The 68,072-nt window shown below is 53.1% G+C and overlaps 4 protein-coding genes across 7 annotated transcripts; 2 read left to right on the forward strand and 2 right to left on the reverse strand.

The window, feature by feature from the left end:
• Positions 1 to 8,259: 8,259 nt before the first annotated feature.
• SERPINE1 (serpin family E member 1) lies at positions 8,260 to 19,262 on the forward strand. Its single transcript, XM_003934156.4, has 9 exons — positions 8,260 to 8,405; positions 9,859 to 10,130; positions 10,761 to 10,994; positions 11,845 to 12,039; positions 13,904 to 14,102; positions 15,590 to 15,690; positions 15,811 to 15,897; positions 16,999 to 17,082; positions 17,405 to 19,262. The coding sequence occupies exons 2-9, from the start codon at positions 9,860 to 9,862 to the stop codon at positions 17,440 to 17,442; spliced, it is 1,209 nt and encodes a 402-aa protein (XP_003934205.1). The 5' UTR covers positions 8,260 to 8,405; position 9,859; the 3' UTR covers positions 17,443 to 19,262.
• A 9,469-nt stretch (positions 19,263 to 28,731) lies between these two features.
• On the forward strand, positions 28,732 to 35,835 carry AP1S1 (adaptor related protein complex 1 subunit sigma 1). The gene is made up of 5 exons (XM_003934157.4): positions 28,732 to 28,842; positions 30,914 to 31,092; positions 31,693 to 31,801; positions 33,677 to 33,814; positions 35,085 to 35,835. Exons 1-5 carry the CDS (start codon positions 28,840 to 28,842, stop codon positions 35,130 to 35,132), a joined length of 477 nt encoding a protein of 158 aa, XP_003934206.1. The 5' UTR covers positions 28,732 to 28,839; the 3' UTR covers positions 35,133 to 35,835.
• Positions 35,836 to 37,074: 1,239 nt separating this feature from the next.
• VGF (VGF nerve growth factor inducible) lies at positions 37,075 to 42,117 on the reverse strand. 2 transcript variants are annotated; one of them, XM_039460407.2, is made up of 3 exons: positions 41,700 to 42,117; positions 39,927 to 40,145; positions 37,075 to 39,421 (listed from the first exon to the last, which is right to left on the reverse strand). In XM_039460407.2, exon 3 carries the CDS (start codon positions 39,399 to 39,401, stop codon positions 37,554 to 37,556), a length of 1,848 nt encoding a protein of 615 aa, XP_039316341.1. In that variant the 5' UTR covers positions 39,402 to 39,421; positions 39,927 to 40,145; positions 41,700 to 42,117; the 3' UTR covers positions 37,075 to 37,553. The 2 variants fall into 2 exon arrangements, with proteins under 2 accessions (XP_039316341.1, XP_039316342.1); XM_039460408.2 differs by lacking the exons at positions 39,927 to 40,145; positions 41,700 to 42,117 and adding an exon at positions 39,555 to 39,909 and having other exon boundaries at positions 37,494 to 39,421.
• A 2,927-nt stretch (positions 42,118 to 45,044) lies between these two features.
• On the reverse strand, positions 45,045 to 55,260 carry NAT16 (N-acetyltransferase 16 (putative)). Of its 3 annotated transcripts, none has more exons than XM_010344683.3 (5): positions 54,873 to 55,260; positions 53,936 to 54,198; positions 49,030 to 49,432; positions 47,766 to 47,990; positions 45,045 to 47,136 (listed from the first exon to the last, which is right to left on the reverse strand). In XM_010344683.3, the coding sequence occupies exons 3-5, from the start codon at positions 49,426 to 49,428 to the stop codon at positions 46,564 to 46,566; spliced, it is 1,197 nt and encodes a 398-aa protein (XP_010342985.1). In that variant the 5' UTR covers positions 49,429 to 49,432; positions 53,936 to 54,198; positions 54,873 to 55,260; the 3' UTR covers positions 45,045 to 46,563. The 3 variants fall into 3 exon arrangements, with proteins under 3 accessions (XP_010342985.1, XP_010342986.1, XP_010342987.1); XM_010344684.3 differs by lacking the exon at positions 54,873 to 55,260 and adding an exon at positions 53,619 to 53,716 and having other exon boundaries at positions 53,936 to 54,006; XM_010344685.3 differs by having other exon boundaries at positions 45,065 to 46,974.
• Between the last annotated feature and the right edge of the window lie 12,812 nt (positions 55,261 to 68,072).

Raw genomic sequence — 68,072 nt, forward strand, 5'->3', positions numbered from 1 at the left:
CGTCTTAAATTAGCCAGGCCTGGTGGTGCACGCCTGCAGTCTCAGCTACTCAGGAGGCTGAGGCAGGACGGCTTGAGCCCAGGAGGTGGAGGCTGCAGGGAGCCATGACTGAGCCACTGCACTCCAGCCTGGGCAACAGAGCAGGACCCTTTCTCAAGACAAACAGGAATGACAACAAAAAAACCGAATGTGTCCAGAGAAAGGCCTAAAGAGAGACATAGGAATGTAGAGAATGAGGAAAAAGTTCTGGTAGAGACAATGGAAAGTGAATCAGAGTCAGATAAGCCACTTGTGTGGGTAAAGAGAAGTGGATGGAGAGATGGAATCTGGCCAGTGGCTCAGAGGCACCCTGCAGGCTTGCACTGCCTCATCAGCCCGACGTCAGCGGCTCCATGTCTCATCTACCCCCAGGAGCCCGGTGCTCCCCATTCCCTGCCATTAAAATGTGTTCATTTTGATACCATGCAAGCTCCTTGAGGGATGGATGACCCTTGGTGACCACATTCCTTGTTTATTTATTTATTTATTTTAGAGACAGGGTCTCGCTATGTTGCCCAGGCTGGAGTGCAGTGGCTATTCACAGGCGCGACCCCCCTACTGATCAGCATGGAAGTTTTGACCTGCTCTGTTTCCAACCTGGGCTGGTTCACCCCTCCTTAGGCAACCTGGTGGTCCCCGCTCCCGGGAGGTCACCATATTGATGCCGAACTTAGTTTGGACACCCGATCGGCATAGCACACTACAGCCCAGAACTCCTGGGCTCAAGCAATCCTCCAGCCTCAGCCTCCCGAGTAGCTGGGACTACAGGCACACGCCACCGCGCCCGGCTATTTATTTATTTATTTATTTATTTTTGAGATGGGGTCTCGCTCTGTCACCCAGGCTGGGGTGCAGTGGCGTGATCTCGGCTCACTGCAACCTCTGTCTGCCAGGTTCAAGCGATTCTCCTGCCTCAACCTCCCGAGTAGCTGGGACTACAGGCGTGCACCACCACACCTGGCTAATTTTTGTATTTTTTGTAGAGATGGGGTTTCACCATGTTGGTCAGGCTGGTCTCGAACTCTTGACTTGGTGATCCGCCTGCCTCCATCTCCCAAAATGCTGGGATTACAGACATGAGCCACTGCGACCGGCAAGCATAAATTTTTTAAAGTGATGAAAGCATTATAGGTGTCATGGGAGAGTCAGTAAGAGATGGGAGATGGGAGCTGCAAGGGTCTGCTGGAGCAGTGGGTCGAGCTCAGCTCTATTTTGGTAAATCCATTCCCTCTCCTCCCTGGTATGCTCGGAGGATAAGGACACACTTGGAACATCAGCAGGGTGCATCCATGATGTGCAGCCCAGAGAGGAGTATCTTCCCGGGATCTGAAAAGTTAGCCAGTGGGGGCATGTTAGGACCAGGGAGACAGCAGAAGGATCTGGCGTGACACAGAGGAGAGGGGCTTGCAGGCATCCCCTCAGGTAAGCAGCCAGTCCACTTCCGAGGCGTTTAACGCCCATGCTCCGCTGAATGCTGAGAGGCGTAAAAACGAACACCTAAAACATCCATCCCTCAAGGAGCTTGCATGGTATCAAAATGAACAGCTCAGGCTCTCTGGGTTCCTGTCCTGGCTCTGCTGCCCACCAAGAGTGGCCGCCACAAGGGAGAGCCTAGAATGTGTGGGACATTTGGCAGACGACATTTTATGTGATCCTCATCGCAACCTTGAAAGATGGGAATCACTGCCCACCTTTTACAGGTAATACTGAGGCTCTGATCCCTCAGTCATAGGGAAGGAAGGGAGGGAGCGAGGGAGGGGGGAGGGAAAGAGGGAGGGAAGAAAAAAGGGAAAGAGGGAGGGAAAGAAGGAAAGAAGGAAGGGAGGAGGGATGGAGGGAGGGAAAGAAGGAAGGGAGGGGGTTAAAGGGAGGGAGGGAAAGAAGGAAGGGAGGGGGTTAAAGGGAGGGAGGGAAGGAATGAAGGAAGGTAGGAGGGATGGAGGGAGGGAGGGAAGGAGGAAGGAAGGAAGGAAGTAGGGGAGGAAGGAAGGGTGTTTGAGTTTTACCTGTCACATAGCCAATGTCAGATTCCTAACTAGCAGCCGGTCCACCTAATCAATGACCACTCTCCTCTCATTTACGGTGTAGTCACTGTGTGGCTTCAAGCGCAGCGCACCTCGCTGGACCTAAGTGCCCTCACTTGTAAATTAAAAGAACTGGGTTAGGGCCAGGAATGGTGGCTCATGCCTGTAATCCCAGCACTTTGGGAGGCTGAGGCAGGCAGATCACTTGAGCTCAGGAGTTCAAGAATAGCCAGGGCAACGTGGTGAAACCCTGTCTCTACCAAAAACACAAAAAGTTAGCCAGGTGTAGTGGTGTATGCCTGTGGTCCCAGCTACTGGGGAGGCTGAGGTGGGAGGATCGCTTGAGCCTGGGAGGCGGAGGCTACAGTGAACTGAAATGGTACCACTGCACTCCAAGCTTCAGCCCTGGAGTTTGAGACTAGCCTGGGCAACATGGAGAGATCCCCATCTCTGAAAAAAAAAAATTAGGTGGGGCGCAGTGGCTCGTGTCTGTAATCCCAGCACTTTGGGAGGCCAAGGCGGGCAGATCACCTGAGGTCAGGAGTTCAAGACCAGCCTGGCCAACATGGTGAAATCCCGTCTCTACTAAAAATACAAAAATTAGCCAGGCGTGGTATAATCCCAGTTATAATCCCAGCTACTTGGGAGGCTGATACAGAAGAATTGCTTCAACCCAGGAGGCAGAGGTTGCAGTGAGGCGATATTGTGCCCCTGCACTCCAGCCTGGGCCACAAGAGCAAAACTCCGACTCAAAAAAAAAAAAAAAAAAAAAAAAAAATTAGTGGGGCGTGGTGGTGCACACCTGTAGTCCCAACTAGCAACTCATCAGGAGTCTGAGGTGGGAGGATCACTTGAGCCTGCGAGGTCAAGGCTGCAGTGAGCAGTGATTGTGCCGACGCTGGGAGTCGTGATTGTGCCTCTGCATCCCACCTGGGCAGCAGAGCATGGCCCCCACTCTAAAAAAAAAAAAAAATGCAATTGTGGACAAGCAAGGGCTACATTGGGTGAGGCAGGACCAGTGAGAGTGTTGTATAGTTTAAAGAGAGATGGCCAGGCCGGGTGAGGTGGCTCAAGCCTGTGATCCCAGCACTTTTGGAGGCCTAGGCAGGCAGATCTCCTGAGACCAGGAGTTCGAGACCAGCCTGGCCAACACAGCGAAACCCTATCTCTACTAAAAATACAAAATTAGCCAGGCGTGGTGACGAAGGCCTGTAATCCCAGCTACTCAGGAGTCTGAAGCAGGAGAATCGCTTGAACATCGGAGGCAGAGGTTGCAGTGAGCCGAGATCGCACCATTGCACTCCAGCCTGGGCAATAAGAGCAAAACTCCGCCTCAAATTTAAAAAAAAAGAGAGAGAGAGAAAGAGATAGCCGGCCTGTTGGCCGGCCGGCCGCTCAAGGGGCTGGCAGGGGAGAGGGGACACAGCAGGAGAGGAGGGGGACCTCAGGCACAGAGCCAGTGTGAGGCAGGGCCCCCGGACAGGCTGTCCCAGGGCCACGATCTTAAAGTCAGCAGAGACACCCAGGACGGATTCCCTCCTAGAGAAGGGCAGAGAGCCGAACCCAAACACAGGTTATTTTTGGAGCTGTGTTGTCTGGAGAGCAACCAAGCCAGAAATAGTGCCGTGAGCAAGACCCCGCGTTCTCCCACCCCCGGCTCTCCCAGTGAAATCACCAGGAATCGGGGAGGCTGGGCGTCACATTCCAGGGAGCCTGTGTAACAGGCAGCAGCGCTCTCTTCCCCACCGGAAGGGCTCGGGAGCTAAGCATTTGACTGTAAAAGGGATTCTGGGATCCTAGAGGGAAAGAGGGACTGAGTCAGAGACAGCAGAAGAGAGGGAGAGTGGAAATGGCGGACAGCCTCCTGCAGCCGAGGAGAGGGGACGCTGGGGAAGAAACGGTAGGCGAAAGGTCAGAGAGAAGGGAATAGAAATGGGAGGCTCAGAGGGAGAAAGGGAAAGTGAAAAAGAGAGAGAGTGGAGAAAACAGAAGCCAAGAGGAAGAGCAGAGATGGCGCCAGAGGGCAGGAGGTCAGGGGGTGATGGGTGGTGGGAAGGCTGGAGTCCACCCAGGGCCCACCAGTGGGTGGGGGGTGGAGGGACAGTCATGGAAAATCTGAGTGTGGTCTACAGTCATGAACCACCTGCTCAGGGGCAGATGGACACATCTTTCCCAGTAGGCTGGGGCCAGAACTTTCCCCTGAAATTCATGTCCCGGTAACTCACTCTCTTATCTCTGACCCTCCGGAAGCTGGAGATCTGGCTATTTCAACAGCATGGACTTTTCTCTCTGCGCCCGTGTGACCCCTTACAAAAGAGCCTAAGCTGGAAAGAGAGGACTGGATGAAGAAAGAGAGGACTTGGGGTCCAGGGAAAAAGGGAAAAGTGATAACCCCTTGAGTCAGATTCTGAGAAAAGGGTTTCTCTGGGAGGTCAGGTGAGGAGCAGCCCTCAGGCAGCTGGACCCTGGTATGGAAGGGCTCGGCTCCTAAGGCAGGCAAGAGAAGGCAGAGCCACGTGTGTGAAGTAGAGGCAGGGGCCACAGCCAAAGCTGGTTTTTTTTTTTTTTTTTTTTTTTTTTTTTGAGACAATCTCACTCTGTCGCCCAGGCTGGAATGCAGTGGCATGATCTCGGCTCACTGCAACCTCCACCTCCCGGGTTCAAGCGAGTGTCCTGCCTCAGCCTCCCAAGTAGCAGGGATTATAGGTACACAACACCATGCCTGGCTAATTTTTGTATTTTCAGTAGAGATGTGGTTTCACTGTATTGGCTGGGCTGGTCTTGAACTCTTGACCTCAAGTGATCTACCTGCCTTGGCCTCCCAAAGTGCTAGGATTACAGGTGAGAGCCACCATGACCCAGCCTTGGGAATACTTTTGAGGACAAGAGATAAGTCTGGGACTGGGCATGGTGGCTTATACACTTTGGGAGGCAAAGGTGGGAGGATTGTTTGAACCCAGGAGTTTGAGACCAGCTTGGTCAACACAGCAAGACTCCGTCTCTATAAGAGCAAATAATAATTCGCTGGGTGTGGTGGCACTAGCCTGCAGTCCCCGCTACTCGCTTGAGCCCAGGTGTAAAAGTCTGCAGTGAGCTATGATCATGCCACTGCACTCCAGCCTTGGTGACAGAATGAGACCCTATCTCTTTTTTTTTGAGACTGAGTTTCGCTCTTGTTACCCAGGCTGGAGTGCAATGGCGCGATCTCGGCTCACCGCAACCTCTGCCTCCTGGGTTCAGGCAATTCTCCTGCCTCAGCCTCCTGAGTAGCTGGGATTACAGGCATGGGCCACCATGCCCAGCTAATGTTTTGTATTTTTAGTAGAGACGGGGTTTCACCATGCTGACCAGGATGGTCTCGATCTCTTGACCTTGTGATCCACCTGCCTCGGCCTATCAAAGTGCTGGGATTACAGGCTTGAGCCACCGTGCCCGGCCTGAGGCCCTATCTCAAAAAAAAAAAAAAAAAAGAAAGAAAGAAAAAGAAAAAGAAAGAGATGGGTTTGGGGCTTGACTTGTCTTCATCTAAGAGGTCAGGGCAGTCGCTTCTAACCACACTCTCAGGGACTCCAAACCACAACTAAGGAAAGGAAAAAGACATAAACAAGAGGCGGATTCACAGGAAGAGTTCTGATGTGTCTGTGAGCCCAAGTTTCCGAGGAGGTTCTGCGCTCTCTCTGCCACTTGTGAGAAAACAAAGCCTAAGGCAGAATGAAAAACAGAGGGCTACTCAGCTGTGGTTGCCCTTGGTATCTGTTTACTGACAAAATCCAAAACAAACATCCCCACGCTTCCACCCACTGAAACTTCCTATGACTCTGTTATCTGCTGTCTCCATGGATTCTCCTAATTAATCCCCACCACCTACACAAAACCCAACAGTGCGTGGACCCCAAGTATGCCATGTCTCCGATACAAGACCCCCCCCTTGGCAGCACGCTGGCCACCCTTCCGTCCTCACGGCCAATGGCACCTGACCCTATCAAAATCCCAAATTTGGCCGGGCGTGGTAGCTCACACCTGTAATCCCAGCACTTTGGGAGGCCTAGGCAGGCAGATCACAAAGCCAGGAGATCATGACCATCCTAGCTAACATGGTGAAACCCCACCTCTACTAAAATTACAAAAACAAATTAGCCAGGCATGGTGGTAGGCACCTGTAGTCCCAGCTACTCAGGAGGCTGAGGCAGGAGAATCGCTTGAACCTGAGAGGCAGAGGTTGCAGTGAGCAGAGATCATGCCACTGCACTCCAGCCTGGGTAACAGAGTGAAACTCCGTCTCAAAAACAAACAAACAAACAAACAAAACTCACATCCACTAGTCTGGTCCTACATGCTCAGTTTCCACCCTCTATAGCAGGGGTCCCCGACCTCTGGGCCGGGGTTCAGTCCGTGGCCTGTTAGGAACCAGGCTGCATAGCAGAAGGTGGGCGGCAGGTAAGTGAAATTTCATCTGTATTGACAGCCGCTCCCCATTACTATTGTTATTATTATTTTGAGACGGGGTTTTGCTCTTGTTGCCCAGGCTGGAGTGCAATGGCGTGATCTTGGCTCACTGCAACCCCCGCCTCCCAGGTACCAGTGATTCACCTGTCTCAGTCTCCCGAGTAGCTGGGACTACAGGTATGCACCACCACACTTGGCTAATGTTTTGTATTTTTAGTAGAGACGGAGTTTCTCCATGTTGGTCAGGCTAGTCTCGAACTCCCAACCTCAGGTGATCCACCTGCCTCAGCCTCCCAAAGTTCTGGGATTACATGCCAGAGCCATCGTGCTGTGCTGCAGCTCCCCATTGCTTACATGACCACCTGGGCTCCGCCTCTGGTCAGATCAGCAGCGGCACTAGATTCTCATAGAGGCACAAATCCTATCGTGAACTGTGAATTCACGGGATCCAGGCTGCCGGCTCCTATGAGAATCTAATGCCTGATGATCTGTCATTGTCTCCCATCATGGTCCCCCAGAGGGGACCGTCCAGTTTAGGAATATAAGCTCAGGGCTCCTGCTGATTCTACATGATGGTGAGTTGTGGAATTATTTATATTATCTACTACAATGTCATAATAATAGAAATAAAGTGCACAATAAATGTAACGTGCTTGAATCATCCTGAAACCATCCCACCCTGGTCTGTGAAACAATTGCCTTCTATGAAACCAGTCCTACTGCCAAAAACGTTGAGGACCACTGCTCTGCAGAATCTATCAGTCACTCTTCCCCCGCTCACCCCCAGCCCTAAAAGCACACCCTGCAAACCCGCCATGAATTGACACTCTGCTTCTATCCCTCTTCCCCATGGTGTCTGTGTCTGGAGGAAGAAGATAAAGGACAAGCTGCCTCCAAGTCCCAGCGGGTGGCTCCAAGAAACGAAACTCACACGTTGGTCTCGTGTTTCTTTACCAAGCCTTTACCATAGTAACCCCTGGTCCCTTTCAGCCACCACCACCCCACCCAGCACACCTCAAACCCCAGCCAGACAAGGTTGTTGACACAAGAGAGCCCTCGCGGGCACGGGGAGAGTCTGGACACGTGTGGGAGTCAGCCATGTATCATCGGAGGCGGCCGGGCACATGGCGGGGATGAGGGAAAGACCAAGAGTCCTCTGTTGGGCCCAACTGCTAGACAGACAAAACCTAGACAATCACGTGGCTGGTTGCATGCCCGTGGCTGCTGGGCTGGGTCCAGGAGGAGGGAGGGGTGCTCTTTCCTGGAGTTGTCCCAGGGCACAGGGTAGACGGTCCTGGTGGAAAAACATCCAGCTTTCAATGAAGGTTATCTTTGATAACTCCGCAGTGACCTGGTTCTCCAAAGGAAAGCCAGACAACATGAGCTGGTTTTTCTCCAAACTGAAGGCTAGAGTCCTGGGCTTTTTGGGTTATCTGGCATGGCAGACGGTCAACCTGGCAGGACATCCGGGAGAGACAGACACAGGCAGAGGGCAGAAAGCTCAAGGGAGGTCCCCAGGCCAAGGCTATTGGGGTTTGCTCAGCCGTTCCTGAACCCTCTTACACACGTACACACACAGAGTGGCACGCACACACACACACATGCCTCAGCAAGTCCCAGAGAGGGAGGTGTCGAGGGGGCCTGGCTCGCTGTTCAGACGGACTCCCAGAGCCAGCGAGTGGGTGGGGCTGGAACATGAGTTCATCTGCTTCCTGCCCACATGTGGTATAAAAGGAGGCAGAATCTCACAGAGGAGCACAGCTGTGTCTGGCTGCAGGGCCCAGAGCGCTGTCAAGAAGAGCCATACGTCCGCCTCCAGCCACTGAATTCCTGCAGCTCAGCAGCCCAGCGGAGCAGGACGCACCACCAATCGCGAGGCACCTCTGAGAACTTCAGGTAGGAGAAAAGCAAACTCCCTCCAACCTCTTACTTTGGGGTTAAGGCAGAGGACTCACCTCCCCAGAATGCCCTCCCTCCACGATCCCCCGCTATTTCTCTATTTTCTTTTTCTTTTTGAGACAGAGTCTCGCTCTGTTGCCCAGGCTGGAGTGGAGTGGCACGATCTTGGCTCACTACAGCCTCCGCCTCCTGGGTTGAAGCGATTCTCCTACCTCAGCCTCCCAAGTAGCTGAGACTACAGGTGTGTGCCACCATGCCTGGCCAGTTTTTGTATTTTCAGCAGAGACAGGGTTTCACCATGCCAGGCTGGTTTCAAACTCTTGACCTTGTGATCCGCCCATCTAGGCCTCCCAAAGTTCGGGAATTACGGGGATGAGCCACCGCGCCCGGCCAATTCCTCGATTTTCTTTTCTTAGCCTTGAGCCAACCCTGCCCTAGGGGTGAATGCAGGAGAGCAGGGAGGATGGTCAGGTCCCACCAACAACCCCATCACCCAGAAACGGGAACCTTGACTCCCTCAGTCCCTCTGCCTCAAGACCTCCCCCATTTCCCACCTCACGCCTGCTAATGAATGAAACAATCGCTGGGAAAGCGTTATAAGAAAATTAAGGCCAGGCACTGTGGTCACACCTGTAATCACAGCACTCTGCAAGGCTGAGGCAGGCAGATCGCTTGAGCCCAGGAGTCTGAGACCAGCCAGGGCAACATGGCGAAACCCTGTCTCTCCCCAAAAAATACAAAAATGAACTGGGTGTGCCGGTATGCCTGTATCCCCAGCTACTTGGGAGGCTGAGGTGGGAGGACTGCTTGAGCCAGGGAGGTGGAGGCTGCAGTGAGCCAATATTGAGCCACTGAATTCCAGGTGGGTGACAGAGCAAGACGCTGTCTCAAAAAGTGAAAGAAAGAAAGAGAGAAAGAGAAAGAGGAAAGGAAGAGAAAAAAAGAGAGAGAAAAAGAGAAAGAGAGAAAGAGGAAAGAAAGAAAGAGAGAAGAAAGAATGAAAGAAAGAAAAAAAAAAAGAAAGAAAAGGAAAGGAAGTTTAAAAGCTCATGCAAACCAAAGATGTTGTGATCACTGATAACTGAGCCTGGGCTACACTCTCCCGGGCTGCAAGGGCAGAGCGTGGTCATGACCTCTCACCTGCCTTTTTCTGAGACTTTTTTACGGGACACACTGGGAAGGCAAATGGACTGGATTCCAAGACTCCCACAGGGCAAGATGGGAGAAGCCTCCCTGCGACTGCCCGAGGGTGAGTCCATCTGAGTGAGACAGAGCGGGAAGGGCTCAGAATCTGAACATGGCCTCTTCCTGCACCCTGCCCTGCTGTTCACCTATCACCCACTTGCAGCAAACAACAAGAGCCGAGTCCACAGCTAGGGCACCGGCTCCCGTCCCCTCCCGCCTGTCCTCCAGAGCGACTCCTTCACCAGCCCTCTTTCCCTTGCTCTAGGATGCAGATGTCTCCAGCTCTCGCCAGCCTGGTCCTGGCCCTGGCCCTCGTCTTTGGTGAAGGGTCCATCGTGCACCATCCTCCATCCCACGTGGCCCACCTGGCCTCAGACTTCGGGGTGAGGGTGTTTCAGCAGGTGGTGCAGGCCTCCAAGGACCGCAACGTGGTTTTCTCGCCCTACGGGGTGGCCTCGGTGTTGGCCATGCTGCAGTCGACCACGGGAGGAGAAACACGGAGGCAGATCCAAGCGGCCATGGGATTCAAGATTGATGGTGAGTGACAGGACATGGGGGCGGGGAGAGGCATGCAGTCCCCACGGGACCGACCAGCCAGAAGCCGAGGAAAGGCTGGCTCCTGCTTAGCTGAGCCAAGTGCCATGCAGCTGTGCTACAGGGTCCTCCCATCTTCCCACCATACTCTAAGTCACTGGACCGTTAAACTGCTAAGGGTGTCTGGGCAGTGGATTTACTGCTTATTCACCACTGCCTGATCTTAACCTCGTTAAGCCTCAGTTTGCCCATCTACAAAATGGGGATTATAAAAAAATACCTACCACAGGGCCGGGCGTGGTGGCTCACGCCTATACTCCCAGCACTTTGGGAGGCCGAGGTGGGTGGATCACCTGAGGTCAGGAGTTCAAAATCAGCCTGGCCATCATGGTGAAGCCCCATCTTTAAAAAAAGAAAAAAAAGAAAAAAGAAAGGGTTGGGATCTGAGACTGTTGAAGAAAGGAAGGAGATGCAGAAAAAAGATTTCATCCTGGAATGAAATCTCTCTCCAGAGACCCCTGGGAAAGCACGGTAGCTCCCATCCATCAGGATGGGGCCTCTTGTCGGGGAAGTGGGCTGGGCTGGGAATCCCCGACAGGAGCCTCACGTGCCCTCTCCTCTCTGCCTCGGCAGACAAGGGCACAGCCCCCGCCCTCCGGCATCTGTACAAGGAGCTGATGGGGCCGTGGAACAAGGATGAGATCAGCACCACAGACGCCATCTTCGTCCAGCGGGACCTGAAGCTGGTCCCGGGCTTCATGCCTCACTTCTTCAGGCTCTTCCGGACCATGGTGAAGCAGGTGGACTTTGTAGAGGTGGAGAGAGCCAGATTCATCATCAACGACTGGGTGAAGACGCACACAAAAGGTGAGCAGGCAGGGCAAGGAAGCCCGACCCCAGGGCCTCAAGAGAAAGAGAATTTGGAAACAAGTCCACATATCCTAAGTGGTTCACACCTGTAATCCCAGCCCAACATTTTCGGAGGTCTCGGCAAGAGGATGGCTTGAGGCCTGGAGTTTGAGAACAGCCTGGCCAACATAGCAAGACACCACCTCTACAGAAAACTTAAAAATTAGCCAGGCGTGGTGGTGCACACCTGTAGTCCCAGCTATTTGGGAGGCTGAGGTGGGAGGATCACTTGAGTCCAGGAGTTCGAGGCTGCAGTGAGCTATGTTTGCACCACTGCACTCCAGCCTGGGCAACAGAGCGAGACCCAATCTCTAAAAAGCAATCCAAAACAAAAACAACAACAAAAATCCAGGTATCCTAAACAACGCTCCTTTTCAGCATTCTCTTCTCTATGAACAGAGGGCTGGATGCTTTAAGAACCAAAGCCTAGGTCAAGCGAGGTGGCTCACGCCTGTAATCCCAGCACTTTGCCAGGCCGAGGCAAGTAGATCACCTGAGGTCAGGAGTTCGAGACCAGCCTGGCCAACATAGTGAAACCCTGTCTCTACTAAAAATACAAAATTAGCCGGGCGTGATGGCACACGCCTGTAATCCCAGCTACTCGGGAAGCTGAGGCAGGAGAATCACTTGAACACGGGGAGGCGGAGGTTGCAGTGAGCCAAGACTGCACCATTGCACTCTAGCCCAGGCGACAAGAGCAAGACTCCATCTCAAAAAAAAAGTTGTTTCTTTTTTTTTTTTTTCATTCAGAGTGGTACATCAAAAAAAAAAAAATTGTGTAACTTCCTGATCATTGGTTTTCTTATAGGTATGATCAGCGGCTTGCTTGGGAAAGGGGCCGTGGACCAGCTGACGAGACTGGTGCTGGTGAATGCCCTCTACTTCAATGGCCACTGGAAGACTCCCTTCCCCGACTCCGGCACCCACCACCGTCTCTTCCACAAGTCAGATGGCAGCACTGTCTCCGTGCCCATGATGACTCAGACCAACAAGTTCAACTATAGTGAGTCCAAGAGCCCCTTCCCCACAGCCCACAGCGAGTGCATGTCATATGCCCGGGGTCTCCCAAGGAATACCCAAAATGTCGCCCTCCGAGGGAGGAAGACCACGGGGAACGTTCCCCTCTAAGGGAGGAGAGACTCTAGAATATACTCCAGCTTTGACAAAGATTTCCCAAGCAAGAGACATTAGGATAATGGGAACAGAATACAGGAGCTTTTTGGGGGGGCTGAAGAAGAAACAGAGTCTCGCTCTTTCCATGGGCTGGAGTGCAATGGCACGATCTCAGCTTACTGCGGCCTCCGCCTCCCAGGTTCAAGCTATTCTCCTGCCTCAGCCTCCCAAGTAGCTGGGATTACAGGCGCCTGACACCACACCCAGCTAGTTTTTGTATTTTTTACTAGAGACAGGGTTTCACCATGCTGGCCAGGCTGGTCTCGAACTCCTGACCTCAGGTGATCCACCCACCTCGGCCTCCGAAAGTGCTAGGATTACAGGTGTGAGTCACTGCTCCCAGTGACAGGAGCTTTATCCCATGAAGGGAGAAGCTGAAATCCCGAAATTCCCTCAGGGCCACATTTGTCTACCTGACTCCAGAGCCCCATCTTTGGGACCAGCCTGGCCAACATAGTGAAACCCTGTCTCTACTAAAAATACAAAAATTAGCCAGGCGTGGTGGCACAAGCCTGTAATCCCAGCTACTTGTGAGGTAGAGGCAGGAGAATTGCTTGAACACAGGAGGCAGAGATAGCAGTGAGTCAAGATCATGCCACTACACTCCAGCCTGGGCGAAAGAGTGAAACTTCATCTCAAAGAAAAAAAGAAAACGGATGAGGACTGGGACGAGTCGGTGGCTGGGTGTGGGGAAAATGGAAGAGAAGGAAGGACAAAAGAGATAGAGAAGACCTGGTGAGGTCGCTCACGCTTGTAATTCCAGCACTTCGGGAGTCTGAGAAGGGGGACTGCTTGAGGCCAGAAGTTAGACTAGCCTGGGCAACACAGCAAGACCCTGTCCCTACTATATATATATATATATATATACACACATATACATTATATATATATATACACATAATATATATATATACACACACACATAATATATCTATATATAATGTATATATATTTAAATATATGTACATGTTAAAAATTAGCCAGGCTTGGTGACGTACATCTGTAGTCTATTCAAGAAGCTGAGGCGAGGCCAGGTGTAGTGGCTCACCCCTGTAATCCCAGCACTTTGGGAAATCAAGCAGGTGTATCGCCTGGGGTCAGGAGTTCAAGACCAGCCTTGCCAACATGGTGAAACCCCATCTCTATAAAAATATAAAAATTAGCTGGGTATGATGATGGGTCCCTGTAATTCCAGCTATGGGGGAGGCTGAGGCAGGAGAATTGCTTGAACCTAGGAGCGGGAGGTTGCAGTGAGCCTAGATCATGCCATCGTATTCCAGGCTGGGCAACACAGCGAGACTCTGCCTCAAAAAAAAAAAAAAGCAGCAGCTGAGGTGGGAGGATCGTTTGAACCAGGAGTTGGAGGGTACAGTGAGCTATGACTGCGCCACAGCACTGCACTCCAGTCTGGGTGACACAGTGAAACCCTGTCTCTAAGAAAAAAAATAAAAAGAAAACAAAAAAAGACACCCAGAAATTAGAAGATACTGAACTGGTTGAAGAGAAGGGAAATGGACATTAAAATACTGAATAGGGGAGCAGTGAACAGGGGATCCCCAAAAGCCAGGCAGGAGAGAGAGCCTGGCTTCCAGAAAGAGTGGAGAGGCCAGGAGAACAAGGTGAAAACCCAGTGCTGGGTTGCCATCAGCGAGAGCTGGAGCCGTGTCCGACGCGCTATCTTGCTGTCTTTACAGCTGAGTTCACCACACCCGACGGCCATTACTACGACATCCTGGAGCTGCCCTACCACGGGACTACCCTCAGCATGTTCATTGCTGCCCCTTACGAAAAAGAGGTGCCTCTCTCTGCCCTCACCAACATCCTGAGTGCCCAGCTCATCAGCCACTGGAAAGGCAACATGACCAGGCTGCCCCGCCTTCTGGTTCTGCCCAAGTAAGCCACGCTGCCATCTCCCCCACCCACCCGCCCCTCTCTCCAGGCTCGCTGAAATCACCGCCCCCAGGCTGAATTTCCTAGACCTGTGATGCTTGCAGGGCAGGGACATGCATGTGTGGGAGGCTGATGGGAAACACTGTGGCCTGGGTTTGATTATGAGTCTCGCAATCACCTCTCCTGCTGTTTCTGCTGGAGGCCAGGGGACAGCTCTTCTGGACCACACCCTCACATTGGCTATCTCCAGAATATCCCAGAAAAGCCCCCAAAAGGAGAGCCAGAGACATGAGGAAGGTGGAGGCGGGGGCCCAATCAGTCCACATCCACTTAAGGTGGCCCCATCATATTCCCATCCCCCACCCTTTCAAGACAACATCCAAACAAAAGAAATCATGTTCAAGGAAGGAGCAGCTCAGAGCGCAGCTTTTAGCTGGGGTTCCAAGAAAGCAGATTTTTCGAAATCCTTCTGCAGAAGGAAGCAAAGGGATTTTTCAAAACCCAGAAGAAGGCTGGAGCTGGGGAATTCCAGAATTATAGGGAAGCCTCCCACCACGCTCATCCCAAATTTCCAGATGCTATAATGCCAGGCTTGGGGAAGGAGGAGGATTTAGTTGGTTAGCTGGTGTGTGCTCTCACTTGCATCCTCTTTCTCTCTTCCTCATTTTTTTTTCTCTTTCTCTCTCTGGCTCATAAGAATTGAGGTAATTAGCCGTGCCCTGGTGGGAAGCAGAGAGTGTCCAAAGCCTCCCTGCTTGAGTCCTCTTCAGGATTAGCCCTCACAAACAATCTGCAGACCAGATGTTTGTTCCAGCATCCTTTCGGGAGAATTTGCCCTTGGCTTCCCCCGCCCCAGCCAGGCTGAATAAAATTATGCTGAAACTACTGTCTTATTTGAGGAAAGTAATTAGTCATAGGTGGGAGGGAGTGGGGAGATTGCAGAAGAATGTTGATGAATATTAGAATCCCAGCAATAAGGGGAACTTGGCAAACAGCTTTTGAAAAAGAACCAGGAGGCCGGCCAAGCGCGGTGACGCACACCTGTAATCCCAGCATTTGGGGAGGCAGAGGTGGGTGGATCCCTTGAGGTCAGGAGTTCGAGACCAGGCTGGACAACATAATGAAACCCTGTTTCTACTAAAAGTACAAAAATTAGCTGGGCATGGTGGCGAGCACATATAATCCCAGCTACTGGGACAGCTGAAACAGGAGAATCACTTGAACCCTTGAAGCGGAGGCTGCAGTGAGCCGAGATCACGCCATTGCACTCCAGCCTGGGGCACAGAGCAAGACTCTTGTTTCAAAAAAAAAAAAAAAAAAAAAAAAAAAAGAAAGAAAGAAAGAAAAAGAGCCAGGCCTCCCTCTCCAACCTTCACCTCCATTCCTATTATGTTCACTTCATTTGGGGGACACCTGGTAGGGGAAAGGGAAGAGTGACTGCCAGCCAGAGGAGACCCACAACTTGAGCTGCTTGCTGCTGCTATCCACAGGTTCTCCCTGGAGACGGAAGTCGACCTCAGGAAACCTCTAGAGAACTTGGGAATGACTGAGATATTCAGACCATTCCAGGCGGACTTCACAAGTCTTTCAGGTAAGAGGACTTACCTTTGCATTTTCTTATCCCAGTGGAGTGCGGGGGGCCCTAAGAGGGAAGAGGAATATCTCCTTGAGGGCGACAGTGGGTCTATTCCTGTATCCACATCTGTTTCAGATCAAGAGCCTCTCCACGTCGCGCAGGCGCTGCAGAAAGTGAAGATCGAGGTGAACGAGAGCGGCACGGTGGCCTCCTCATCCACAGGTGAGTCTGGCTCAGGTGAGGCCCCATGGGCACGGCGCCTCCATCGCCCTTCAGGATAACAGGTCCCCAGACCCGAAAAGGACCCCACAGCCCTTTCTGCACAGACCTTTCTGCACAGAGCGGCTCTGTCTGTGCTCAGCCATCAGCCACTCTCCAACCTGTTTCTCAGCCTGGAAGACGGGCTTGGGACCATGGGACCCTGTTTCCTCACCTGATGGTTCCTAAGTTCCCTGACTATGAAAAGGCTCATAAAGGAAAGCCCACACTGTTCCCACAGTGGGGAGTAAACTTAAGACACGCTTATCAGGCCATGCACGGGGGCTTATGCCTGTAATCCCAGCACCTTGGGAGGCCAAGGCAGGTGGATCACTTGAGGTGAGGAATTTGAGACCAGCCTGGGCAACATGGTGAAACCCTGTGTCTACTAAAAATACAAAAATTCACCAGGCGTGGTGGTGTGTGCCTGTAATCCCAGCTACTCGCGAGGCCGAGGCAGGATAATTGCTTAAATCCAGGAGGCAGAGGTTGCAGTGAGCCGAGATTATGCCACTGTACTCCAGTCTAAGCAATAGAGCAAGATTCTGTATTTTAAAGAAAGAAAGAAAAAGAAAAGTGCTTACCAATAAGACCTTAAAGGATTCATCTAGATAAATGTGTATAAGGGGAAAACTGATCCATTGCCATCAAGCTCCTGGAGGAAACCATGCTTGAGGATGTCTCTAAACTTTTCAGATTCATATTCAGGAAAACAACTTCTAACTGGGCTCAGTGGCTCACACCTGTAATCCCAGCACATTGGGAGGCTGAGGTGGGAGGATCGCTTGAGCCCAGGTGTTTGAATAAGCCTGGCCAACCTAATGAGACCCTGTCTCTACAAAAAATAGAAAAAAATATTAGGCATGGTGGCATGCACCTGTAGTCCCAGCTACTTGGGAGACTGAGGTGGGAGGATCACTTGAGCCCAGGAGTTAGAGGCTGCAGTGAGCCATGAGGGCACTGCTGCACTCCAGCCTGAGCAACAGAGGGAGACCCTGTCTCTAAGAAAAAGGGCGGGTAGTGCCAGCATCCCTCTGCTCTAAGACATTGTCCCGTCTCTTGCAGCTGTCATAGTCTCAGCCCGAATGGCCCCCGAGGAGATCATCATGGACAGACCCTTCCTCTTTGTGGTCCGGCACAACCCCACAGGTGAGCCTGGAACCCATCACGTTCCACATCCTCCCACTCATTCTCTCAGGAGCTAGTCCCGACGGATGCAGACATCTCTGTAGCTCTGAGAGGGCTCTGGGCAGGGGATCCATAACCTTGCCCCGCTTCCTATCCCAAGAGGAGGCATCCTTCTATCACCCACAGACAGCGCCAGGGCACTGTCCCCGCTCTGTCACTCAGGCAGCTGCGAATCCAGACAGCTCATTCATCTGCCCAGATATCAGCCCTTCCACCCACATGCGGCCCGATGAGCTGTCCCATTCCTTCCGCTTCTCAACCCCCACGGTTCTTCCATCCTCAGGAACAGTCCTTTTCATGGGCCAAGTCATGGAACCCTGACCCTGGGAAAAAAACGCCTTCATCTGGGACAAACTGGAGGTGCATCGGGAAAGAAGAAACTCCGAACACAAGAATTTTAGTGTTAATGACTCTTTCTGGAGGAAGAGAAGACATTTGCCTTTTGTGAAAAGATGGTGAACCAGATATGTCTCCAAGACCTCAACCTCTCCTTGGAAGACCTTTAGGTCAAACTCCCTAGTCTCTGCCTGGGACCCTGGGAGAGAAGTTTGAAGCACAACTCCCTCAAGGTCTCCGAACCAAACCGTGACGCCTGCAGGACCATCTGGGCATCTGCTTCCGCCCATCTCTCTGCCCACTTGGGTCTGCAGACCTGGTTCCCACTGAGGACCTTTGCAGGATGGAACCACGGGGCTTACAGGAGCTTTTGTGTGCTTGGTAGAAACTATTTCTGTTCCAGTCTCATTGCCATCACTGTTGTACTGTCTGCCACCACAGAGGAGGCTGGTGACAGGCCAAAGGCCAAAGGAAGAAACACTCATTCATCTCAGAGTCCATTCTGGCACTGACCACCCCTCCCCAGCACAGAGATGCTGGAGGTAGCAGAGTGAATGCCCCCCAAGCCCTGAGACCCTCCTGGCCTGGCCATCTCCCTCCCCAGAAACAGTGTGCATGGATTATTTTGGAGTGTAGGTGACTTGTTTACTCATTGAAGCAGGTTTCTGCTTCATTTTATTTTTATAGGAATAGAGGAAGAAAGGTCAGATGTGTGCCCAGCTCTTCACCCCCAATCTCTTGGTGGGGAGAGTGGAACGCCAGAGGTGTGCCTGAATATTTATTGTATCTTTGCCCTTGTGTGCTTGTTAGAGAGAAAGAGAACTATTACGGAAAATAATAGTATTTAAACTTGCTCCTAGTGTTACTTGTGGTCTGTGTCACTGTATCTCAGGAAGTCTGGCCACTTGACTGGCACACACCCCTTGGGACGTCCAGCGTGACGGGGCCCACACTGCCACCTTGTGGCCACCTGAGACCCTCCTGCCCCCTTTTATCCTCCTGTTTCTCCACTTGATGGAAATTGACCATCCAATTTCAGCTTCCTTTAGGAAACCAAAGGGACGCAGCGGGGGAGAAAGACTTGGGCGAGGACAGAGTGGTTTCCAATGTGTTCAATAGATTTAGAAGCAGAAATGCAAGGGGCTGCATGACCTACCAGGACAGAACTTTCCCCAATTACAGGGTGACTCACAGCCGCATCGGTGACTCACTTCAATGTGTCATTTCCGGCTGCTGTGTGTGAGCAGTGGACACGTGAGGGGGGGGTGGGTGAGAGAGAGACAGGCAGCTCAGATTCAACTACCTTAGATAATGTTTCTGAAAACCTACCAGCCAGAGGGTAGGGCACAAAGATGGATGTATGCACTTTGGGAGGCCAAGGCAGGAGGATTGCTTCAGCCCAGGAGTTTGAGACCAGCCCGGGCAACATAGCAAGACCCCCATCTCCTTAAAAAAAAAATTTTAAATATCTTGAAATAGATTTCTAATATCTTTAAATATATCTATTTTAAAGACCAGTTTATGGAAGAATTGTACATAGATATGAAATGAATGTGATCTAACAGAATCTAATCAGCCCAGCCTGTTCTCCACTGAAAAATCCTCTTTCTTTGGGGTTTTTCTTCCTTCCTTTCTTTCTTGTTTGATTTCGCACTGGACAGGGATGTCAGCCATACTACAGGACCCACTGGGGTGGTGTCAAATGCTATTGAAATTGTGTTGAATTGTATGCTTTTTCATTTTTGATATATAAACAAGTAAAAATGTTTCAAAAAATTAATAAAATAAAAAAATAAATATGAAAACTATGTCAGGACAGTCACTGCCTTTACCTTTGCCATTTCACATCGTACAACAAATCAGAAGCCTAGGCCAGGCGTGGTGGTTCATACCTGTAATCCCAGCACTTTGGGAGGCTGAGGTGGGTGGATCACCCGAGCTAAGGAGTTCGAGAGACCAGCCTGGCCAACATGGCAAAACCCTGTCTCTACTAAAAATACAAAAAATAGCCAGGCGCGGTGGCACGTGCCTGTAGTTCCAGCTATTCAGGAGGCTGAGGCAGAAGAATCACTTGAACCCAGGAGGCAGCGGTTGCAGTGAGCCGAGATCGCACCACTGCACTCCAGGCTAGGTGACAGAGCGAGACTCCATCTCAAAACAACAACAACAACAACAACAACAAAAAACAGAAATCAAAAATCCTGTTGGTCCACAGACCTCATGGGTGGAAGGGACCTTCCTATACCTGCGTTGGCCCACATGGACGAGTCCATGAAATGGACATCTCAGCTCTGCCACAAGCCCCAAGGATAAGTTGGGGGAGCTTGATTTTGCCCCTGAGAATCATCCTCAAAAAGGAAAACCGTTCCCCCTCATACATTTTCCACTTACCCAGATGAGGCTGCTCATAAGTCACTGTCCTTGTGGGTTCCCAACTCTGTTCATGCCACTTCCTTCCAGCACCAAATGCTTCCCACCCACCTACTCCCCCTCCCCATTCTTCAAACCCAGCTCAAATTCCAGCTCCTCCACTTAGGACTTCCCATGAATCCAGACAACATCATCACTGCGGTCTGGTGCAGTGGCCTGTGCCTGTAATCACAGCATTTTGGGAGTCCAAGGCAGGAGGATCGCTTGAGGCCAGGACTTTCAGACCAGTCTAGACAACATAGTGAGACTCTTCCTTTAAAAAAAAAAAAAAAAGAAAAGAAAGAAAAGAAGACATCAAAACATCATCACTCTTGACCCTGACCAGGTTTTCTTCTTCCTGGTCTGTAAGAGTGCTTGGAGGCCAGGCGCAGTGGCTCACACTTATAATCTCAGCACTTTGGGAGGCTAAGGCAAGTGGATCCCAAGGTCAGGAGTTCGAGACCAGCCTGGCCAACATGGCAAAACCTCGTCTCTACTAAAAATACAAAAATTAGCCGGGCGTGGTAGTGGGTGCCTGTAATCCCAGCTACTTGGGAGGCTGAGGCGGGAGAATCGCTTCAACCCGGGAGCGGAGGTTGCAGTGAGCCGAGATCGCACCATTGTACTCCAGCCTGGGCAATAGAGCAAGACTCCATCTCAAGAGAAAACAAAACACACACACACACACACACACACACACACACACAAACAAAAAAACAAAAAACAGTCCTTGGATTCTCCAGTGTTCTTCAGCTTTGTGTGTGTGTGTCTTACCCTCCCCAAACCCATGAAGGTATCAGGTTTCTTGAAAACAGGGTTCTCTTGTTATACATACTCTAGCAGCTTCCTGAAAAGTCTTCTGTCGTCTTCCTCCGGTATCTTGGCTCTTGGCAGAGGGTGCACTTCCTTCCATTAGTTTCTGTTCAAATATTCAAAAACCATTTTTTAAATTGATAAAAGACCAATAACTATCTGTCCAACTCGCATACTGTCCAACTCCAGGACCCTGAAGACAGCAGTGAGAAATGCAACCCTCTGAACACCCCACTCATTTCTATTTCTTTAATTTTTTTTTTTTTTTTTTTTTTTTAGAGATAGGGTTTTGCCATGTTTTGAACTCCTGGGCTCAAACAATCCTCCCACCTTGGCCTCCCAGATTGCTGGGATTACAGGTGTGAGCCACCATGCCCAGCCTGGCCCACGTATATCTTTCGACCTCCTTATGCCCTGAAAATATGAGTAATTCCAGGCCCTAGGCTAGTGGCTGAAAGGTTACCCGTCTGTCACAGATTTCCTTGGAAAGCTAAACGGCCTCTTTTCGCACAAAATGCTTCAAAAAGCAGAGCAAGTTAGCCCTAACTCTGCAGTATACAGTTCAAAAACTGCCCACCCATGCTGAGACGGCTCTGGGGAAAAGAGTTCTTCAAAAAGCCCCCTCACCACAGAGGAGGCTTATTCCAGGAAATGTCCCACTTAGCAGACTCTTCACTCTGCTCTGCTATTGTGAGGACGAAGATGATGCAGGCCCACAGCACGAGACCTGCCCAGCCCCGTTTGACTTTGCCTGGCCCTGTTCCTTGCCTGTGCTAAGTTTGTCTTCCCTTCTCTCTCTCTCTCTCTCTCTCTCTTGCTTTTTTTTTTTTTTTTTCCAAAGATGGGGTTTCACCATGATGGCCAGGCTGGTCTTGAACTCCTGACCTCAGGTGATCCACTCACCTCGGCCTCCCAAAGTGCTAGGATTACAGGCGTGAGCCGCCATGCCCGGCCTTGACTTCCCTTCTCTATGTTTTCTTTTTTCTTTTAAGACAGGGTCTTGCTTCGTTGCTGAGGCTACAGTGCAGTGGCACAATCTCAGCTTATTATAGCCTCCATCTCCTGGGCTCAAGCCATCCTTGCACCTCAGCCTCCTGAGTTGCTGGGACCACAGGTGTGCACTGCCAAGCCCCGCTAATTTTTGCACTTTTTTTGTAGAGATAGTGTCTCACTATGTCGCCTGGGCTGGTTTTGAATTCCTAGGCTCAAGCAATCCACCTGTCTCGGCCTTCTAAAGTGCTGTGATTACTGAGTGCTGGGCCACCATGCTTGGCCCGCTGTTCTTTAGGGATGAGAAATTAACAAGATCTGCTTCCAATCATTGTTACTATAGATTTCTTATACACCTCAAACAGTGGAATTATTTATCTGCTTGTGTGCGGGCAAAGAATATGAATGTTATAAATCCCTCGAGGGTAAAAAATATTCTATCAAAAGGAAATGTGTCAAAGAGATACCAACTATATTTGAAATCATTTTATTGGTGTTTTTTTTTTTAGGTGTTTCCTTAAGTAAGGTTTATTGAAATAATAGTAGCAAGCACTTAGGATAATTGAGATGCAGAGAGGCTGGGCAACTTGAGCTGCTGCTTCTTATTCTTATTCTTATTCTTATTTTAGAAAGAGAGTCTCTGTTGCTTAGGCTGAGTGCAGTGGTACAATCACAGCTCACTGCAGCCTTGAATTCCCAGGCTCAAATAATCCTACCTCAGCCTCCCAAGCAGCTGGGACTACAGGTGTGCGCCACTACACCCAGGTAATTTTTTTTTTTTTTTTGAGATGGAGTCTTGTTCTGTCACCCAGGCTGGAGTGCAATGGTGTGTTTTCGGCTCACTGCAACCTCTACCTCCCAGGTTCAAGCGATTCTCCTCTCTCAGGCTCCCAAGTAGCTGGGAGCCACCATGCCTGGCTAATTTTTGTATTTTTAGTTGAGATGGGGTTTTGCCATGTTGGCCAGGCTGGTCTTGAGCTCCTGACCCCAGGCAATCCACCTGCGTTGGCCTTCCAAAGTGCTGTGATTACAGGGGTGAGCCACTACACACAGTCCCAGATAATTTTTTAGTTTTCTTTTTTGTAGAGACAGGGTCTCACTATGTTGGCCAGGCTGGTCTTGAACTCCTGGGTTCAGCCTCCCAAAGTGCTGCAATTACAGGCGTAAGCCGCTGCGCCCAGCTGCTGCTATCATTATTATTATCTAACAGCCCCAGGCAGTTGGGCACCCTGTGTTCCCTGCCTCTACACTGTATTGCCTCTCTCTGTGGCACGTGTGGACAGGAACAGGTGTCCCCAAACACCAAGAAAGACTCAGACATAGGCTGGACGCTGTGGTGCCTCACTTGAGGTCAGGAGTTCGAGACCAGCCTGGCCAACATGGTGAAACCCCATCTCCGTTAAAAACACAAACAAACTAGCCAGGCATGGTGGCTGAGGTGGGAGGATCACCTGAGCCAGGGAGGTCTAGGTCGAAGTGAGCCAAGATTGTACCACTGCACTCCGGTCTGGGTGACAGAGCAAGACCCCGGCTCGACAAAAAAAAAGTGCTGCCCTCATGTGCCAGTCATCAGCAGCTTCTGTGTTGCCACCAGCCGCTGTGCCAGCCTGAACACCAGCTTTCTGAACAGAGTCTTTGATCCTCTTGCCACCAGAGGTCGCTTTTGCTCCAGTGGAAAGCTCTTCCCTGAAGCAAAGCTGCTGTGGCTTCCAGCAAAATCTTGCCAAGTCGGAACTGCATTCAATGTAATGAGTATTTATTTCAAAGCTGCCCTTTAGACCGGGTACTGTGAAGCATTAAAAAGAACGTGGCAGCGATTCTTCATAATCGCAGATACCTGCCGGGTGCAGCAGCTCACGCCTGTCATCCCAGCACTTTGGGAGGCTGAGGCCGGCAGATCACGAGGTCAGGAGTTTGAGAACAGCCTGGCCAATATGATGAAACCCCATCTCCACTAAAAATACAAAAATTAGCCAGGCATGGTGGTGTGCGCCTGTAGTCCCAGCTACTCAGGAGGCTGAGGCGGGGGAGTTGCTTGATGGTGGTTGCAGTGAGCCGAGATCGTGCCACTGCAGTCCACTCCTGGGGTGACAGAGTAAGACTCCATCTCAAAAACAAACAAAAAAGCTGGGGAAAAAAGCTATGCTGGTCTGGTGCAGTGGCTCATGCCTGTAATCCCAGCACTCTGAGAGGCCAAGGTGGGAGGATCACTGGAGGCCAGGGGTTCGAGACCAGCCTGGAAAACATGGTGAAACACTGTCTTAACTAAAAGTCAAAAAAACTTTAGCCAGGTGTGGTGGTGCATGCCTGTGATCCCACTTACTCCAGAGGCTGAGGCCGGAGGATCACTTGAGGTCGGGGCTGCAATGAGCTGTGATTTCACCATTACATTCTAGCTAGGGCAACAGAGGTAGCCCCTGTCTTGAAAACAAAAAAGCAAAGAAAAAGTAGAAAACCGATGCAAGTCACTGCAAAAATAATTAAAAGGGACACTGTAGAAACGATTGCTATATTAGCTGGGCGTGGTGACTCACCTCTGTAATCCCAGAACTTTGGGAGGCCAACGTGGGTACATCACCTAAGGTCAGGAGTTTGAGACCAGCCTGGCCAACATGATGAAACCCTGTCTCTACTAAAAAACCAAAAATTAGCTGGGCATGGTGGCACATACCTGTAAACCCAGGTACTCAGGAGGCTGAGAAAGGAGAATCGCTCAATCCCGGGAAGTGGAGGTTGCAATGAACTGAGATCGCGTCACGGCACTCCAGCCTGCGTCCCTGGAGTGAGACTTCATCTCAAAAGAGAGAGAGAGAGAGAGAGAGAGAGAGAGAGAAATGATCACTATAGCCTGCACTAGAGTGTAGACTCATCAGAGGAGGGGCTGTTTGAAACCATCAAAGATAAATCAGAAGGGTTTGGGTCTATAGGGAGAGAATGGCAGGCCATTCCAGAAAACAGCATGAACAAAATCACAAAGAAAAACATAGCAAGGCGGACGCAAGGGACACGTGAGAATGCAGTCCCGGGTCTCCAGTGGTTTCAGCCTGTCCCTCCTCCCTCCTCTGACAATCCAGCCACTCCTCTCCAGCCTTCTCCCAATCTAGCCCGGCAAGTCTTTTCCAGGGCCCTTGAATAAGCCACAGTTTCGTGCTACCCCTCATGTCTCAGGCTTACAGCTTGCAAGGCTAGAAAAAGGCAGTGGCATCAACCACAATGGGAAACCAAGAGGGGACAATTTCCGGGGAAGGAAGTATCGACGTGTTTTTGGCAAGTGAAGTTGGAGATGACAATGGAATACTTACTTTATTTTGTTTTACTTTTTAAAAATGGAAACCAGTTGGGCGCGGTGGCTCACGCCTGTAATCCCAGCACTTTGGGAGCCCGAGCAGGCGGATCACCTGAGGTCAGGAGTTCCAGACCAGCCTGGCCAAGATGGTGAAACCCCCATCTCTACTAAAAATACAAAAATTAGCCGAGCATGGTGGTGGGTGCCTGTAATCCCAGCTACTCAGGAGGCTGAGGCCGGAGAATTGCCTGAACTTGGGAGGTGGAGTTGCAGTGAGCTGGGATCGTGCCATTGCACTCCAGCCTGGGTGACAGAGCAAGACTCCATCTCAAAAACAGAGGAAAGAAAAGCGGAGGGGAATAGAGAGAGGGGAGGGGAGAGGAGGGGAGGGGAGAGGAGGGGAGGGGAGGGAAAAATTGGACAATTCAGGGAATCGCCAGGGCAGCCAGAGAACCAAGTTGGTGGGAGGTCTCCCACTATCACGCTAGGGACGACAATGCCCACATCATACCTGTGCCCCTGCACAAGACACTGCTATCAGTGCCACTCCACTGCCACCCTAGGCACGTGATCCTCTGTCCCTCTTCCAGGGTCTTAACGACTCTCCATCTCCTCATGCCCCCCACCCCCGCAGTCTCTCCTGGGCCAAAGTCTGACAGGTGCACAGGTGGGCAGAGTTCAGAGGACATGCCCATGCTATGCCCAGAAAGAATGCCGCAAAAGCAAATATCTGGAAATTGCAAATGTCACTCTGGGAGGTTGGTCTATCTCCTCCCTAGATTCATAAGACAGGGGATTCCCACACTCCAAGAATGGGGGTTCAAATCTGAGCGGTGAAAAGAATGACAAACATCAACCACAGAGTGTTCTGGCCAGGTGTGGTGGCTCATGCCTGTAATCCCAGTACTTTGGGAGGCCACAGCAGAAGGATCACTTGAGCCCAGGAGTTTGAGACCAGCCTGGGCAACATAGCAAGACTTGGTGTCTACAAACAATTTTTTTTTTTTTTTTGAGAGAGTCTCACTCTATTGCCCAGGCTGGAGTGATGAACTGTCGAGATCTCGCATCACTGCAACCTCCGCCTCCCAGGCTCAAGTGATTCTCCCACCTCAACCTCCTGAGTAGCTGCGATCACAGGTGTGCACCACCATTCTTGGCTAATTTTTGTATCCTTTGTAGAGACGGGGTTTGCCAGGTTGCCCATATTGGTCTTGAACTCTTGGGCTCCCGTAATCCTCCCACCTCAGCCTCCTGAAGTGTTAGGATTACAGGCATGAGCCACTGTGCCTGGCTGCAAAACCTACATCTCGAACAATTCTCTCACAAAGCCTATCTTTTCTGCAATTGGGCATATCACAGAGAAGCAAGGAATTTTAAAGAGTGTCAGCTTTCCAAGAAGCGTAGGAGTTAACATCTCTCGAGCTTCCAAACTTCTGCAAGCTGCCGCCCAGCTCTTTGCTTTATTTCTTTACCTCATCACCTATACCACTCATTCCTTCCTTATCTATACCTTCTCATCTCTCTCCTGAGCACTTTTTTTTTGAGACAGAGTCTTGCTCTGTCGCCCAGGCTAGAATCTAGTGGTGCAATCTCGGCTCACTGCAACCTCCGCCTCCCAGGTTCAAGCAATTCCCTTGCCTCAGCCTCCTGAGTAGCTGGGCTTACAGGTACTCGCCATCATACCCAGCTTTTTTTTTTTTTTGGTATTTTGTAGAGACGTGGTTTCACCATGTTCGCCAGACTGCTCTTGAATCCCTGACCTCAGGTGATCCACTCGCCTCAGCTTCCCAAAGTGATGAGATTACAGGCGTGAGCCACCGTGCCCGGCCACACTCCTAGTCCTTGTTCTCATTCCATAATGATTTACCCTTTCTAACCCTAACAACTTTCTTTGTTGATCTTATTCTTGACCTAATTAATGATACCAAGATAGTCCAACCACCTAACTATCTGTGCCGTCTTACTCTTTACTTAATAAATAGCTGTTGGGCACAGTGGCTCACACCTGTAATCCCAGTACTTTGGGAGGCTGAGGCAGGCAGATCACGTGGTCAGGAGTTTGAGACCAGCCTGGCCAATATAGTGAAACCTCATTTCTACTAAAAATACAAAAAATTAGCCAGGCTATGGTGGTGATCATCTGTAATCCCAGCTACTTGGGAGGCTGAGGTAGGAGAATCACTTGAACCCGGGAGGTGGAGGTTACAGTGAGCCAAGATCATGCCATTGCACTCCATTGCACTCCAGCCCAGGCAATAGTGTGAGACTCCATCTCAAAAAAAATAAAAAAATAACAAAAAAAAATAAATAAATAGCACCAAGACAGTTCAGCCAGACATCTGTCTATGCTCTTGGTAAGATACCCCACTAGCACATATGTATCTTAGACAATGCTGTTGACAAGCCTAAGGTGGAGGCAGAGGAGAAAAGGAAATAAAAGCAAAAGGAAGAAGAAAAAGTAAAAGAAGAAAGAAGCTGGGGCCAGGCGTGTTGGCTTACACCTGTAATCCTAGCGCTTTGGGAGACCGAGGCAGGCGGATCACTTGAGGTCAGGAGTTGGAGACCAACCTGCCCAACATGGTGAAAACCGATTTTGTATTTTGTACTAAAAATACAAAAATTAGTGGGGTGTGGTGGCGCATAAGGGGGTAGCTTTCAATAAACTCTCTCTTCTCATTGCACTCGGCGACTTGATTTGAATTCCTTCCTGCAGGAGATCCGAGAATCCTCTCTTGGGGTCTGGGTCAGGACCCCTTTTTCCAGGAACATGTAGACACACACACACACACACACACACACACACTCACACACACATTCAGTTTAAAAGCTCATATTACAACTTATATCCACCTCATCTTCACGCTGAGATTTGGGTTACATCTGTCCCTTTTTTAGCTTTGACCCACGTTAACCTTTTAAGACGCTCTTTATTTCTTCTCTTTTTGCCTCAATTCACACTCCTCCTCCTTCTCCTTACATGCCTTTTATAGCAGCCTCTCCTTTTCTCTTTTATGCATTGTCTACACATTTCTCTGACTTTAAGATCAGAAGCCAGGCACAATGGCTCACACCTGTAATCCTAGCACTTTAGGAAAGCGCGGCGGGTCTCCTGAGCCCACGAGTTCGAGACCAGTCTGGGTAACACAGTGAGACCCGCGTCTCCACACAAAAATTTTAAAATTAGCTGGGCATGATGGTGCGCGTCTGTAGCCCCAGCTACTCAGGAGGCTGAGGCGGGAGGATCTCTTTAGCCCAGGAGTTCAAGGCTGCAGAGAGCCACGATCCCACCACTTCACTTCAGCCTGGGGACACGGCCAGATCCCGTCTCTAAAAAGCAATAAATAAATAGAGGAGGGTGTCTAACAGGCTCTCAACAGATATTTAGCTTGAGTTCTATACTTCCCTTTTTCCAGGTCATTCCTCCTCTTCTACACTTAATTCCCACTCTGCTCCCTCTTCACTGCCCACGCCCCTTCCAGGAGTCCTGCCTGTTGCCGCGAACTCTAATGACGGTCCCATTCACCTCGTACCCCTTTTCCCGCCTTTTTCCCCCTCAAGCCTCCAAAGCGCGAGGACCTCATTGTCCTCCTCCCCCATCCTTCAACCAGCCCACAGGACAGCCGCGTTACCATGACGACCGGGCTCCTAGAAGCTGCAGTCAAGGACCTGGTTGCCATGGTTTCCGCTTCTCCGCCTCCAGCCCCGCCCGCGCGCCCCGCGGCGTCGGCGCCTGCGCAGACCGCGGCGCGCCGGGACTCGGAGCCTGGGCGGGACGGGGCGGCGCTTCGGACGAGAGGGAGGGAAGCCAGAGAAAGGATAAGAAAGGGAGTGGGGCTGGCGCCTACGGTGGCCGAAGTGGGACGCGCCGAGCCGGAGGCTGCAGGATGGTAGGCTGTACGAAGAGGGAGGGGAGGGGGAAGCGAGGGGCGTGGGCTGCACCTGTGGGGGTCCTCCGGGGCCGCCCTCGGGGTGAGCCGCCCTGTCTTCCCTCTGGTCCTCGGAGGCCTCCCTTGCCTCGGCGGGTGGGCGAGTCAGGCTCGGGAGGAAGAGGGGGAGGTGGCCTTCGGGAGAGGGGCGGGGAGGGGCGCATTTGCTGGGCGAGCGGGGGCTGTTGAGGGGGCGGCAGGACCGTCCCGAGCCGGGAGGGGCGCTCGGGTCTCGGCCCCCGGAGGTCCCTCGATCCTTGCCGCAGGGAAGCCGCCGGAAGCAGAGGGGCGCGGGGGTCTCTTTGCGGAGGGAAGGAGCGGGGGTCACTGGTCACCGAGACCCCCTTCACGGGCGGTCCAGGCGGGAGCAGGGGCCCCGGTGGGGAGCGGGGTGCGGGCGGGGAGTTTCCGGGTCGGAGGAGGGAGCGCCCTGCCTGGGTTCGTGGCCGCGGTCTCCTAGAGGCTGGGCCCAGGTGGGGAAGCGAAGTGGGCTCGAGGTTTTGTGGCCAGGGACCCAGGCTTTGGGATCCGGGGCTCTCTGCTCCCCCATCCCACTCTCTTTCCGGAACTCAGGCCTTCCGTCTTCCTGCTCGCTCCCCACCCCCCTATCTGAGCCGCACGAGGCTCCCTGGCACCCCTCTTTTCCCCTCCACTAAAAAAAATCAATTCCCCTGAATTCTGATTTTTTACCTACTAAGCTAGTACAGTGCCACACACCTAGGGATTCCAGCTCTCGACATGTCCCTGGATAGGAGAGCTGCTGGGGGAAGGAGAAGACTCCAGGATGTGGCCCAGACCCCCTGGAACGGAGAACCTGGGGTGCACTGGGCAGCGAGGGTTCTGTCTTCCATCCCACTTGACCCAGCTAACTGTCTGTTCTCAGACATTCTTTAGGGGAACCCCCTGGGTGGAGGGGGCCCTAACTGAGGGAGATTGATCACCTGGTATCTGAGGAGGAGTGGGCACTTAGCAGGAGGCACCCTAAAAGGAAGAAGAGTTAAGAGAAATTGTAAGAGACCAAATGCCTGGGTGCCTGCAGAGAGGAAGGTGGGATTTGGGCATCTGCATACCCTGTGTGGTGTTGCAGATACATAAGGCAGAAGGATACCCCTGGGCGTAGGACTGGCACTGGAGGGCCCTCTGTTTGGACATCATTAAGATCTTATGGCTAGGATGGGGTGGAGAATTGAGGTAGCTTCTCCAGAGACAAAATACCAGATTTCAGCATGGCGGTGGGTAGAGGAGGGTGGAAGAGAACAGGCATTTCTTTGGCATCAGCTACTGGCTTCTTGTCACTGTGCTAGGCATTTTACTTTGGGAAGCAGAACCAGAAAGCAAGAGATTAGGAAATCATCGCGATAATAATAATACCTAAAAGCCAGGCACAGTAATCACATGCCTGTAATCCCAGCCCTTTAGGAGGCCAAGGTGAGCGGATCACCTGAAGCCAGGAGTTCGAGACCAGGGCCTGGCCGACATGATGAAAACCCACTGCTACTAAAAATAGAAAAATTAGCCAGGTGTGGTGGCCTGTGCCTGTAATTCCAGCACTCAGGAGGCTGAGGCATGAGAATCGCTGGAACCCAGGAGGCGGAGGTTGCAGTGAACAGTGACCACTACACTCCAACCTGGGCGACAGAGAGAGACTCTGTCCCAAACAGAGTAATAATAATACCTAATATATTAGACTACCTGCCTGTGCTAGGGACTTGCCTATATCAACTCATTTAGTCTCTCCTAACAAATGTGCAAGGCAGGTATGATGTCCATTTTACAGATAAGGAAACTGAGGCCCAGAGAGAGAGTAGTCATTGGCCTAAGGCTCCGCCTAACTAGTAGAGAGAGTCAGGATGTGAACCCAAATGACAGAGTCAGAAGCTCTGACTTCCCCCTGCTGGTGGAAACACCCAGGGATGATTGCAAGGGGCTGGATGTTGGGAGAAGGTAGAGAAGACTGAGCCGGATGAGTTTGGGGAATGTGTGTTTACACTCGGTTCTGCCCTTCCATCCCTCCCCCCACCCCCCGCCGCAGATGCGGTTTATGCTGCTATTCAGCCGGCAGGGAAAGCTGCGGCTGCAAAAATGGTACCTGGCCACTTCGGACAAAGAACGGAAGAAGATGGTGCGAGAGCTCATGCAGGTTGTCCTGGCTCGCAAGCCCAAGATGTGCAGCTTCCTGGAGTGGAGGGACCTCAAAGTTGTCTATAAGAGGTGACTCCCCACCTACTTTCAGACCTGCCTAGATTCGCATTGGGCAGGGGTTTCAGATGGCTGAGAAATGGTTGTCCCTTAGGTCACGGAGACCTGGGAAGCTGAGGACATCTGGAGGACAGTGATGAATGCCAGCTTCCTTTGTTTTTTTTTTTTCCTCCCAAACTCTTCTTAAAGAAGTTCTCGTTTACCACTTGGCTTTGCTCACATGCAACACCTGCCTCACACACGCGTCCCTTTAGGCCCTATCTTGCCCCACTGCGCATGTCTCTTACAGGCAAAGGTCCTGCCCTACTTTTCCTAACACACGCCCCCACCCTTTCTGGTTCCTTCTCCTCGGATCAGGTACATTGCTTGGCCCAGGTTTTTGCTGAGTCAGACTTAGGAGGTCAGAGGGCAGGAAGGAAAAAGCATGTGTTCTTTGACTGTTTTTAAGATAGCACTAAGAGGCCAGTGAGTTACTATTTACATGCCCTGGGGCCACCCCACCTGTGACCAGCCAGGGCACAGAGCACCTCCAGGCTGGTGGGAGGTTTGAGCCCAGAATGCTTGGGTCCTGAAGCAGGCTTGTGGCAATGTCTCATGCGTTCCTCTCCACAGATATGCCAGCCTCTACTTCTGCTGTGCCATCGAGGGCCAAGACAATGAGCTCATCACGCTGGAGCTGATCCACCGATACGTGGAGCTCTTAGACAAATACTTTGGCAGTGTGAGTCCCCTCTGCCCCCGGTTTCCTTTCCCAGCAATCCCCTTTCTAGCAAACTTTGAGGCCCCTCCAGTCTCTGCGCTGGAAGCCTCAGGGGAGAGGTGAAGTTGGAGCAGTAAGAACAGTAATTAATTTCCCTTTTTAAGCTCTAAGCCTATTAACCACGTTCTGTAATGGTGAGTGGGGAGGCCGGGGGCAGGATCAGGCACCTAATCTCCGCTTACAGCTTAGCTCGGACTTTTCACACAGAGACCAAATTCAGATTTTTTTCTTTATTTTAAATTTTTATTTTTTTTAGAGACCCAGCCTCACCCTGTTAACTGGAGGAATGCCTGCCATAGCTGGAGTGCGGTGGCGCAATCATAGCTCACTGCAGCCTTAACCTCTGGCCTCCAGCCACCCTCCTGCCTCAGTCCCCCGATGTGCTGGGACCGCAGGTGCACACTACCACACCCAGCTAATTTTTGTATTTTTTTTTCTTTAGAGATGGGGTCTCACTGTATTGCCCAGGCTGGTCTTTAACTCTGGGGCTCAAACGATCCTCCCACCTCAGCCTCCCAAAGTCTGGGAATACAGGCATGAGCCACTGTACCCGCCCTCATAGTTAGATTCTTATCACTGGTTCCTGACCTTGGATTTACATTGGAATCTTCTGGAGAATTTTTTTTTTTTTCGAGATGGAGTTTCGCTCTTGTTACCCAGGCTGGAGTGCAATGGCGCGATCTCGGCTCACCGCAACCTCCGCCTCCTGGGTTCAGGCAATTCTCCTGCCTCAGCCTCCCGAGTAGCTGGGATTACAGGCACGCGCCACCATGCCCAGCTAATGTTTTATATTTTTAGTAGAGACGGGGTTTCGCCATGTTGACCAGGATGGTCTCGATCTCTTGCCCTTGTGATCCACCCGCCTCGGCCTCCCAAAGTGCTGGGATTACAGGCTTGAGCCACCGCGCCCGGCCTGGAGAATTTTTTTTGAATAGCAATGTCCAGGTTCCACTCCTAGAGATTCTGAAATAACTTATCTGAGGGACGGCTCAGTTCTTAAATGGGGCATAGTAATAACTCCCTAACTTGTGTCCTGCTTAACAATTTATAAAGTGCTTTCGGGTCCTCTTGGTTGCTTCTTATCCCATCCTCTCACTAGGTGTTGGTATTTCCATCTTCAGACCAGAAAACTGAGACTCAGAGATGTTTTAGGACATGTTTAGCTAGATGGCTGGTGGCAGAGCCCTGCTTAGAACTCAAGTCTCTTACCCTGTGGTCCAATCCTGCCCCACCATGTCTAGGAAGAGGGGGCTAGCCCAGCCTTTGGTGGGAACAATGTCACAGATTTTAGGGGAAAGGCAAGGTGAGCCATAGACAAAAGTAGACAGGACAACTAATGTTTCATGATCAGGAGGAAAGAGGAAGAGGGGAAAAAACTAATTCAAGGCAAGCCGCGGTGGTTCACGCCTGTGATCCCAGCACTTTGGGAAGCTGAGGCAGGCAGGTCACTTGAGGCCAGAAGTTCGAGACCAGCCTGGCCAACATGGCAAGACCCTATCTCTACAAAATATTTTTCAAATTAGCTGGGCATGATAGCACGTACCTGTAGTCCCAGCTACTCAGGAAGCTGAGGCAGGAGGATCACTTGAGCCCAGGAGTTCGAGGCTGCAGTGAGCTATAATCATGCCACTGCACTCCCCAGCCTGGACGACGACGGAGCAAGAGACCCTGTCTCTAATAAAATAGCAAAACCAAAAAAAGTGAAAAAGCTGAACCGACTACTAAGGCTTGGGTGTTGGGGACAGAACCCAAGGTGGGAGGCGCGGTCTTGAAAAGGAAGTGGCTGCAGTCACATGTCTACGCTCAACTTGGCCTCCCCCTGCCCCGTCCTCCCAGGTGTGCGAGCTGGACATCATCTTCAACTTTGAGAAGGCCTACTTCATCCTGGATGAGTTTTTGATGGGGGGGGACGTCCAGGACACCTCCAAGAAGAGTGTGCTGAAAGCCATCGAGCAGGCCGACCTACTGCAGGAGGTACGGGCCAGGGACAGTGAGGAGGAGGAGGAAGCTCACAGTGGCAGACGCGCTGCCCGCCCTGCCCACCATCGCCAAGGGGGACTCCCTCCCTGTGATATCTGACCCCCAGCACACCCAGCTCTCCAGCTTACCCTGAAGCCCTGACCCCCTGGGGTGGGAGGTAGGGTGGCAGATAGCCCACCTGTGTACCCCTCACTCCAAGCCGTCCCTACCCCAAACCCCAGATGTCTCGTGGCCACTCAGTCTCCTTTGTTTAATTCTCTGAGTAATGCTTAACGCCAAAGGTTAAGGGTTCGCTTTGGAGTTAAGGGTTGCTTGCAGAATTGGAGAAGGGGCACCTGATAGATCTTACTTTTCTTCCCTGATTTCTGCCCCCACCCCTCTTTTATTTATTTTTTTTTAAACATGCACATACTCCAAAGCCTCTGCTTCTTAGGAGGAAGAGGCTATGGGGATTTGGGGGCTGGGGCAGAGGGCACCTGGATGTTGGTTCTCGCTGCTCTCTGACACCCCCGCCCTCACCCCATTACTGCCTGCCCCCTCTCTGCTGTGCCATCACCGGGCCCTGGTGCAGGGAGATGAGTCACCGGAATCTGCAGTGATGAGCGAGCCCGGCCTGAGCTGGCTCTGAGGAGGGGGAGAGATGGGGGGTGGGGGGGGGGCTCATCTCTGCAGTGAGAGAGAGGGCAGAACTGAACTTGCCACCCCACTGGTAGAGCTTCACCTTCAACACGCGCACACACACACACACACACACACACACACACACATGCCCTGGCACACACACCCACCATGTCACCGGTGTTCCGCTCAGACCCTAATGACGCATCTCCCTGCAGTCTGGTTCACCTTCCCTCAGGCACTTGGCAGTCACCTCCCACTGCCTCCCCCTACTCTGAAAAACAAGACCCAGCCAGCTGTACCCCCCAGGCCCCCAGAAAGATCTCCCACCTCCCCATCCTGGCTTCACTCCCTTTACTCCCAGGTGCCAAGGCGGGGCTCCTGCTCACCAAGCTCCTGGCTTTGGGTTCTCTGGGTGGTGATGGACTCAACCTGGACCCCACCTGTCACTGTTGGCTGGCCCCGGGAGGCTGGTGGGGCCCCCCCAAAGGGCTCGCTGGTCTGGCCTTGGGCTCACATTGGCTTTTCTCCCCCTCCCTCATGTCTGTGCCTCCCCCGTCTGACTCTTCCTCGTGACTGCTGTCTTGCCCACCCTGTCGGCCTCTCCTGGTGTCTCTGCGTCACCCTCTGTCTGTCTCTGCCTTAGGAGGATGAGTCTCCGCGGAGTGTGCTGGAGGAGATGGGTCTGGCATAGCCCCCGCCCGGCCGGGGCGTGGAGATGGGGTCCTGGCAGTGGGGTGCCAACGGCCGCTTCTCCTCTGCCCAGGGCGCTGTTCTTGGTGGGACTCAGCTGCCCCTCCTCTGCTGCCTCACCTTCTTCTGGAGTGAGCTGTGGGCTCAGGCCCTTCAAACATTCCCTCCCTCCACCCCCTACCTCCATTTTCCCCTTTTCCCACTGAAGGTTTTAAGAGCTAGGAGGCAGGAAAATGTGACCCAGATGGGGGTGCTGTTGGCTTTTATTCCCTGCCTTTGCAGAACCGATGTCACCCCAGACGTCCTCTCCTCCCTAATAACTGTAAATATATAAATAATCTGGGTTAAAGGGAAAAGGTTTTCAGGGCGTTTCTCTTCCTCTCTGCCCCGTAACCTACCTCCACCCTCCCGATAGCCAGGGCGGCTTCTCTGCCTGGGAGGGAAGCCTGGCCCCCCCTTTCTCCTTGGCTGCAGCTGGCCTCTATCCTGTGTCAGGGAGGAACAACATAGTTAATTTTTTTCTAACCCTGCCACTTTGAGGGAAGGAAGGGGTGGGGGAAGGGCAAGCTTTACCGGACCGTGGTCCTGGCCCTGCCCCTCTTTCACTCCAGTTCTGGGTGAGGCAGGAGCTGGGAGGGGCGGGGAGGGGGAAGTGTCTGCCTTTATTTCCTTTCTTCTGAAATAAAAGGAAAAGCATTTCTGGACTTTGCTGGCCTTGGGCTCTGTGAAGGAGGGCAGGGCTGCTGGCATCATCGGAAGACCAAAGGATCCTGCCCGTCCTGGGAAGAAGCGAAGTAGAGAGCACTCAGCGAAATTAGAATTCCAGATACACGAGGAGTCATTTTGGGGATAAATGTGTCCCATGCAATGTTTGGGACACACCCGACTCTCAAACTGCATCCGTTGTGTATCTGGAATTTCAAATTTCCTGTCCTGTATTTTATCCGACCACCTCACCTGAAACAAGAGTTTTATGCAGAATGCCTCTGCAAACAGGCTGCCCCCAACTCCCTGAGCTGCCTTTACAGGAGGAGGAACAGCTCCTCATGATGTGGGTTCATTGTGAGGGGATTTCATTTGCCCAGTTTAGTTTCATTTGAATCAGTTCACAGGTACCTGTGATTAGAGAAGTCTAAGATGAGACGTTGAGGTGCAGGTCGCTTAAGCCCAGGAATTCCAGACCAGCTGAGCAACATGGCAAAACCCCATCTCTACCAAAAAAAAAAAAAAAAAAAAAATTAGCTGGGCATGGTGGCGTGCACCTGTAGTCCAAGCTACTCAGGAGGCTGAGGTGGGAGGATCACCTGAGCCCAGGAATTCTAGGTTGCAGTGAGCTGTGATCACGCCACTACACTGCAGCCTGGGCGACAGAGTGAGACCCTGTCTCAGGGGAAAAAAAAAAAAAAAAAAAAAGGGTTAAGAAGTGGCTTTAGTCAGGGTGTCTCTGTGGCTGCCACCCCCTCCTTCCCGCATTTCTGGCAAAGTACCTAGGACCAGAGAATATAGGAAGCAATGGAGGGAGCTGGGTGGGTGAACAGAGGAAACTCGAATTACCCACACAACCCCAGGATCTTGGGAAAAAGGAGCCCGGTGGCACCCAGAGCTGTGGCACCTCCTGCGGGGTACCTTTTTCTTTTGAACCAGAGGTTGCTGGACCTATCCTAGACAATTGGCTCTTTTATTGCATTCCGCTGGGCTTCTCTGTCAAGCCCTGGGGAAAGATGACTTTACCACCATCCCCCAAGCTGGAAGTGGAATTTCGAGTTTCTTAATGTGTGTGAGCCATAATCTCCTCTAAAAACAGTTTCAGGACTTTCCCCACTCATCCTCGCCTTGGGGACAGGACACAGGAGGAGATGGGGACTGTGGCTGGCGCTTCCCTCACCGCCCCTTGGGAAGGACCACACAGGCCCAAGGGGACGGGTGAATAACCGAGAACAAAGTCCTAATAAAATAGTCACTTTTATTTCTTAGCAAAACTATTTCCTCCGTGAGGGATATTTACAACAGAGAAAGGAAAGAAGGGGTCAATTCACAGCGACGTGGAGAGGTTGGAGGGGCTCGTGGGAGGCCAGAAGGGCTGGAGACAGACACACTTCACACAATTAATTGGAACTGCTTTTTCCGGTTTCGGATGGGGACATCCCCAGAGGGACTTGATGGGGCCGGAGTCCCCCGCAGGGAGGGAACTGGCACAAACCAGCGGTCCTCCTGGGCTGGTCCCGGGTCACCCGCGGGTGAGCTCGGGGAGTTCGGGCTCTGGACCCGGGAAGGGGGTCTGGCAGGTCCCGGCGCAGCCTGGGAACGGGGGCGGGGCTGAGGGACGGGGGCGGGGCGCATGCAAAACCGAGGGGGAGCGGGCGACACGGAGGGGGGCGGTGGCGCGCGCGGCGGGGGCGCGCGGGGGCGGGGCCGAGGCGGGTCACGGGCGCCGGAGCAGCACGTGCTCGATGTAATTCTCCAGCTCCTCCTGCTCCTGCAGCCGGCGCTCCTCCGCCTCCGCCTCCTCCTGAGCGCGCCGAGCCTGGGCCTCCCGGCCGGGATAGTGGCGCGAAGGCGGCAAGGCGTGGTGGTAGTGGCGGCGGCGCGAGGCCGAGGGCGGCTGCAGTGTCCGCGGCCGGATGTAGTTGGGGAAAGGGTGGTACGGCCCTGGCGGGTACACCTCGTCCTCCTCCCGATCCCAGGGCGGGAGCACCTCGTTCCAGTCCGGCAGTTCTTCCCGAGCGGGGGCGGGGGCGGGGGGCGGGGGTTGCGGGGAGCGGACGTGGGTGGGAGCGGGGGCGACCCGGGGGGGCGGCACTGGCTCGGGAGGGGCGTTCTTCTTCCGCTTCCGTTTCTCCTCCACCTCCTCGATGATGCTGACCACGTCGTCCGCTGGCAGGTGGAGTTTGGTGGACAGCTCAATAAGGCTGTCGATCGTCTGCGGGTCCATCTCCTCGTCGTCGTCCTCCTCCTCCCCGCCCTCCTCTGCCCCCTTGGCCTCCTTCTGCCGGTGGCCCGGCGTCTCTTCCTGGGAGCGCTTGTCCTCCGCTCCGGCTTCCCCGTCCTCCTCCTCTGCGAACAGGAGCGCATTCTGCCGCGCCCTCTCCGCCTCCTCCGCCTCTGCCTCCGCCTCCGCCGCCTCCTCATCCTCTTCCCCCACCCTCTCCTCCCCGCCGCGTCTCTCCTGCTCCGCCTCCTCCTCCCTTGCGCTCTCTCGCTCCTCTGCCGCCTCCTGCAGCCCCCGACCCCCCAGGCCGCGCTGCCGGGCCCCGCCCTGCAGCAAATACTGGAGCAGCAGGTCCGAGGCGAGGTCGGCCAGCCGCTCTTCCTGCGCCGCGGCCTGCCGCGTGGCCTCTGCCTGCCGCCGCCCGGCCTCCACCTGCGCCAGCCCTTGCTGGAGAAGGCGCTCGCCCGCCTCAGAGCCACCCAGGAGTGCGCTCTCCGGCCGGCGCGCCTTGGGGAACGGGGCGGCCAGGCCTTGGTACGCCTTGGACAGGGGTGCCAATGCCTCGCCTAGGTGTGTTTTGGGGGAGGACACTCCTTCCCCGAACTTGTGGGTTTCGGGAAGGGACCCGCTCTCGGGCATACGCGCCTGGAATTGCGAGGGGGCCGGGGGTGGCAGGGGCGCGCGCTCCGGGACGCGCGCCTGGAACTCTCCCCAGGAAGCGCGCCACACGCGTTCTGGCCCCGGGCTCTCCAGATTCACTCGGGTCAGCGTGTGCGTGCGGGTTTCTGTCTCTGCTGCCGCCGTCTCCTGCTGGCGCTTGGCGCTACTTGGACTAAAATCTCGCAGTTCCTGGAGCAGGGACGCTAGCGCCTCGAGCTCCTCGGAGGGATCGCTCGCTTCCGGCCCATTCTCCGGAGTCTGAGGGCGAGGCGGAGCCGCGGGCGCCGGACTGTCCGGCGCCGGGAGGCTGTGGGTCTGGCTGCGCACGGTCTCGGTCAGCAGAGCTTCAGCAGCTTCTTCCGCCGGCTCCTGCTGGGAGCCGCTCGGTGCCGGGGGCGAGGCGGGGCGGTCGAGTGCCTGCAGCAGCACCGCGGCCAGCGCCCGGGGATCCACGCCCTGGAAAAGCTCTCCCTCGTCCTGCGGCTCGGAATTCCGAGCTGCTCGGACCTCTGGGGCGCTGCCATCCTTTGGCCCGGGCACTGCGTCCCCCGCCACTGGCTCTTTATGCTCAGAGCTGAGGGGAGGAGGCTGCGCCTCAGGGCGACCAGAGGGTGCTGCCCCTAACCCCTTGATTAGCAGAAGGCAGAAGAGGGCGGAAGCCGGCAATCTGAGGGCTTTCATGACCAAGAGGCTGCCAGAGACTGAAAAATAGAAGGGACCAAAAAAAAAAAAAAAAAAAAGGATTTCTGTAAGAATTCCCCTCTCTAGATCTATGTTCCCTTCCCCCACCTTTCAGCAGGAAACCCAGGGCTTCCCTGATCCCTCTAACCTTACCCAGAAGAGGAACGTTTAGGAGCAAAGGAGGAAGATGTTGTGCCGATCTCTGGAGTCATGTAAATGGGAAAAGAACGCCCGAAGCCCTCGCTTACCCAGGGCTTCCTCGCCCCCTTCCCTGAGCCATCTCACTGCCATCGCCCACGTACTAAGCAGCAATATGGGGGAAAAAAATCTCTGCTCCCTCCCTCCCCGTAGGACTCCCCGGATGGTGCGTGGGCGACTTCAGCAGCGAAAGAAAAAGCTGCGACTCCCCCGTTTACCGGGGACCCTTACCAGGAGGCTCCCGCTGTGCTTGCAACACCCCCATCGAGAGGAGCGAGAACCCTCCCTCACGCCCACGGTTTGAGGGACGGACAGCGGAGTATTTACCAGCTGGTGTCACGAAGCGGGAGGTGGAGAGGAGGGTCGGGGCGGGATGGGGACTGGGGAAGATCGGGACGCGTCTGCCTCGGCTCCGAGCGGTGGCCGGGGTACGAGCGACGGTCGAGGTCTGGCGTCCCCTGGGCTGGGCTCAGCTGGGTCGGCGCGGCTCCGGGCGGCTCGCTCGCTCCGGCTTCAGCACGCTGGACAGCGCCCGCGCCTCCACCGCTTTATAAAGGGGAGAGCGCGGGGTCACGTGGGCGCGCCCCGCCCCATTGACGTCAATGTTCATTCATGGGGAAGCGGGCGGGCGCCTGGAGGAGGCAGGACGCCCTACGATTGGAGGGTGCCTGCCTCTCCCGGCCTGCGCCTGCGCGCTGGGGCCTTCGGCTGGAGGGGTGTGCGCTAGCGGAGCTCCGGGAAATGAATGAATGAATGAATGAATGAAATGCTGAAGCGGGCGGGGCGGGGGGCTATGAATGAATGAAGGAGGGACGAGGAGAAAAGGATGAATGAATGAATGGGAGAATGAATGGAAGGGTGGATGCAGAGGCGCTGGAAGGCGGGAGGGTGGGTTGCAGAGCAACTTGGAGCTGCTGGATGGAGTCCGCCGTTGCCGAGTGGACTTGGAAAAGGGCAGCCCCAGCGTCTGACTGGGCACCAGTGGGAGATAAATACTGGGGAGGGGAAGGATAAAGATTCGACAGCAGAGGAGGGGGCCGGGCTCGCCACCCCGAGACCACACGCCCAAGGACGGCATGAACCTGAGTACGGGGGGACATATCTGCGCGCCTGCAGGCGCTGTCCGTGGATCGGCGGTGCAGGGTGGCAGCCCCCTGGCAGGGACAGATGGGTGGATCTTGCGGTTTTGGTAATCCCATCGGAAAGGGTCGGAGTCGGAAGAGAAGGGGGATGGAATGAGGATGTGTGTGCCTCTGGGTCGTTTGTTTCACGACCCGTGCTGTGTCTGGAGAAAAAGGTGTGTCTGTCCTTCTGTCCCCCAACTGCCGCGCGTGTCAAGGCCCCCCGCTGTGCCCCCTTCGGCCCATCTCTTCCCATTCTCCCCCAGTCGCTTTCCCTCCAGCCACTTCCCTCCCCCAAGGACGTTTGGAGGGCGAGACCAGACCAGGTGGGGAGGGGGTTGCGCAGGTGGGGGGTGACTCAACTCCAGCTCTCTCCACCGCTTAAAGGGAAGGTTTGAATGCGATGGGAGGGGGGCATGCAACGTCACAGATGCCCCCTTTCTGCTACCAGACCCTTCGACCGTATCTCCTGCCAGAGGGGTTGAGGCTGGGGGCTTGGACAGCTAGAGGTTCCGGGGGTGGGGGGCGATGACGCACAGATTTGCGCAAAGAGAATCCATCAGCGAGCCGGGTCCGGTGAAGGGAGACCAGCCGTGGGCGGGGGTGGGGGAAGAGGACGGAAATGGGGAGGGGGCAGGGGAGAGGAGAGGGTGGCAAGGGGGGCAGCCACTGCAGGAATGAAGGGGAGGGAGGGAGGAAGGCTGGAGGGGGCTGCGGTGCTGGCAGAGAGCGGTGCGGGGGCGTGGACAGGGAAGGGGGGAACGACAATGACACACGCCAGACACACACGAACTGCGGACACAGAGATGCTCGTGGGCACACGCAGGGCACCCGCACCCTAAGACTCTGAAAACCGAGGTCAGGGCTGTCTGCCAGGGGCTCAGAGACTCTTTCAGAAACAGTCCTCACCCCCCTCCTCACCTCTTCCTAGAACTGACCCTCCTTCCAACCCCCCCCCCCCACACACACACACACTCACGTGCTTTCTCTCTATAACCAGCAGTGGCTTCTCGCTTCCATCAGTGGCTCGACTTTCCCAGAAGAAAGCCCATCAGCTCTGCGGGGAAATAAATGGGGAGGAGTGGAGAGGGAGGAAAGAGAGAAGAGATGGGGGCAGGGGAGGAGGAAGGAAGGAAAGGATCTGGAACAGGTAGAAGGAGCAGGCTAAAGGAGAGACAGAGAGAGAGGGGGGGAAAAAAACACTGAGAACCAAGGTGACAGTGGAGATTCCAAAGAAAGGAGGGAAAAGCGGGTTAGGAGACCCTGAGGCAATGCCTCCCATCCCCACACACAACTAGCCACAGCTTCCCCTCCTTCCTTTCCTCTCCCTCCATCACCCCTTCATCTTCCCAGCCTGGATACAGAGAGCAGTGGGATGAGGAAGGGGTCACGTTACCTTCCTGAGGAGGATGAATCAGAGAGAGATGGCTCAGACATCTGGAGAGGGGGAGGGGAAGCCATTCAAGAGAGAAGGGAGAGGGGAGGGAGGGAGCCAAGGGGGCTGACTGAGTGCTGATGGGGATTAGAGACCAAGTTGCAAGATGAGAGACAGGCACCTAGAGAAACTGTATTTGCCTGTGGGCTTGTGTGTGTGCACACACACCTGGGTGTGCATGTACATGGCTTGTGCACGTATGTTTATATGTGTACAGAGATGAAATAGATACATGATGGGGGGCAGAAAAAGAAAGGGAATAGGGGAAACAATTGTGTATTTAATCAGATCAAGAGTAGATGGGCATGGTAGTGTTTCCAATTTAACTATGCAATGTTCTCTTCCAATCTGTGTGGCTGTGTTTGTGTTTGCTGCCAGGTGTGTGTGTATGCACGTGAGCGTGTGTGTGTTGGTGGGGGGGCGGTTCTTATCTCTTCTTCATGCTTGTATGCCCATGCAGTTTGGGGTCTTTGAACACACCAAGTTCTGGGCATCTGCTGGTGTCCGAAAACTGTGCCTGGCTTGGTGGTACACAATAATGTGTGTGTGAGCATACGCATGCCCCCACTCCCCATCCCTCCCTTCCTCCACTTAAGCTCAGAAGCCCAGGAGAGCTTCTCAGAAATCAGCATCCCCAAGGCTCCAGCATCTTGTGGTGAGGGAGCAGGGTGGAGGTGAATGCCTGGAGCACCAAAGGCTTGGAGATTCCACAATCTGGGTCTTGATTCCTTATGTCTGCATGGTCTCTGGACTCATTCTGTTTCTGCTTCTCTCCATCCCAGTTCCCTACCTGGGTCAACTCGATCACACACTCCCCCCTCTACTGGGGGTGAGCCGTGCCCTTCATACCCTGCTGCCTTTAGGGGCTTCTGGACTGTGCACAGGTTCCTGGGATGGGGAAAGGAGAGAGACAGTGAGAAAAAGAAAGAGAGCTGAAGAAAGTGGGAGAGACAGAGTGCTGGAAAAGGCAGAGCTGAGATGGGGACCTGGTTGGTGATGCCTGGTATTGGCTCTGACTTGTTTGTGTGAATCCATCATCTCTCTTTGTGTTTGTTCCTGAATCTCCCTCCAAGAGGGTAGCTGGAGAAGATGGGGTCCAGCATCGTAGGAATCTAAACTCAAGATTTGGAAAACCAGGGGATGGGGAAGAGAACTGGGTCTTTTCCCTGAGAAGGTCTGGGAGAGAAAGAGAGAGCAGGGGCTTGTGGACCCCGAAGCTCACAGTTCCCCTCTTCTCCTCCCCCTCCCCCTAACCGGTGACTCACCTCTGCAGCCTTTAACTGCGTCAGCCATGGTGGGGGGGCAGGCAGGGAGGGGGCACTTTATGAGAGGGGAAGGGGTCTCCACTTTGAATTCACAGAAGATGCTAAAGGCCCCCTGAAAATTGCCCCATTTAGAACACACTCTTTCCCTATCCCCTCCCCATCCCAGGGCTGGGGAGTCCTGGGGAAGGGACTGAGGAGAGGGCTGGGGGCTACTGGAGGGTCTGGAATGATGAGTGATGGGAAGGAGGTGCTCACCCTGATTTTTAGTCCTGAGGTCCCACTTGCCCTCAGACCCCCACCCACTCCTGAGTGGGGGAGGGGAGACCCAGCAAGCGGGGGAGGGCAACGCCGCAGAGATGAGTCACCAAGAAAGAGAGAGAGAAAGAGACAGAGAAGGGGAGAGATACGAAGAGAGAGCCACTGGAGAGACTGACACACACTCACACACTCAAATATACACACAGACACACACTATGAAGGTGGTATCCACCAAGAGAAAGAAAACCACTTCTGTAATCCTGAACCAGCCTCCATCAACTTCCACCTGTCACACACACAACACACTGTCCTAGAGGATCACACAGAGATTGGGAGACACACCCACTTACACAAACACAATGTCACACCTCGCCTAGCAGTCACCCACACCGAGGCTGGAGAGTGTCCAGGGCGATGGAGATGTTCACTAAGTGTTCTCATTCATTCCTTTTACCAGGTGGAGGGAAGGGCGCCAAAACCCTCAAGGAATGCGACTTCAGAAATCCAAGACGCGGTTGCAGGGACTCACAGGCTGCGCTGTGCACACTCGACAATACACACAAGTCGCCTGCTTCCCCGTCCACACGCACATAGTAACATATCAAGCATCGTCCTCATCAAAAAAGAAAACAACAAAAAAAAAGCCACTTGAGGTACCTGATTCTGGGGTACACCAGGCACGTTGTCCCGAATCCATCCCACCCAGGCACCCCCTGACTCGTGCACACATGTCCAGAAACGCAGACACACAAAGACGCCCACGGACACACTCACACGGACGAAAACCACCTTGTGCTGCCTCGCCCGCGTCCGCGCACGTCCTGGCGCCCCCGCGTGTTACTTTGGGGGATCGCAGTCTCTGCCGCTCCAGAGCCGGCTGGTTGGGGGCGGTGCCCAGGCTCTCTCCACCTCCTCCCCACACCATGGGTTGCCCACCTAGAAATGGGGAAGGCGAGCCAGGCTGCCCAAGGGCGACTCTGGAACTGGGAGTCAGATGCCTGGGCCCCCTGGCTGATGGAAGCTGGTCTTTGATGCCAAGCGGGACTTGGGAGAAGAACCCACAGAATTTGGGTAGCAGCAGATTCCCAGATCCAGGGAAAAACAAGGCCGGGGTGAGCCAGGGGGCGGTCCTGCTGCCCACCTCGGTCCTGAGCAGCGGTTTCTTTCCTCAATTGACAGGGGTGGGGTAGGGGCGCACGGCCAGCAGCCCACCCCAGAACCCCTCCCCACCTCTTCCCTCTCCCCAGGAAGTCATTAGCCCCATGGCCACAGGGCTTGGAGATCCTCTCTGATACAGGCTGCTGGGGAAAGGGGAAGGCAATGTGTCTCATCCCTCCCCACTGAGAAGTGAAACAGACACAGAGGGTGGCCAAAAGGTCCATTTTATTGTCACACATTGTTACTGTGACAAGGAGGGTGGCAGCATGGCCATGTCTTCCTGGCACAGGAGGCAGTCAAGCAGAGAATCACAGTAGCAAAACTAGAGCTGGGGAAAGTGGTGAAGTGGCAGCTACCCCCCCCCTTCGACCTGCTGGTGTCCCTCTCTGCCCACACATCAGATCCCATCCCCAGCAAACCCCAAACTCACTGCCAACATTCTCCTAGCACCTAGGCATTGCCCAACAAGAAGTTCAAGCGAGCATCGTCAGACAGCGTGAAGTTCTAGGTCATGCTCTAGGCTTGGGACACCTGGGTTCTATTCGCTGGGAGGCTCCCAGCTACTTTGAGTGACTTAGAAGTCACTTTGATCTTTCCCAGACTTCTGTTTTCTTCCTTTGCCTTTGATGTGGGGATTCAACATTGGAGACAGCGCTGTGCAGATGCAGCTGTTACTACTTGCAATTAAATAGAAGACTCTCAAAGTTCTAAAAGCATAAATGATCTAGAGGAAGGGAGTGGTGTCCAGAAATACCAGGAGGTGGGGATTCCAGTTGCACTAGAAGGCAGCCTGGTTGGAACCAGGAGACAACTCCTGTGCCAGGCTGAAGGACCTTCCCTCCACTATACCAAACTCTCCAGCCAGAACCCCCGCCCACCCCTCCACCCCCGCCTGGGTGAGCTGGGGCACTGGGGAGCCTGCAAAATAGCAACGTTGTGCAAAGCTGGAGGAAAGCCCAGTGAGAGAGGCAGGCTCAGAAAGCGCATCGCCAAGGTGAACAAGGACCCAAATGGGGAGCATTCTAAATACATTTCATTTTACAGGATTTCTCTCTCTGGATTGACGCTGGGCTGGTGATGGAAAGGGGAACAGAGGGGCAGGAAAATGAGCACTGCAGTGCTAAGGGTCGTAGAGATCCAGAGAGGATGAGGAAGGGGGGCTAGAGAGAAATGTGGAGAGGGCACTGATCTTTGGCACCAGAGGCTGGAGTCGGGGGAGGGAGTTAGGGGTCGGGAGGGAAGTGCAGTGCCAGTTTTGAGGGCTTTAAAAAGGGCAGGAGGAAGAAAAGAAACCCGGATTGAGCGGCTGCGCTCGGGGAGGAGGCTGGGCATCCTACACACTCCTGCGCGCTTCCACCCACGAGGGGGCAGAAGGGAGAAGCCAGGAAAGGCGGAGTTCATGCCGGGGCTGGGGTGAGGGACAGGGAAGGACTCTGAAGCCTGTGCCGGGACCAGTTCTTTGGAAGAAAAGAGAGTGGATAATAGCAGCTCAAGCCCACCCCGCCCCCAAATCCTGCAGTTCAGGTCAGGGAATCGGCAATGGTGTTTGGGGGCGCTAGAGGCGAGGTGGTAAGGGGAAAAGGGACAGAGTGGGGTCACCTGCGCCGGTAAGGGTGGGAGTTAGAGGGACTTCCCAAGGGACGCAGAGTAGGAAATGGCTGGGGAAACTGCGGAAGGGGGCGGGTCCAAATCGCCTCATTTTCCTCCACCCCGCCAGAGGAGAGGCCTCAGATGTCGGCCTCCAGCAAGTACTGTTCAGTGTAACCCTTCACCAGCTCCAGCCCCAGCCCGGCCTGGCAGAAGTCAGCCAGCTGTGACCACAGCTGGGGCTCCAGGAAGAGCTGGCACATGACGTTGAGGCCGGCGAGGCGCGGGGTCTGGCGCTGCAGGTGCCACACCAACTGGCTCTGCACCTGCGCGCCGTCGCTGCCGAAGGCGTCGATGTTGAGGGAGCGCCAAGTGCCGTCCCCGCCGTGCGGGATGGGGAAGGGGCGCGTGCACAGCGTGAGCACGCGCGGGCGCGCGCGGCTGTCCACGCGCCACTCCAGGCCCTTCGCCGCCAGCAGGCGCAGGTTGCTCTCGCTGGGCCGGTAGGGCTGCCAGTCCTGGATGATGGTCCCGCCCGGAAGCACGTCGCGCTGCACGGAGGGCGACAACAGGAGGCGTGCCACGTCGCCGCCTGCCTCGGACACGGCCTCGGTGGGCAGCGGCGAGAAGGTGCCGGAGGTCCGCAGCTCCGCCAGCCGCGCGCCCAGCCGGGCCAGCAGCGCGGACGCGTTGAATCGGACCAAAAGGATGGCCTGCGGGGGGCACGAGTGAGCGCGAGGCGGGCGCGGGAGAGTAGGCGAGCCCGGCGCCTCTCGGCAGGAATCTTCACTCCACGTTCACGCCCACGGGCTCCCACGGGCTCCAGAGGAGCAACCGTGACGGCTCCGGGCGGAGTGGGGGTATGGGAAAGCCTGGGTTTCAAGGGTACCAGAGAAGGACCAGGGGCACGGGCTCCCAACACCTGGATCCCCAAGGAGAGTTGGGATCAGTTTGGAGTAGCCAGGGAACCGAGGGTGCGAGTCCTCGGGTCTCCAGGGACGTGACAGCCAGGGAGGCCGATCAGTCAGTAGGATTAGGGAGGCTCAGAGGGAGGACAAAGGCTCAGAGGAGGATGCTTGGGACCCTGAACACAGGCAGGATCCTAGGGGAGGCAAGGTCCCCGAAGTTGGCATGTAAGGTTTCAGGCTGGGAGTCAGGAGTCTGACTTCCCCTGAGTCAAAGGGTCTAGTAAGGACTGGAAGTCCCAGGGCAAGGCTCATGGGTCGCACCACTCGGTAGAGCCCGAAGAGAAAGCAAACCCGGGCTCCGCTGGACGTGGGGAGGGTCTCCCCGTGCGCCCCAGCAGAGAGGCCAAGCCATCCGAGTTCCCCGTCCTTCTCACCTGCTTGGTGATTAGGCGGTATTTCTTCAGCTCCCGGGGGCCCAGCTGGTCGTCCCGGGTGAGCCGTGCCACCTTGACCCCCGGGTGCTGTTGCTTGACCAGCTGCGAGCAGAAGCGCTGCAGCAGCCCGGCCACGCCCTTCCCGCGCTCCCAGGGCGCCACGCGCAGCCCCTCCACCAGCGCCGTCTCCCCGGCGTCGATCACGTTCACCGACTCCAGCGCGATCTGCGGACCGAGGCCGTTAGCGGGGGACCCTCCCCGCCACCGCCCCTGCCAGGGCTGTAGGCTCACTGAGCTCTCCTCTTCCCACACGCTGAGCACTCCGTCGACATCACCCAGGCACCAGGCCAGGCCTGGGGCAGCACGGCACCTGGGCCTCAGATTCCAGAGCCGGCAGAACAGTCATTCGCGGGGGTCTCGTCCACCTTTTTTTTTTTTTTTTTTAAATTTAAGATAGGGTCTCGTCATCCCAGGCTGGAGCACTGTGGTGCGATCACAGCTCACTGCAGCCTCAAACTCCTGGGTTCAAGCGATTCCCCCCACCCCAGCCTCCCTAGTAGCAGGGACCACAGGAAAGCACCCCCACTCCCGGCTTTTTATTTATTTTTATTTTTTAGAGACGGGGGTCTCGCAAGCTGCCCAGGCTGGTCTGAAACTCCTAGCCTCAAGTGATCCTCCCGCCTCGGCCTCCCAAAGAGCTGAGGTTACAGGCGTGAGCCGCCGCGCCCGGCCCCTTCCACCTCTCCAGATGCTCCAGCTCCCAGTGCCACGAGTCCCGGACCGTTGGCCACGCCCCTTACTTGGCTCCTCCCTCGGGGGGCTTGCCACGCCCACTTCCTCTTAGCTCCTCCCCCAGCCCAACTCCAGGCTCTTCCTGCTCTTGGCTTCCAGGAACCCGGGCAAGGGTTCCCTGTGCTGGGGGGTCCTGGTCCCAGTCTAGCTGCTCCCATCCCTAGCCTACCCCCTCTCTCCTGCTCCTCACCGCTTGTGCTCTTGCCCCCAGGAACTTCTCCAGTGGATCCTCAAACTTTGAAGCGCTCTCCTGTCCCTCTGGTTTCTCTGCTTTCAGAGTACTCCACCCCACCCTCACTGACATAGCCCCTGGATCCACACTGCACGCCTTGCTTTTTGGTCCTAAAGCAGACTCTGTTTCCTCAGCATCCGGACGAAGGCTGGGGAGAAGCTCTCCCCCTCCTTTTCCTAAGATCCACGCACCCGCTGGTGGCTTCACCCCATGTCACCTGGGCCCTGCCCCTGGGCTCACCACGCCTCCGTTGCGCTTGGCCAGCACCACTGTGCGGTCGGGGTCCCGGAGCCAGCTGTAGTAGCGGCTGGGAAGGTAGTCCAGGCCGCTGTAGATGCCCCCCGAGATGGCCATCACCTCTTCAAACTCCCGTTCCGTGGCCACCACGAAGTCCAATGGCTCGGCCTCAGCCTCAGGCCCCGATCGCGACCTAGGCTTGGCCCCCGACAACTCGGCCTTGGCCTCAGGCCCTGATTCGGCACCCAGGGTCTCAGCCTTAGCCTCAGGCCCCGATCCGGACCTGGGCTTGGCCTCCACCTCCTGTGGCCGGGTTTCGGAGCTCGGCTCTACATCTGCAGCCTCCTTTTCCGGCTTGGGGACCTCTGACGTGACTGTACCACAGCTGGCTTCCAGCTTCATGACCCTGCAGAAAAAAGAAAATTCAGCACCTGGATCAGAGCCCTTTGCTTCCACATCTGGGCCCCTGCACACAAACGGTCCTAATGCCCCTTTCTGTAGAAACACACCCCTCGCCTTTTAATTAATTTATTTTTTTGAGAGAGAATTTCCTTCTGTTGCCCAAGCTGGAGTGCAGTGGTGAAATCTCAGCTCACTGCAACCTCTGCCTCCTGGATTCAAGTGATTCTCCTGCCTCAGCCTCCCGAGTTGCTGGGACTACGGGCACATGCCACCATACCCAACGAATTTTTGTATTTTTAGTAGAGACGGAATTTCACCATGTTGGCCAGGCTGGTCTCGAACTCCTGACTTCAGGTGATCCTCCCACCTCAGCCTACCAAAGTGCTGCGATTACAGGCGTGAGCCATCACATTGGCCCCTCTCTTCCTTTCTTCTTCTCATTATTATTTCATACAGATACGACTCTTACTATGTTACCCAGACTAGTCTTGAAATCCTGGGTTCGAGCGATCCTCCTACCTCAGCCTCCCAAAGTGCTGGAACTACAAGTGTGAGTCACTGTACCTGCCCCACAAACACCATCTTTTCTGCTATCCACACAGACCCTGGGTGTGAAGCGTTCCCAGCTCCCTTCCTTCTCCCACCAGCTTTCAGAAATCCCAGCTCTACCCACTCCTACCGGATGCTCCCTAACAGTCAGAGACTCTGAACCCTGTGAGCTCCCCATACACCAGCCCCAGATATCCTCCAGGCCCAGCCAGCAACCAGGGACCCAGGCAAAAGAAAGAAGGCGCTTGGAGGTAGTAAAAAAAAAAAAAAAAAAAAAAAAAAGAAGGCTAGGGCATGGAGGCTCATGCCTGTACTCCCAGCACTTTGGGAGGCCGAGGCAGGTGGATTGGCTGAGTCCTGGCGTTTAAGAATAGCCTGGACAACATAGTGAGACCCTATCTCTACAAAAAATTAGCTGGGCATGGTGGTGCGGTGGGCCTGTAGTTTCAGCTACTCTGGAGGCTGAGGTGGGAGGATCGTTGGAGCCAAAGAGGCGAGGGTTGCAGTGAGCCGTGATCACACCACCGCACACCAGCCTGGGTGACAGAGAGAGAGCCTGTCTCAAAAAATAAATAAATAAAAATAAAGGCACACTCCTTCAAGGATCCCGTCACCTCTCTAAGACCTCTACAAGGACAGCATGAGAAACTTCCAGAATCACCCCTCTGTCCACAAGAGGGTTCCCAGAGAAGAGTGGAGGATTCATCCCCACTCCATTTCCTGCCACTGCCAGCTACAGTTTCAGGGCAAAGGGAGGAAGGCGTAGACCCCAAATCTCCTCCGTATTGCTGCCCTAGTTCCCTGTCCCCCCACCTCCACCTCTTGAAACACACATTCAAATATAAGCAAGATACACAGTTCCGCTAGAAAATGTCAAGCCCTTGTTCTCTAGTGAGAGAACCGACAACAACAACGAACAGCGGAAATGTCAAGCCAGTCTGACGCAGTGGCTCAGCCAAGATCAGGAGATCGAGACCAGCCTAGCCAGCGTGATGAAACCCCATCTCTACCAGAAATACAAAAATTAGCTCAGCATGGTGGTGGACACCTGTAATCCCAGCAACTAGGGAGGCTGAGGCACAAGAATCACTTGAACCTGGGAGGTGGAGGTTGCAGCAAGCTGAGGTTGAGTCACTGCACTCCAGCCTGGGCAACAGAGTGAGACTCTGTCTCAAGAGAAAAACAAACAAACAAACAAAAAAACAAAAAAACCTCCCCTCCCTCCCTCCCTCCCTCCCTTCCTCTCTTCCTCTCTTCCTTCCTTCCTTTCCTCCTTTCCTCTCTTCCTCTCCCTGTTTCCTTTTTCTTGCTGATTTTATGCAAAGGGCTAGCATTCTCATCGCTCTTTTTTTCAGGTTTAATCCTTATTTTAATAAAGTTTTCAAGCAAAAAAAGAAAAAAGAAAAGAAAATGTTAAGCCATTTCTTCTAAGCCAATCAACCCCTCCTTTCCTTCCTTCTGCCCCTCTTCCCCATAGGGAGACTTGGGCTCTGTCCACTCGGGGACTCGGAATCGTTTTAAAAGGGCTATGTCAGAGCGCCACCGAAATAAAAGGAAAGCCCCCTATCCAAGTCCCAGTGACTTCTATTTCTAGGCCTGTCTCTTCCAGACCAGCCAAACCAACCAATCAAATCCCCCCTCTCTCTTTCAACCAATTATAATGCTCACCTCGGATAACCTACATTAAGCCTCATTCACCAACATCCCAAGGGCACACAGACCAGCCACTCTGTGGGGGTGATATTGACTTGGCTGGACTTTTATTTATTTATTTATTTCACAGAAGCGTGACCTTGGTTTGGGGAAGGTTGACCAGCAGTGGCACTGAGCAGTGGTTTGCCCTCCCAAGCCGTAAACAGGGCTTGCCTAAACGTGGTATGCTTGCCATACAAACCAAGCTTCAAAACAAGAGTTCCACCTCCCTCTTTCTTTTCTGATTCTTTCTCATCTGATTCCACCTGGAGATTACCTGGATATGGAGCCAGCGTTATCAGAGAGGAGGAAGCCAAGCTCAGAGGACTTAGAGCCCCTGATGGGGCCATTAGAGACCATCGAGTTCAACTCACTGTTTTCACAATCAAGGAGATTAAGAGCCTTGCCCGAGGTGAATCAGCTTGGGCAGAGCCAGGCTAAAAGTTAAGTTTCCTTGGCTTCCAGGCCAGGGGGAAGTTCTCTTATTATTGTTGTTGTTGTTTGTTTATTTAATTTTATTCTTTTGAGACAAGCTCTTGCTCTATCACCCAGGCTGGAGTGCACTGGCACCATCAGAGCTCACTGCAGCCTCAACCTCCTGGGCTCAAGTGATCCTCCCCCCACTCAGCTTCCATGTAGCTGGGACTACAGGCAGGTGCCACCACACCTGGCTAATTTTTTAAATGTTCAATTTTTTTGTAGAGATGGGGTCCCACTCTGTTGCCCAAGCTAGTCTTGAACTCCTGGGCTCAAGCGATCCTCCCACCTCCGGTTCCTAAAGCACTGGGCTGTTAGGTGTGAGTCACCACCTAACAGCCCAGTGCTTTAGGAACCGGAGGTGGGAGGATCTTTTGAGATCTCCCATGCCCGGCCAAAATCTCTTTTTAGTGTATCTGGATCTCTGAACCCAGCCTGAAGAGCAAGGAGAGGAACTACTGGGTCCTTGAACAGGAGTTGAAGGGTCCAAATGGGCTAAGCTTATGAAGAAGCAGAGATGGGGTTGCGGGGAACTTGCCCACTGTCTGGCTCACACTGTAAGCAATCCCTCTGGTACCACACAAACCTCCATTCCTGGGACCAGCCCAACCCCCAGACCTCTTGCATCACATTCTGGTGACAATAGGTCCCAAAGAAGAGCAAGTTAGCTCTTGACTACATCTGCAGCTCCAGGCAACATGGACCAGCTGTTCATGGGAAATTCAGTGGTGCCTCCAGCAATACCCTCACTGCCCGCAAAGGTGATGAGGTGTGACAACTGGTAGACTGAAACCCACCTGACTCCCTCGAGACATTCCGCTCGTTTCCTTCCCTTGCTTACAGGAAGGGAGGCCCTTTCCAAATGGTATTTCTACATCTCAGATAATGTTGCTTGTGGTGAGGGGCAGGGGTAGGGGTGGACGTGGGGAGTTCCTAGTGTCATGGAAAGGGAAGAGCTTTCCAACGTATCCCTCATCTTTCAACCTAGGCACAACCTCTAGCCCTGTTCCCTTTCTGGGGACATGAACAAAGGTTCCCAGGTTCTTAAACCTTGGAGGAGGTAATAAAACAGGTCAGGGATTCCAGGCCAAGCCAAAGCTGCGGGCGGGCCCTGAAACCCTTGCTTCACATGCTGACTAGTTCCTGCCCTCCAGTCCAGCACCCTCCAGCCTGGCTGCCTGGTTGTCTAGGCAAGGGCTGAGGCAGCTGGTGCCTCCAGGGCACTGTGGGAGGTGTAGTCCAGATATCTCCTGGACCAAGCTCCCTTCCTAAAGAGAAACAACATTTCTCGGCCAGGCGGGGTGGCTCATGCCTGTAATCCCAGCACTTTGGGAGGCAGAGGCAGGTGGATCACATGACATTGGGAGTTCAAGACCAGCGTGACTAACGTGGTGAAACCTCTTCTCTACTAAAAAAAACCACACAGACACACACACACACACGCACAATTAGCCAGGTGTGGTGGCAGGCACCTGTAATCCCAGCTGCTCGGGAGGCTGAGGCAGGAGAATCGCTTGAATCCTGGAGGCGGAAGCTGCGGTGAGCGGAGATGGCACCACTGAACTACAGCCTGGGCAACAAGAGTGAAACTCTGTCTCAATTTAAAAAAAAAAAAAAAAAAAAAAAAAATGGACAGCATTTCTCTCCCCAACCCTATCCCCACATCCTTGGGACCTTCTTGAAATCTCATAAATATGAATGATTGCTTTGGGGAGGGGGGATTGGAGTCATAGCTGGGCATGCTGGGAGCCCACCCGCTTGCACCCCACTCCCACCGCACCCCACACACCTGAAATATCGCTGCCCTTGAGGCCGACGGCTTCTTGACACTGGGGAGGGAGGAGAGGGAGGGAAGGGGGAGCCCAGTCGCCGGAGAGGCGGAGACAAAGAAGGCAGCTGCACAAAGCGCCCGAAGATGAGAGCGAAAAGGACGGGAATGGAGGCAGAGAGCAGACAAAAGCAGACAGGAGACGCGGCCGCAGGGGATGGGCAGGGAGGCGGGAGGAGGCTCCGACACCGAATCACAGATATGACACCTCGTGATTCCGGGACCTGCAGATGCCAACAACAACAACAAAAAAATTCTAGCACGCAACCCCTCCCCTGGGACACCATAAATAGAAAGGAGCGTGACACACCCCCTTCGCCCCGGGGTTTGGGGGGCGGGGAGCCGGGGAGGAGACGGGGTCAAGGGGAAAAGAAAGTCAGAAAAAAGGCAGGAAGAGAACAAACCTGGAAACCGAGACAGGGGAGAGGCGATAAAGTGGGGGCGGGAGGGAAGGCCTGGCGGGTGGGCAGAGGCAGGGTCAAGGAAGAGGGCCCAGAGAAAGCGGGGGACGCTCCCAGAGGTCCGCAGTTGTGGAGGAGGGGGGCGGTCCTGCCGAGTGAGGATTTTCCCTCTGTCCCTAACCCGGAGTGGGGGCCAGGGCTTGGGCGAGAGGGAGATTGCAAAGGGAGCGGTCTGCTTGGCCGGGTTTCCCCTGGGCACGGGACCCTGGGGACAGGTGGAAGCAACAAATCAGCAGACGGGGGCGGGGGAGTGCTTCTGGACACCTGAAGCGCAGCCTCTGACTCAGTTTTCTGGGTCACCGGACTGGAAGGGGCTGGGCAGAAGGGGGCGCAGCCGCTTGGTCCCCCTGGGGGGCAGTGGCCTTCTGCTGCCCCATTCCGTGGTGGAGGAGCACGCTAGCCCCCTCCCGAGTCCCCAGGCCCGGCCGCCCCCCTACCTCGTCGGAGCCGGAGCCAGGGCCGAGATGCTGCGGAGCAAGGCGGGGCAGGTGGCCAGCGCAGACAGCCCCGGTGCCAAGAGAGGGGTCTCTTTGGAGCCCCCAAGAATCAAAGGAGAATGACGTGCTGGGACCCGGCCACGCCGTCGGAGCCCGACTCGAACTTCGAAGATCGGCGATGGGGCTACGCCGCAGATCCGTTGGCAACGCGGGCCGGGCCGGGGCACCCAGCGGTTCGGGGGGTTCCGGTGGCGCGCGTGGCTCCCGCGGCGACGCTCCAGCGGCAGCTTCGAGGGGCGGAGACCCCAGCGACGCGGGAGAAACCCGGGACGGATCCGGAGCGGACTCGTGCCCTGTTGGCGAGGCCTGGGGTCGGGGTGCGCCCTGGGCAGCTGAGTGGCCTCGAGCCCCGATGGCGAGACTCCGCCCCGTGTCCCGGCTGGGGTGTGGGACTGGGAATGGGGGTGTCTCGGGTTTTGGTGGTGGTGATGCTGGAATTGCTGGCTTAGTTATCTCCCCCACCCCAGGCCCAGCACCTCTGTTCTCTGTCGGGGGCTGTCCCCCACTGCCCCGAAGTCCCCCTCCTCTAGGAGCCACCCCTCAATGGAACCTCCTCTCTCCATAGTAAGAGCATCTGGAAAGATGACTCCGAGCCTTCCACCACGGAAACCGATAGAGAGAATCAGAAACCCTAGAACACCGGGAAGGCGAAGAGACACCGAGGGACAGAATTTGAGAGACTGAAAAGGGCAGAGCAGGCCAAGACCTCTCCATCTTCTCACCAAAGCTTGAGTGCCCGAGCACCCTGGTGCCACGGGTGCATAAGGCGTCCTCAGTCCACACTGCGGGGGGACAGCAGGCAGAAAGACTTCCAGGTACACAGGGCACACCCCAGCACATTGACACAGACCTCTGCAGGCAGGAGGCTCTGCACCCCACGCTGATCCTGGTGGGTAGGGAGAAGGAGGGAAGTATGGGGCTGGGACCCGGTTGGATGCATGCTGCCCCTGGCTCCAACAAGCTGTTGGCCCAGGCTCTTAACTCCTACAAGGTTGTCCATCCCAGCTATGAAGTGAGATCAAGGCCGGGTGCGGTGGCTCACGCCTATAATCCCAGCATTTTGGGAGGCCGAGGGAGGCGGATCACCTGAGGAGAGAGTTCAAGACCAGCCTGGCCAACATGGTGAAACCACGATTCTACTAAAAATACAAAAATTAGGCGGGGACAGTGGTGTGTGCCTATAATCCCAGCTACTGGGAAGGCTGAGGCAGGAGAATCTCTTGATTCTCCTGGAATCAAGTAACCTCGGGAGGCCGAGGTTACTGCGAGCTGAGATCACACCACTGCACTCTAGCCTGGGCGACAGAGCAAGAGTCTGTCTCAAAAAAATAAAAATAACTAGACGAGGTGGGTCATGCTTGTAATCCCAGCTACTCAGGAGGCTGAGGCAGGAGAATGCCTTGAATCCAGGAGGCTGAGGTTGCAGTGAGCCAAGATCGTGCCACTGCACTCCAGCTTGGGCGGCAGAGCGAGATTCCATCTCAAAAAATAAATAAATAAAATAAAAAAATAAGTGAATAAAGTGAGATCAGAACACCTTCAGTTCTACCCTGTAAGGAACCAGGAAAGCGATGGACAAAGCCCTTTAGTAACTGTAAACTGCTTTGGAGACGCAGTGAGTAATGGTAAGGACTCTTGAGTTCTGCTGGAGTCCTCTCCCCAGGAGCAGCCCAGCTCTCATGCTCCCTCTACCCTCACTCCCCCACCACGAAAGTCATCGTTCACCCATCTTATCCCATTTTCTTCCTTTTTTTTTTTACTTCCCGGTGATAACTTCATCACCAGACAAACTTATGCCATTGGATGTGCCAATGTAATGAGAAGGAAGATCATGTTCCTGGAATCCCACATACAGGAATTCCAACCGAGGGTTAAAGGGCCAAACAGGAATCACACCAAGGGTTAAAGGAATGAGAATCAGGACTTCCAGGCTGAGGTAGGCCGAAATGCAACCGACAAATCATTCAACATTTTAAAAATAGGACTTGCCTTCATTTCTGATTTCTGAAAGTGCTAACATACTGGGCATCTCACCAAACTGCAGATTGCAGTTAAGGTGCCATATGCTTCACAACGGGAAAACAGTTCAAAAAGCTACAAGTTTCAAGGAAAAATCACCAGTGGCCAAAGGGAGAGGCCATCATATGTTAATCCCGCCCCTTTCACCAGAAGCCACACCTTCCACCAACAGAAACTCTTGGATTGGTCCAACACCCACACACTTCCAGTTCCGTCAGCCAATCAAAATTAAAAGTTTCCCAACGCTTATGTCCAAGCCACTCAGAAACAAGATGTCACTGTAAGTTCCGCCTCCAGACCGCTCACTGGGCCAATGGAAAGCCATCTTGTTCCAGGCTTCATTCTCAGACATGTAGGAGAGCCGGTTTCCCTCCCAGCGAGAGAGAACAAGTGGCTTTCAGCTTCCTAAGTGCTCAGAGGATGCAGGGAGGCGGCCTATTCTGGGGTGGAGGAGAAATCTGGCTGAGAGGAGAGAGCCCTGGCTTGGCTGGCCTGGGTTCCAGGACTACCCTCTACCCAGTACTGGTGGTGATGTGGTGTGAACCACTCAACTACCCGATGTTTACCGTACCTTAGTCTCCATAACGCTGTAGGGGAGGTGAGATTGTTTACTTATTTAACAGAAAAGCAAAGTAGATTCTGAGAAGGCTATGGACTAGATCTCACAGATTTTTTTTTTTTTTTTTTTTTTTTTTTGAGACCGAGTCTTACTCTGTCACCCACGATCTCGGCTCACTGCAGCCTCTGCCTCCCGGGTTCTAACGATTGCCCTGCCTCAGCCTCCCGAGTAGCTGCACCACCACGCCCAGCTAATTTTTGTATTTTTAGTAGAGACCGGGTTTCACCATGTTGGCCAGGCTGGTCTCGAATTCCTGACCTCAAGTGAGCCGCCTGTCTCAGGCCTGTAGTGACAATAGTTTGGGAGGCCAAAGCAGGAGGGTCTCTTGAAGCCAGGAGTTTGGAACCAGTCTGGGCAACATAGTGAGAACTTGTCTCTACCAAAAACAAAAAAAATTAGCCAGACATGGTGGTGTGCACCTGTGGTCCCAGCTACTCCAGAGGCTGAGACGGGAGGATCGCTAGAGCCGAGGAGTTCGAAGTTGCAACGAGCTCTGATAGTGCCACTGTGCTGTAGCCTGGGTAACAGAGCGAGAATCTCACTCTCTCTCTCCTTCTCTCTCTCTCTCTCTCTCTCTCTCTCTCTTGTGTGTGTGTGTGTGTATACGTGTGTGTGTATATATATATATACACACACGTATGTGCATGTGTATATATACATATAAACACACGTATATCTATATGTATATATGTGTATATGTGTGTGTGTACATACATATATATATATATAGAGAGAGAGAGAGAGAGAAAGAGACAGCACGAATAACGCACTAATCAAGTGTCGGTGCCATTAATACTGGAGATAGGCCCAGTGCCGTGGCTCAAGCCTGTAATCCCAGCATTTTGGGAGACCGAGGTGGGCAGATCACTTGAGGTCAGGAGATCTAGACCAGCCTGGCCAGCATGGTGAAACCCCGTCTCTACCAAAAATACAAAAATTAGCCAGGCATGGTAGCTGTGATAGCTACTCTGTAGGCTGAGGCAGGAGAATCACTTTGAACTGGAAGGTGGAGGTTGCAGTGAGCCAAGATGGTGCCACTGCACTCCAGTCTGGGTGACAGAGCGAGACTCAGTCTTAAAAAACAAAAAACAAATTTTTTTAAGAGACAGGATCTTATCTCTTTCACCTAGGCTGGAGTGCAGTGGCACAATCATAGCTTGCTGCAACCTCGAACTCCTGGGCTCAAGCGATCCTCCTGCCTCAGCCTCCTAAGTAGCTGGGACTACAGGCACATGTCGCCACACCCAGCTAATTATTGTATTTGTTTGTAGAGGCAGAGTCTTGCTATGTTGCCCAGGCTGGTCTTGAACTCCTGACCTCAAACCATCCTCCTGCATTGACCTCCCAAAATGCTGGGATTACAGACATGAGCCACCTTGCCAGGCCATAATAAGCCACATTGAACCTTCATACTCACCAAGCTGAAAGCCTTGGCATCTCAGGATTCTGGTGACCAAGACTTCCTCCTCTGGATTTTTCCTTTTGAGTGTTTTCCTCTCAGACCCCTCTTCTTCCTGTTCCACCGCGAAACCAATGCCAAGTCTTCTGCCATTCCCTTAATCGCGCCCCATCCAGTGAACTGTCGACAATTCTCCAATCTACGAATCAAGTCTTGACCTTCCAGGCTGTCTCCAGCTATTTATGGAACATCTGTGCTGTGATGAGAGCAGCAAAATAAAATATATGAATGCTTTACAGGAAATGGCCTTGATGCCTCATATGCTTTTTTTCTTTTTCTTTTATTTTAAAGTTTTTTTTGCAGACACAGGGTCTTGGTATGTTTCCCAGGCTGGTCTCAAACTCCTGGCTTCAAGTGATCCTCCCACCTTGGCATCCCGAAGTGCTGGGATTACAGGCATGAGCCACCGTATCTCGCCAATACCTTGTATGCTTTACAACCTTCACAGTCAATTTCTTTTGCAGACAAAGGAGGGAGACCAGAGATGAAAGATTTATGTAATTAACTCCAAGTCACAGAGCTAGTGAGTGCCTAAAAGGCTTACTCAGAATGATAGACTGAAAGGAACCATCTAGATCATCCCACAAGGCAGATATCAGAGATGCCACATGCTCCTGGTGAGTCATGAAGTCACGGCTTTCTCAGCCTCACATAGCACCCAACTTCCAGTAAGGATTAAATCAGATAATGTGTGTACGGTGCCTGGCACAGCGTTTCTGGCACAACATTTCCACTGATGGTAGGTATTATTATCTAGCCAACTGGAGCAGCAATTCTCGGATGGAGTGCATCACAGCCTGTACCTTGGAATTCAGTCATAGCTGAAGCCTCTTGTTTATTCTGCAGTCAGGACTGTCAGGATTCTAGGAACATCCACAGGAGCTTCAGGAATCAGGCAAGAGAAGGAGGGAAAATCACCACGTGTGACCATGAACTGTGTTTTTGTCTGTTTTTTGAGATGGAGTCTTGCTCTGTCACCCAGGCTGGAGTGCAATGGGCGAGCTTGGCTCACTGCAACCAGTGGTTCAAGCAATTCTCCCGCCTCAGCCTCCTGAGTAGCTAGAATTACAGGTACGTGCCACCACGCCCAGCTAATATTTGTATTTTTAGTAGAGACAGGGTTTTACCATGTTGGCCAGGCTGGTCTTGACTCCTGACCTCATGATCTGCCTGTCTCAGCCTCCCAATGTGCTGGGAGTACAGGTGGTAGGTGCCTGGCTGAACTGTTTTATTTGACCTTGGGTGACAGGGTCTTGCTCTGTTGCCCAGGCTGGAATGCAGTGGCACAAACACTGCTCACTGCAACCTCAAACTCCTGGGCTCAAGCCATCCTCCTGTCTCAGCCTCCTGAGTAGTTGGCATAACAGGTACACACCACCTCGCCCAGCAAAAATTTTTTTCCTTCTGTCTGATGAGACCCAAAGTAATTTTTTTGTAGAGGTAGAGTCTCACCATGTTGCCCAGACTTGTCTTGAACTCCTGGGCTCAAGTGATCCTCTCGCCTCTGCCTCCCAAAGTGCTCGATTACAGGTGTGAGCCATTGCACCCGGCTATAAACTATTTTATTACTAATTTACTTTTTGAACAGTTTCACTCTTGTCACCCAGACTGGAGTGCAATGGTGTGATCTTGACTCACTGCAACCTCCGTTTCCCGGGTTCAAGCAATTCTCCTGCCTCACCCTCCCAAGTAGCTGGAATTACAGACATACACCACCACACCTGGCTAATTTTGTGGGTTTTTTTTTTTTTTTTTTTTTTTTAGAGAAGGGGTATCACCATGTTGCCCAGATGAGTCTTCAACTCCTGGGCTCAAGTGATCCTCCCACTTCGGCCTCCCAAAGTGCTGGGTTTACAGGTGTGAGCCACCGTGCCCAGCTATCAACCTCTTTTAGAGCAGGGATGATGTCATAGTTATCTTTATACCTCTGGTACTTAGTTCAGTTCTTGGAACGTAGTAGGTGATCAATGAGTGTTTATGAATGCATGAGTGCCTCCAGCCTATGTCTGCAACTGGGGACAGCAAGACCAGACTGATCATTTACCTCAGGTCACTCAGTTGACCTGAGGAAAAGATAAAACCTGTCTCCTGGTATCCTTGTATTGTTTTTGTTTTTGTTTTTGTTTTTGTTTTTGTTTTTGTTTTTGTTTTTGTTTTTTGAGACAGAAGCTGCCTCTGTTGCCCAGGCTGGAGTGCAGTGGCGCCATCTCGGCTCACTGCAACCTCCACCTCCCTGTTCAAGTAATTCTCCTGCCTCAGCCTCTCAAGTAGCTGAGATCACACTCAGCTATTTTGTGCATGTGTGTATTTTTAGTAAAAACGGGGTTTCACCATGTTGTCCAGGCTGGTCTCCAACTCCTGACCTCAAGTGATCCACCTGCCTCGGCTTCCCGGCCTGTCTCCCTCTGTCGCCCTGGCAGGATCTCAGTTCATGGCAACCTCTGCCTCCCGGGTTAAAGCGATTCTCCTGCCTTAGCTTCCCAAGTAGCTGGGATTTCAGGCACCACCACCATGCCCAGCTAATTTTTTTTTTTAAGTAGAGGTGGGTTTTGTCATGTTGATGTCACATATTTCATCACATTTAGCAGATCACATTTAGTAGAGACAGGGTTTCATCATGTTGCCTGATCCACCCACCTGGGCCTCCCAAAATGCTAAGACTACAGGCATGAGCCACGGTGCACCCTGACTCCTAGCATCCTAATTGCAAACCAATACACAGCCCCGCCTCACACTGCATTTCTGAAGGTTAGACGTGTGACTGTCATGCTTGCACGTTCGTGAAGTTTCACACCTGCGCTCCCCCAGTCAACAGCTTCCCCTTTCCCATGCACAAAAACCAATACCCGCTGCAATGTCTGTTCATTCATTCAGCATTATAGTTATTATTATTTAAAGATGGAGTCCTGCTCTTGTCGCCCAGGCTGGAGTGCAACGGCACGATTTCAGCTCACCGCAACCTCCGCCTCCTGGGTTCAAGTGATTCTCCTGCCTCAGCTTCCTGAGTAGCTGGGATTACAGGAACCCACCACCATGCCCAGCTAATTTTTGTATTTTTAGTACAGATGGCCAGGCTGATCTCGACCTCCTGACCTCAGGTGATCCACATACCTCAGCCTCCCAAAGTGCTGGGATTACAGACATGAGTCACCATGCTCAGCCTCACTATTGTCCGCTTCTATGGGCCTGGTTAATTCCACTTCTTCTCACAAGTAGCTCACTTTAGCTGGCTATTAAAAATATACTTTTAGGCTGGGCGTGGTGGCTCACACCTGTAATCCCAGTACTTTGGGAGGCTGAGGTGGGAGGAGAGCCCAGGAGTGAGAGACCAGCCTGGGCAACATAGCGAGATCCTGTCTCTACAAAAAGTTTAAAAAATTAGCCAGGCGTGGTGGTACACAGATGCAGTCCCAGCTACTCAGGAGGTTGATGTGGGAGGATTGCTTGAGCCCAGGAAGTCAAGGCTGCAGTGAGCTCTGATCGTACCACTGCATATGCCAGCCTGAGTGACAGAGCAAGAGCCTATCTTAAAAAACAAAAAACTGAAACAAAACCTTTTTATCTGAAGAATATTTAACATACCCAAAAGCAGAGAGACTACATATTACTCTGTATATAATGAATATATATAATTTTAGCCTGATGTGGTGGCACATGCCTGTAATCCCAGCTACTTGGGAGGCTGAGGCAGAAGAATCACTTGAACCCAGGAGGCAGAGGTTGCAGTGAAAATTTACAGAACAATCTAATTTCTTCCACAAATAAGTTGTAAGGAGAGAGAGAGAGAGATGGAGGGAAAACCTACAGATTGAAAGAAAATTAAGGCCAGGTACAGTGGCTCACACCTGTAATCCAGCACTTTGGGAGGCTGAGGCAGGCGGATCACTTGAGATCAGGAGTTCCAGACCAGTCTGGCCAATGTAGTGAAACCCATCTCTACTAAAATTACAAAAATTAGCTGTGCATGGTGGCACACACCTGTAATCACAGGTATTAGGGAGACTGAGGCAGGAGAATTGCTTGAACTTGGGAAATGGAGGTTGCAGTGAGCCGAGATTGCACCATGGCACTCCAACCTGGGTGACAGAGTGAGATTCAGTGAAAAGAGAGAAAGGAAAAAAGAAAAAAGGAAGGAAGGGAGGGAAGGAGGGATGGATGGGAGGGGAGGGGAAGGAGGGAAGGGAGAGAGGGAGGGAAAGGAGAGGAGGGGAAAGGAGGGGAGGGGAAGGGAGGGGAGGGAAAGGGAGGGAGGGAGGGATGGGAGGGGAGGGGAAGGGAGGGAGGGAGGGAAAGGAGGGAAGAGGGGAGGGGAAGGGAGGGAAGGAAGGGAGGAAGGAAAAAGGAAAAAGAAAACGGAAGGAAAGGAAAAGAAAAAAAAAGACTCCCGTAGCCAAATGTGTGAGTTTTCCCCACACACACCAAGCAAGCAATGAATCCTGCAGCTGGGTGTCTTTCAACCCAGTTCAATCTAGACACTACCCGGAGGTCGGGACAGATCCCACAGGTGGAGGCTCAGTCCCACAAGACTGCCCCCTACTACCAACGCCACTCACAAGCCTCAGGTTATTCTACCTGTACTCTGACTGACTGGCTATATACTGGGTGTCCCACGACCTCCTGATGGGTTCCATTAATTTGTTAGAGCAGCTCACAGAACTCAGGGAATAACTCACTTATATTCACAGGTTGATTATAAAGGATATTACAAAGGATACAGATGGTCCAGGTGCGGTGACTCATGCCTGTAATCTCAGCACTTTGGGAGGCTGAAGTGGGAGGACTGCTTGAGGCCAGGAGTTCAAGACCAGCCTGGGCAAGATAGCAAGACCCCCATCTCTAGAAAGAAATAAATTAAAATAATAATAATAATAATAATAATAATAATACAGATTGGCCAGAGGCAGTGGCTCAAGTCAGCAACCCTAGCACTTTGGGAAGCCAAGGAGGAACAATTACTTGAGCTCAGGAGTTTGAGCCCAGCTTGTTCAACATGGTGAAACCCTGTCTTGGCCAGGCATGGTGGTTCACGCCTGTAATCCCAGCACTTTAAGAGGCTGAGGCTGGGCACGGTGATTCAAGCCTGTAATCCCAGCACTTTGGGAGGCCGAGGCAGGTGGATCACGAGGTCAAGAGATCGAGACCATCCTGGTCAACATGGTGAAACCCCATCTCTACTAAAGATACAAAAAATCAGCTGGGCATGGTGGTGCGTGCCTGTAATCCCAGCTACTCAGGAGACTGAGGCAGGAGAATTGCCTGAACCCAGGAGGCGGAGGTTGCGGTGAGCCGAGGTCGCGCCATTGCACTCCAGCCTGGGTAGCAAGAGCGAAACTAGGTCTCAAAAAAAAAAAAAAAAAGAGGCTGAGGCGGGCATATCACCTGAGGTCATGAGTTCGAGACCAGCCTGGACAACATGGAGAACATTCTCTATTAAAAATACAAAAAAATTAAGACCAAAAAAAATACAAAAAAATTAGCTGGCATTGTGGCAGTCACCTGTAATCCCAGCTACTCGGGAGGCTGAGGCAAGAGAATTGCTTAAACCCAGGAGTCGGATGTTGCAGTGAGCCAAAATTGTGCCATTGCACTCCAGCCTGGTTGACAGAGCAGGACTCCATCTCAAAAACAAACAAACAAACAAACAAATTATTCAGGCATGGTGGTGCAAGCCTGTAGTCCCAGCTACTTGAGAGGCTGAAGCAGGAGGATCACTTGGGTGGGGGAGGCAGAGGTTGTAGTGAGCTGTGATGGCGCCACTGCACTCCAGCCTGAGCAACAGAGTGAGAGCCTGTCTCAAAAACAAAAGCAAACAAAAAAACAGTGCTGGGCTCATGCCTGTAATCCCAACTCTTTGAGAGGCCAAGGCAGGCAGATCACTTGAGGCCAGGAGTTCGAGACCAGCCAACATGGCCAAACCCTATCTCTATTAAAAATACAAAAATTGGCCGGGTGAGGTAGCACACACCTGTAATCTCAGCACTTTATTTTTTTTATTTTTTATTTTTTATTTTTTTCTTCTTTTTATTTTTTATTTTTTATTATTATTGTTCTACTCTCAGCACTTTCAGTGGCCCAGGCGGTTCACAAGATCAGGAGCTCAAAAGCAGCCTGGCCAAGATAGAGAAGCCCTGTTTCTATTAAAAATACAAAACTTAGCCTGTCATGGTGGCATGCGCCTGTAATCCCAGCTACTTGTGAGGGTGGGGGGCTGAGGCAGAGAACTGTTTGAACCCGGGAGTCGGAGGTTGCAGTGAGCTGAGATCGTGCCACTGCACTCCAGCCTGGGTCACATAGCGAGACTCCATCTCAAACAAACAAAAACCAAAAATTAACTAGGCATGGTGGTGCACGCCTGTAATCCCAGCGTACTTGGGAGGCTGAGGTGGAGGATTGCTTAAACCAGGGAGGCAGAGGCTGCATTCCAGACTGGGTGACAGAATGAGACCCTGTCTCAGGAAAAACAAAAACAAAACCAAAAAACTATGCAGATGAAGACATGCCTAGGGTGAGGCATGCGGAGTGGAGTTGGGAACTCTATGTCCTCCCAGAGTGCACCACTCTGCCAGAACCGCCACACCTTCACCTCCAAACCCAGTCCTCTCGGGCCTTTTACAGAGGGTTCCTTGGATGGGAATGATTGACACCTGTGTAGAAATGTGATTGGACAACAGGGTGCGACCGGCCTAATACTGATAGACCAATCGGGGAGGCCGCGCGCGGTGGCTCACGCCTGTAATCCCAGCACTTTGGGAGGCTGAGGCGGGCCAATCACAAGGTCAGGAGTTTGAGACCAGCCTGGCCAATACGGTGAAACCCCGCTCTCTACTAAAAATACAAAAATTAGCCAGGCATGTAGTCCCAGCTACTCAGGAGACTGAGGCAGGAGAATCATTTGAACTGGGGAGGTGGAAGTTGCAGTGAGCTGAGATGGTGCCACTGCACTCCAGCCTGGGGGACAGAGCAAGAGTCCGTCTCAAAAAAAAGAAAAAAAAAAAAAAAGACCGATTGGGGAAACCCAGCCAGGCCTGTCTGTTCAGATTCTCTTCGGCCGCTCTCTGTGTAGTGCTCCTTTCTCCGGGGGACAGGGCAGGACCCCTTCTGAAATGAGGGTCTCATGACCCACCATCAGACCAGGTAGGTCAGAGCATCTCTTCATAACCAGCTTCAGACAGACCGGCAGGGGAAGATTCCAGTCTATTTTTAGTTTCTATGGCCTGCCTTGGTGAGAAAAAGAAGCAGGAGAGAGGAGGCCAGGAGGAGGTCAGAGAGAGAGACTGTGTTTTCTGAAGCCTGCTTCTGAGGCCAGAGGTGCCCCCGTGTTCTAACAAAAGACCGCCTTTCACTTTTATTGATCTGAAGCTGTTCTGAAGTTGCTTGGGGAATTGGGGACACAGGCCAAATACTCTAACAAGAGAAGGGCTGATTGTTTTAGTTACTTAGGAAATCACAAGGGCTTTGGGAGTCGTGAGCCAAGAACCTCAGACCCATATATAGGATCTATAAATGGATCTACAGATAATAGCACAGTGCCCTTAAAAAAGACACCTGAGAGAGACCCTCCTCCCTTCTCCATGTGGGGTTAGAGTGAGAAGATGATACCCATGATGAAGCGAACCCTCTCCAGACGCCACTTCGGCTGGTGCTTTGATCTCGGGCGTCCTAGATTCCAAAACTTTGAGAGAGAGATATATATATCTCTCTTTTTTTTGAGACAGAGTTTTGCTCTTTTTTGCCCAGGCTGGAGTGCAATGGCGCAATCTCGGCTCACTGCAACTTCTGCCTCCCGGGTTCAAGTGATTCTCCTGCCTCAGTCCTCAGCCTCTCGAGCAGCTGGGATTATGGGTACCTGCAACCGTGCCCAGCTAATTTTTGTATTTTTAGTCGAGACGTGTTTTTGCCATGTTGGCCAGGCTGGAGAAGGTCTTCTTTTTTCTTCCTTCCTTTTTTTTTTTTTTTTTTTTTTTTTGTCTTTGGAGAAGGTCTTGATCGATCTTTAGGGGGATGGCAAGGAGGGCCCTGAACCAGCCTGGCAGGTTGGCAGGTCAGGGAAGGTGTCTTGGAACTAGAACCTACACTGAGTCTCGAAGATTCCCCTTCCAGATAAAGAAGGCTGGGTCCCTCAGGTGGGAGGGGACAGCCTGAGTAAAGCCCAGGGCTGAGACACAGCCTGGTTTGCAAGAACAGGCAGTTCTGGGTTGTCTGCCCTGGGTGGGGCTGCACCTTGGACCCAGCCTGTTGGCAGAGGCTGGCTAGCCCCAGGACCTCAAGCAAGAGAGGGGGACAGATTTGCCTTCTCTGTAGAGACAGCCCTCTGGTGGTCATATGGAGGATGGCAGGGAAGAATAGCCCCGAAAGAAAGCGACAGGCTGAGCTCCTAACGCAAACGCTATTGCTTCTTTCTCTTTTTTAAAAGACGGGGTTTTAAAAGCCAGGTGCGCTGGCTCAAGCCTGTAATCCCAGCACTTTGGGAAGCCGAGGTGGGTGGATCGCGAGGTCAGGAGATCGAGATCATCCTGGCCAGTGTGGTGAAACCCACTCCCTACTAAAAATACAAAAAAATCTGCTGGGCTTGGTGGTGGGCGCCTGTAATCCCAGCTACTCAGGAGGCTGAGGCAGGAGAATCACTTGAACCTGGGAGTCAGAGGTTGCAGTGAGCCGAGATCCCACCACTGCACTCCAGCCTGGGCTACAGAGCAAGACTCTGTCTGAAAAAAAAAAAAAAAAAAAAAAAAAAGATGGGAGTTTTGCTCTGTTGCCCAGGCTGGAGTGCTGTGGTGCAATCTTGGCTCAGCCTGTAACTCCCGGCCTCAATGGATCCTCCCACTTTGGCCTCCCAAAGTGCTGGGATGACAGAGGCGCACCACCACACCCAGCCCATCCCCAGCGTCAGGAAAATGTGCCCACTGGAGAAATCTATTGGCTGGATTGATTGTGCCTGACGGGATGCTCCCATGGCAGGATAGAGGGAAGGACAGGTGTTCACATCGAGGTCTGCCTGAACTCCAAGGGAATCCAGGCCAAGGCTGCTCAAGCCTGGAGCCGA

This window comes from Saimiri boliviensis, chromosome 20, assembly GCF_048565385.1.
Source record: "Saimiri boliviensis isolate mSaiBol1 chromosome 20, mSaiBol1.pri, whole genome shotgun sequence".
Lineage (NCBI taxonomy): Eukaryota > Metazoa > Chordata > Mammalia > Primates > Cebidae > Saimiri > Saimiri boliviensis.

Bases quoted from the DNA above. Each gene is read 5' to 3' on its own strand.
- SERPINE1 (XM_003934156.4), top strand. From the start codon at position 9,860: ATGCAGATGTCTCCAGCTCTCGCCAGCCTGGTCCTGGCCCTGGCCCTC. The intron at 10,131-10,760 runs GTGAGTGACAGG...CTGCCTCGGCAG, and splicing joins CATGGGATTCAAGATTGATG to ACAAGGGCACAGCCCCCGCC. The intron at 14,103-15,589 runs GTAAGCCACGCT...TGCTATCCACAG, and splicing joins CGCCTTCTGGTTCTGCCCAA to GTTCTCCCTGGAGACGGAAG.
- AP1S1 (XM_003934157.4), top strand. The intron at 31,093-31,692 runs GTGACTCCCCAC...TCCTCTCCACAG, and splicing joins CTCAAAGTTGTCTATAAGAG to ATATGCCAGCCTCTACTTCT. The intron at 33,815-35,084 runs GTACGGGCCAGG...TCTCTGCCTTAG, and splicing joins AGGCCGACCTACTGCAGGAG to GAGGATGAGTCTCCGCGGAG.
- NAT16 (XM_010344683.3), bottom strand. From the start codon at position 49,428: ATGAAGCTGGAAGCCAGCTGTGGTACAGTCACGTCAGAGGTCCCCAAG. The intron at 47,991-49,029 runs GTGAGCCCAGGG...CTCGGTCCGCAG, and splicing joins CCAAGCGCAACGGAGGCGTG to ATCGCGCTGGAGTCGGTGAA. The intron at 47,137-47,765 runs GTGAGAAGGACG...TGCCCCCCGCAG, and splicing joins ACCGCCTAATCACCAAGCAG to GCCATCCTTTTGGTCCGATT.
- VGF (XM_039460407.2), bottom strand. From the start codon at position 39,401: ATGAAAGCCCTCAGATTGCCGGCTTCCGCCCTCTTCTGCCTTCTGCTA.